At 49.5% G+C, this 72,089-nt stretch overlaps 3 protein-coding genes across 3 annotated transcripts; 2 read left to right on the forward strand and 1 right to left on the reverse strand.

Moving 5' to 3' along the window:
* The first annotated feature begins 22,949 nt into the window (after positions 1–22,949).
* LOC136599334 (histone H1B-like) lies at positions 22,950–23,626 on the forward strand. Its single transcript, XM_066588793.1, has one exon. It carries the CDS (start codon positions 22,950–22,952, stop codon positions 23,604–23,606), a length of 657 nt encoding a protein of 218 aa, XP_066444890.1. The 3' UTR covers positions 23,607–23,626.
* Positions 23,627–24,227: 601 nt separating this feature from the next.
* LOC136599314 (histone H3) lies at positions 24,228–24,699 on the forward strand. Its single transcript, XM_066588776.1, has one exon. It carries the CDS (start codon positions 24,228–24,230, stop codon positions 24,636–24,638), a length of 411 nt encoding a protein of 136 aa, XP_066444873.1. The 3' UTR covers positions 24,639–24,699.
* A 2,626-nt stretch (positions 24,700–27,325) lies between these two features.
* LOC136599327 (histone H4) lies at positions 27,326–27,637 on the reverse strand. Its single transcript, XM_066588787.1, has one exon. The coding sequence runs from the start codon at positions 27,635–27,637 to the stop codon at positions 27,326–27,328; it is 312 nt and encodes a 103-aa protein (XP_066444884.1).
* Between the last annotated feature and the right edge of the window lie 44,452 nt (positions 27,638–72,089).

Consider the following 72,089-nt stretch of genomic DNA (forward strand, 5'->3'; position numbering starts at 1 on the left):
AGAGGCAGGGCCAGACCGAATAATCCACCAAGTGTTTCCCAAAGCGCCCCCTAGCGCCATGCCACCCTGCAGAGGCCGAGGTGCTCTAAGGTCTGGCAGTTTTTCACAGAGACGCCTGACGACCGACGAACAGTGGTGTGCAACCTTTGTCGCGCAAAGCTCAGCCGGGGAGCCAACACCAACAGCCTCACCACCACCACCATGCGCAGACATATGATGGCCAAGCACCCCGCAAGGTGGGACGAAGGCCGTTCAGCGCCTCCGGTTTGCACCCCTGCCTCTCCCCCTGTGCCCCAACCTGCCACTGAGATGCAACCCCCCTCTCAGGACACAGGCACTACCGTCTCCTGGCCTGCACCCACACCCTCACCTCCGCTGTCTTCGGCCCCATCCAGCAGTGTAGCTCAGCGCACCGTCCAGCCGTCGCTTGCGCAACTGTTGGAGCGCAAGCGCAAGTACGCCGCCACGCACCCGCACGCTCAAACGTTAACCGTCCGCATAGCAAAATTCATCAGCCTTGAGATGCTGCCGTATAGGGTTGTGGAAACGGAGTCCTTCAAAAGTATCATGGAGGCGGCGGCATAGCGCTACTCAGTTCCCAGTCGCCACTACTTTTCCCGATGTGCCGTCCCAGCCCTGCACGACCATGTCTCCCGCAACATTGTACGCGCCCTCACCAATGCGGTTACTGCCACGGTCCACTTAACTACGGACACGTGGACAAGCACAGGCGGGCAGGGCCACTACATCTCCCTGACGGCACATTGGGTGAATTTAGTGGAGGCTGGGACAGAGTCAGAGCCCGGGACCGCTCACGTCCTACCCACCCCCAGAATTGCGGGCCCCAGCTCTGTGGTGGTATCTGCGGAGGTGTATGCTTCCTCCACTAAAGCACCCTCCTCCTCCTCCTCCTCCTCCTCTGTCTCGCAATCAAGATGTGTTAGCAGCAGCATGTCGCCAGCAGTCGGTGTCGCGCGGTGTGGCAGCACAGCGGTGGGCAAGCGTCAGCAGGCCGTGCTGAAACTACTCAGCTTAGGCGATAAGAGGCACACGGCCCACGAACTGCTGCAGGGTCTGACACAGCAGACCGACCGCTGGCTTGCGCCGCTGAGCCTCCAACCAGGCATGGTCGTGTGTGACAACGGCCGTAACCTGGTGGCGGCTCTGCAGCTTGGCAGCCTCACGCACGTCCCATGCCTGGCCCACGTCTTTAATTTGGTGGTTCAGCGCTTTCTGAAAAGCTACCCACGCTTGTCAGACCTGCTCGTAAAGGCGCGCCGGCTCTGCGCACATTTTCGCAAGTCCCACACGGACGCTGCCACCCTGCGCACCCTGCAACATCACTTTAAGCTGCCAGTGCACCGACTGCTGTGCGACGTGCCCACACGGTGGAACTCTACGCTCCACATGTTGGCCAGGCTCTATGAACAACGTAGAGCTATAGTCGAATACCAACTCCAACATGGGCGGCGCAGTGGGAGTCAGCCTCCTCAATTCCTTTCAGAAGAGTGGGCCTGGTTGGCAGACATCTGCCATGTCCTTGGTAATTTTGAGGAGTCTACCCAGGTGGTGAGCGGCGATGCTACAATCATTAGTGTCACCATTCCTCTGCTATGCATCTTGAGAAATTCCCTGCAAACCATAAAGGCAGCTGCTTTGCGCTCGGAAACGGGGGCGGGGGAAGACAGTATGCCGCTGGATAGTCAGGGCACCCTCCTGTCTATTTCTCAGCGCGTACAGGAGGAGGAGGAGGAGGATGAGGAGGAGGGGGAAGAGACAGCTTGGGCCGCTGCTGACGGTACACCGGCTGATTGCCTGTCATCCTTTCAGCGTGTATGGCCTGAGGAGGAGGAGGAGGAGGAGGAGGAGGAGGAGGATCCTGAAAGTGATCTTCCTAGTGAAGACAGCCATGTGTTGCGTACAGGTACCCTGGCACACATGGCTGACTTCATGTTAGGATGCCTTTCTCGTGACCCTCGCGTTGCACGCATTCTGGCCACGACGGATTACTGGGTGTACACACTGCTCGATCCACGGTATAAGGAGAACCTGCCCACTCTGATTCCCGAAGAGGAAAGGGGTTCGAGAGTGTTGCTATACCACAGGACCCTTGCGGACAGGCTGATGGTAAAATTCCCAGCCGACAGCGCTAGTGGCAGAAGGCGCAGTACCGAGGGCAAGGTAGCAGGGGATGTGCGTAGATCGAGCAGCATGTACATCCCAGGCAGTGCAACAGTCTTTAAGGGCCTGGCCAGCTTTATGGCTCCCCACCAAGACTGTGTCACCGCTCCCCAGTCACGGCTGAGTCGGCGGGAGCACTGTAAAAGGATGGTGAGGGAATACGTAGCGGATCGCACGACCATCCTTGGTGACGCCTCTGCCCCCTACAACTACTGGGTGTCGAAGCTGGACACGTGGCCTGAACTAGCGCTGTATGCCCTGGAGGTGCTTGCTTATCCTGCGGCTAGCGTCTTGTCGGAGAGGGTGTTTTGTGCGGCTGGGGGAATCATCACAGATAAGCGTAGCCGCTTGTCAACCGACAGTGCCGACAGGCTAACACTCATCAAGATGAACAAAGGCTGGATTTCCCCAGACTTCTGTTCACCACCAGCGGACAGCAGCAATACGTAAGCAATACGTAGGCTGCACCCGCGGATGGAAGCTACGTTCTCTCTCAGCATCCAAAACGGGGACATTTCTGCTTCATCAATCTGTGTCTAATATTCCTCCTCCTCCTCCTGCTCCTCCTCCTGAAACCTCACGTAATCACGCTGAACGGGCAATTTTTCTTAGGGCCACAAGGCTCACTCAAATAATTTTTCTGAACAATTTTTATAAGTTTCAATGCGCTTAAAAGCGTTGGAACTTTAACTTGAACCAATTTTTCGTTACACTGGGCTGCCTCCAGGCCTAGTTACCACTTAAGCCACATTAACCAAAGCGATTCACCTGCCATCTTGGTTGGGCATGGCCAATTTTTACTGAGGTACATTAGTACTGTTGGTACACCAAATTTTTGGGGCCCTCACCTACAGTGTAATCATAGCAATTTGTATGTTCTTCGCCTGCACTCATGGTACAGAAAGGTGTGTGGGGTTGGCCTACACTTTAGCTACATAAATGTAACTTGGGCCTTGGCTATACTAAGGCTACTGAAATGGAACTAAGACTGCGCTCCCGCTATACTGCTGCTTCGGAATTGTTACTGGGGCCTGTCTTGAGTGCTACTATTGCTGACATGGAACGAAGACTGCGCTCCCGCTATACTGCTGCTTCGGAATTGTTACTGGGGCCTGTCTTGAGTGCTACTATTGCTGACATGGAACGAAGACTGCGCTCCCGCTATACTGCTGCTTCGGAATTGTTACTGGGGCCTGTCTTGAGTGCTACTATTGCTGACATGGAACGAAGACTGCGCTCCCGCTATACTGCTGCTTCGGAATTGTTACTGGGGCCTGTCTTGAGTGCTACTATTGCTGACATGGAACGAAGACTGCGCTCCCGCTATACTGCTGCTTCAGAATTGTTACTGGGGCCTGTCTTGAGTGCTACTATTGCTGACATGGAACGAAGACTGCGCTCCCGCTATACTGCTGCTAGTGATATGTTAGTGGGGCCTGTCCTAATGCTACGGCTGAAATGTTACGAATTCTGGCCTCTGCCTATACCGCTGCTAATGGTATGTCCCTGGGGTGTGGAAACAGAGGCTTCCCAAAGACATGATGGCGGCGAGGCCATTTCCCACCAACGCGGTTACTGTAAAGGTGCATATAACCACGGACACGTGGAGAGGACACGTAGTGCCTCAAAAACATCCCCCTCCTCCTCCAACAGGGAAAACATTCTTGGCAAATGTCTTTGCATTGGTTCGTCTGGTGGCAGTCCAAGAATTTCACCTTTACCGACACAACGAGAGCCCCCACACCATCCCCCCGCCACGGCCCACTTAATCCTGGCCGCATTCCGAAAACCAACAAAATACAACCGTGCTACTAGGTCCGCAGTCACCACCACATTACCACCAACGCGGTTACTGTAAAGGTGCATATAACCACGGACACGTGGAGAGGACACGTAGTGCCTCAAAAACATCCCCCTCCTCCTCCAACAGGGAAAACATTCTTGGCAAATGTCTTTGCATTGGTTCGTCTGGTGGCAGTCCAAGAATTTCACCTTTACCGACACAACGAGAGCCCCCACACCATCCCCCCGCCACGGCCCACTTAATCCTGGCCGCATTCCGAAAACCAACAAAATACAACCGTGCTACTAGGTCCTCAGTCACCACCACATTACCACCAACGCAGTTACTGTTAAGGTACATATTACCAGTCTGACTGGGGCATGCAGACACCTTGACAGAATGAATAGTGTGTGGCACATAGGTTCCCCATTGCTATGCCCACGTGTGCAGCTCCTGATGGCGGTGGCACAGGATTCTATTTCTCATTGCTTCTGTACAGCATTGTGGGCTATCGCCCCGCCCCTTTTAAAGAGGGCCACTGCCTAGCCATGCCAACCCTCTGCAGTGTGTGCCTGCGGTTCCTCCTCATGGCAGACGCACTTCTAAATAGACATGAGTGTGGCGTGGCAAGAGGGCAGCTGAAGGCTGCGCAGGGACACTTTGGTGTGCGCTGTGGGGGGGAGGGGGGGGCGGTTGGTCAGCATGTAACCCAGGAGAAGTGGCAGCGGAGTGTCATACAGGCAGTGATTGTGCTTTGTTGTAGCTAGTGTGGTGCTTAGCAAAGGTATGCCATGCTAATGAGGGCTTTTCAGAAGTAAAAGTTGTTGGGAGGGGGGGGGGCACTCTTGCCGGTATTGTGGCTTAATAGTGGGACCTGTGAACTTGAGATGCAGCCCAACATGTAGCCCCTCGCCTGCCCTATCCGTTTCTGTGTCATTCCCATCACTTTCTTGAATTGCCCAGATTTTCACACATGAAAACCTTAGCGAGCATCGGCGAAATACAAAAATGCTCTGGTCGCCCATTGACTTCAATGGGGTTCGTTGTTCGAAACGAACCCTCGAGCATCGCGGGAAGTTCGTTCCGAATAACGAACACCCGAACATTTTGGTGTTCGCTCATCTCTAGTGTTTAGCCCTCCGAAAAAAAACAAAAAAAACCCAATAGTTTTTAGAGAGCCGTTTGGCCTGTAGAAAAATTGGCTGCTCAGTGTGATGTCATGCTGGTTTAGGAGAAGGTGGAAGAGGAGGAAGATCAGAGAAGGATAGGCCAAGCTACTTCCCTCCATTTTTGGGGGTGATATAGGATGCATGGTTCTTTAGTTCCAGCTTAAATAATCTTTATGCTCGGCTGCTCCCCATCAGTGGATAAGAGAAGTCAGGGTAAATCCAGCCTTTGTTCATCTTAATGAGTGTAAGCCTGTTGGCGCTCTCAGTCGACAGGCGGGTACGCTTATCCGTGATAATCCCTCCAACAGCACTAAACACCCTCTCTGATAATATGCTAGCGGCAGGGTAGGCCAGCACCTCCAGGGCGTACAGCACCAGTTTGTGCCACGTGTCTATTGAACCAGTGTAAAGCACTGACATCTAGGCCTAATTCACCGCCCACAGAGACTGGTAGATATGAGAGGCTCAATGCAGTGCTAGAAAAAAATTAAAGCAGTGTAAAGGACTGAAATCTATTCCTAATACACCGCCCACAGAGACTCGTAAATTTGAGAGGCTTTGAGCAGAGCCAGAAAAAAAACAAAAAACAACTAGTGTATAGCGCTGAGAAGCAGGGCTTATTCACCACCCACAGAGACTTGTAGACTTGAGAGGCTTTGAGCAAGGCCAGAAAAAAATGAACCAGTGTAAAGCGATGATACCTAGTAGTAATTTACCGTACACAGAGACTTGGAGATTTGAGAGACTCTGTTCAGGGACAGAAAATCAGTTACGGTTCATTTCATCACTCCAAAGACTGGATGAACCACAAAGAAATTCCACAGGCCAAGCTTGGCACAGTTGCCATCACCCAGGACCTTGGCCTCTCCACCCACCCTCAACAAACGCGGGCATAAAGTGGACTCAAATGCTAGTACTTCTGTGAAAGTCTCATTAAATCAGTTATGGTTCCTTTCATCGCTCCAAAGACAACATGAAACATGAAGAAATTTTAATGGGCAAAGCAGGGCAATTCAATCTGTGTATGTGTCAGATTGCTGAACACCATGCTGGGAAACCGTTGTGTAACAAGAGTTTAGATGAACCACTGGAAAATTGGTGGACCAAGAGTACAGGCGAACACCTGGAAACATTTGTTTAGCAAGACTATAGGTGAAGCCCGAAAAAAGAAAATAGTTTGCTAAGAGTAAAGGTGTAGGCCTGAAAAAATAGTGTACCAAGAGTACAGGTGTACCCCTGAAAAATGTGTTTAGCCCTCCGAAAAAAAAACCAAAAAAAAACCCAATAGTTTTTACAGAGCCGTTTGGCCTGTAGAAAAATTGGCTGCTCAGTGTGATGTCATGCTGGTTTAGGAGAAGGTGGAAGAGGAGGAAGATCAGAGAAGGATAGACCAAGCTACTTCCCTCCATTTTGGGGGGTGATATAGGATGCATGGTTCTTTAGTTCCAGCTTAAATAATCTTTATGCTCGGCTGCTCCCCATCAGTGGATAAGAGAAGTCAGGGTAAATCCAGCCTTTGTTCATCTTAATGAGTGTAAGCCTGTTGGCGCTCTCAGTCGACAGGCGGGTACGCTTATCCGTGATAATCCCTCCAACAGCACTAAACACCCTCTCTGATAATATGCTAGCGGCAGGGTAGGCCAGCACCTCCAGGGCGTACAGCACCAGTTTGTGCCACGTGTCTATTGAACCAGTGTAAAGCACTGACATCTAGGCCTAATTCACCGCCCACAGAGACTGGTAGATATGAGAGGCTCAATGCAGTGCTAGAAAAAAATTAAAGCAGTGTAAAGCACTGAAATCTATTCCTAATACACCGCCCACAGAGACTCGTAAATTTGAGAGGCCTTGAGCTGGGCCAGAAAAAAATAACCCACTGTATAGCGCTGAGAACTAGGGCTAATTCAAAGCACACATAGACTGGTAGATACAGTATGCTCCAATACAGCAACAGCACTTAGAGCCTCCCAAAAACTAAATATAAAACCCTAGTAGTACACAGCATAAAACCTCTAACAGTGGGCAGAATACAGCTGGGATGCTTGGGGGGAAAAATGGTGCACTACTGGTCCCAGCCAGCCAAAATGCTAAAGCACACACTAAGAGTAGTCCAAGAAAGGACTGTTGGGTTCATGTAGTCAGGATCCCTGCTTAATTGCTACCTAATCCCTACAGTAACACTTTCCCTATCTGCTGTAGATGTGCACAGGGTTGGAAAGTCTCAGCAGGAAGTGGCAATGCCGCCCCTGCGTGTTTAGTGGCTAAAATAAAAATGGCACTAAACATGTAGGAGGGGACATTAAAGTTTTTCGAGGAAAGGAAGGGAAATCTTTGTGTGGTGGAAAGTGGGCCAGGTCCCACAATTAAGCCACAATGGGGACAAGAGCCTGCCCCCCCCCACACACACACACACACACACACTCATTAGCAAGGCACACCTTAGCTAAGCACAACACTACCTGCAACCAAGGACAACCACTGCCTGCAGGTGACACTGCTGCCTCTTCTCCTGGGTTACATGCTGCCCAATCCAACGCACACTGAACTCCTGCGTCCACAGCACACACAAAAGTTTCCCTGTGCAGCATTTAGCTGCCCTCATGCCACACGCTCGCTGCATAGCTACACCTCCCTCATGCCTATTTATAAGTGCGTCTGAGATGATGAGGAACCGGGGGCACACACTGCAGAGGGTTGGCAGGGTCAGGCAGCAACCCTTTTTGAATTCCAATCCTGTGCCACCTCTGTCGCAAAATTGTCAAGAGTCGCAAACGTGGGCATAAAGGGGACTCAGGTGCCAGCCCAGCACTTCTACTCATTTCCACAATGCAGCAATACTCTGCGTGGGAAGTATGTGAGCGGGCCCTGGGTCAGGCTTGGTCCCAGCCTCCATTTTGTGTGACCCAAGGTACCGCCAATGACATAGCAGTGGGGACTCCATGTGTCCACACACTACTCCTTGTGTTTGGGTGTCGGGTACCTCATCGACAACGTAAGGGGAAAGCCATCTGCACTCTGCAGCCTACCCAAGTCAGTCAGTGTCTTTGTGCCAGACAGGTAAATCACCGCTATGGGAAGTCTGTGTGCACCCAAAGCATAGGTGAGTCCAAGGAATCCCAAGGCATGAACCATGAAGAAATCAGAGTGCCCAAACATGGCAGACTTTCACTGCACCAAGGACATAGGCCTCTGCACAAACCCTCAGCAATCATGGGCATAGAGCTGACTCCGATGCTAGTACAGCAGTGAACGTCTCATTTAATTTGTTGCGGTTGCTTTCACCGTTCCAAAGACTGGAATAACCAGGGCCAAGTTCCACGGGCCCAACCTGGTGCAGTTGCATTTCCATCATGAACTAGGCCTCTGCACAAACCCTCAGCAATGGCGGGCATAGAGCGGACTTCAATGCTAGTGCAGCTGTGAACATCTTATTTGTGCAGTATCGCTCCTCTTGTTTGGCCCAAACCAGTCCCGCTTATAACTGTGGTAACGCGAGAGAAAATACATGTTGGCCTCAGCCCACAATTCATGCCCTAGTCAGTCAGTGTTTTTGGGCCAGATAGGTAAAACACTGTGATGGGAAGACTTTGTGCACCAATAGTATAGACAGACCCCTGTAACATTCCAGTAGCAAAAGTATGGGCAGACCCCTGTAACATTTCTGTAGCAGCAGTATAGGCAGACCCCTGTAACATTTCTGTAGCAGCAGTATAGGCAGATCCCAGTAACATTTCTGTAGCAGAAGTATAGGCGAACCCCTGAAACATTGGTGTACCATTAGTGTAGGCGAAGTCCGGGAAAAAAAGTTAGATCATAGAGATGAGCGAGCACCAAAATGCTCGGGTGCTCGTTACTCGAGTCGAAATTTCTGCGATGTTCGAGGGCTCGTTTCGAGTAATGAACCCCATTGAAGTCAATGGGCGACCCGAGCATTTTTGTATATCGCCGATGCTCGCTAAGGATTTCATTTGTGAAAATCTGGGAAATTCAAGAAAGTGATGGGAACGACACAGAAACGGATAGGGCAGGCGACAGACTACATGTTGGGCTGCATCTCAAGTTCCCAGATCCCACTATTAAGCCACAATAGCGTCAAGAGTGTGCCCCCCCCTCCCAACAATTTTTACTTCTGAAACACCCTCATTAACAAGGCATACCTTAGCTGAGCACCACACTACCTCCAACAAAGCACAATCACTGCCTGCATGACACCCCAATGCCACTTCTCCTGGGTTACATGCTGCCCCCCCCCCCCCCCCCCCCGCACGACCCAGTGTCCACAGCGCACACCAAAGTGTCCCTGTGCAGCCTTCAGCTGCCCTCATGCCACACGCTGGCCTCATAGCCACACCACCCTCATGTCTATTTATAAGTGTGTCTGCCATGAGGAGGAACTGCAGGCACACACTGCAGAGGGTTGGCACGGCCAGGCAGCGACCCTCTTTAAAAGGGGCGGGGCAATAGCCCACAATGCTGTACAGAAGCAATGAGAAATCCAATCCTGTGCCACCTCCATCAGGAGCTACACACATGGGCATAGCAATGGGGAACCCATGTGCCACACATTATTCATTCTGTCAAGGTGTCTGCATGCCCCAGTCAGACCAGGGTTTTTTTTATTAATAGTCACAGGCAGGTACAACTCCGCAATGGGAATTCCGTGTGCACCCACAGCATGGGTGGCTCCCTGGAACCCACCGGCTGTACATAAATGTATCCCATTGCAGTGCCCTGGACAGCAGAGCTAACGTCAGATTAAATGCAGGTGGGCTTCAGCCCACACTGCATGCCTCAGTCAGACTGGGGTTCTTTATAAGTGGGCACATGCAGTTACAACTCTGTGTGGACCGACAGCATGGATGGCTCCCTGGAACCCATCGGCGGTACATAAATAGATCCCATTGCAGTGCCCAGCACAGCTGAGGTAACGTCAGGTTTAATGCAGGTGGGCTTCGGCCCACACTGCATGCCCCAACCTGACCGGGGTTTTTAATTCATAGACACAGGCATGTACAAATCCCCAATGTGAAGTCCCTGTGGACCCACATCATGGGTGGCTCCCTGGAACCCACCGGCGGTACATTAATACATCCCATTGCAGTGCCCAGCACAGCTGAGGTAACGTCAGGTGTAATGTAGGTGGGCTTCGGCCCACACTGCATGCCCCAATCAGACTAGGGTTCTTTAGAAGTGGACACATGCAGTTACAACTCTGTGTGGACCGACAGCATGGGTGGCTCCCTGGAACCCACCGGCGGTACGAAAATAAATCCCATTGCAGTGCCCAGCACAGCTGAGGTAACATCAGGTTTAATGCAGGTGGGCTTCGGCCCACACTGCATGCCCCAGTCAGACTGGGGTTCTTTATAAGTAGACACATGCAGTTACAACTCTGTGTGGACCGACAGCATAGGTGGGTCCCAGGAAGCCACCGGCGGTACATAAATATATCCCATTGCATTGCCCAGCACAGCTGAGGTAACATCCCATTAAATGCAGGTGGTCTTTGGCCCACACTGCATGCCCCAGTCTGACCGGGGTTTTTAATACATAGACACTGGCAGGTACAAATCCCTAATGTGAAGTCCCTGTGGACCCACAGCATGGGTGGCTCCCTGGAACCCATCGGCGGTACATAAATGTATCCCATTGCAGTGCCCTGCTCAGCAGAGCTAACCTCACATACAATACAGGTGTGCTTCGGCCCACAGTGCATGCCCCAGTCAGAGTGGTAATATGTACCTTAACAGTAACCGCGTTGGTGGGAATGTGGTGGCGACTGCGGACCTAGTAGCACAGTTTTATTTAGTTGGTTTTTGAATGTGGCCAGGATTAAGTGGGCCGTGGCGGGGGGAAGCCTCTGTTTCCACACCCCAGTGACATAGCATTTCACTATAAGCACCCCTGTAAAGTAAGTAATACTTATTACTATATAAACCATAATCTCTAACACAAACTTCTGCATCTTCTGATTGTCATCTTCGGATACACCGGATCGCTGGTTTATTTTTTATCTTCTATTGATTAGCATTAGCAGCGGTATAGGCAGAGCCCAGAATTAGTAACATTTCAGCAGTAGCATTAGGGACAGGCCCCAGTAACATATCACTAGCAGCATTATAGGGGGAGCACAGTATTAGTTCCATTTCAGTAGTAGTAGCAGTCCAGACAGGCCCCAGTAACAATTCCGAAGCAGCAGTATAGGGGGAGCACAGTCTTAGTTCCATTTCAGTAGTAGTAGCACTCAAGACAGGCCCCATTAACAATTCTGAAGCAGCAGTATAGGGGGAGCACAGTATTAGTTCCATTTCAGTAGTAGCAGTCAAGACAGGCCACAGTAACATTCCTGTTGCAGCTGTTTAGGAAGATAACAGTATCTTTCACATTTCAGTAGTTGCAGTATAGACAAGGCCCCAGTTACATTTATGTAGCAAAAGTGTAGGCCAACCCCACACACCTTGCTGTAGCATGAGTGCAGGCGAAGCCCACAAGAATTACTAGGATTACACTGTAGGCGAGGGTCCAAAAAAATTGGTGTACCAACAGTTCTAATGTACCTCAGAAAAATTGCCCATGCCCAACCAAGAGGGCAGGTGAAACCCATTAATCGCTTTGGTTAATGTGGCTTAATTTGTTACTAGGCCTGGAGGCAGCCCAGTTAAAATAAAAATTGGTTGAGGTGAAAGTTTCAACGCTTTAATGAGCATTGAAACGTATAAACATTGTTTACAAAAGTTATATGACTGAGCCTTGTGGGCCTAAGAAAAAATGCCCGTTCGGCGTGATTACGTGAGGTTTCAGGAGGAGGAGCAGGAGGAGGAGGAGGAATATTATACACAGATTGATGAAGCTAAAAGGTCCCCGTTTTGGATGGTGATAGAGAACGATGCTTCTATCCACGGGTGCAGCCTACGTATTGTTTAGGTACCGCTGCTTTCCGCTGGTGGAGAAGAGAAGGTTGTGGAAATCCAGGCTTTGTTCATCTTTATGAGTGTAAGCCTGTCGGCACTGTCGGTTGACAGGCGAGTACGCTTGTCCGTGACGATTCCCCCAGCCTCACTAAACACCCTAGTTCAGGCCACGTGTCCAGCTTCGACACCCAGTAGTTGTAGGGGGCAGAGGCGTCACGGAGGACGGTCGTGCGATCGGCTACGTACTCCATCACCATCCTTTTACAGTGCTCCCGCCGACTCAGCCTTGACTGGGGAGCGGTGACACAGTCTTGCTGGGGAGCCATAAAGCTGGCAAAGGCCTTGGAGAGTGTTCCCCTGCCTGCGCTGTACATGCTGCCTGATCTCCGCGCCTCCCCTGCTATCTGGCCCTCGGAACTGCGCCTTCTTCCACTAGCGCTGTCGGATGGGAATTTTACCATCATTTTGTCCGCCAGGGTCCTGTGGTATAGCATCACTCTCAAACCCCTTTCCTCTTCGGGTATGAGAGTGGAAAGGTTCTCCTTATACCGTGGGTCGAGCAGTGTGTACACCCAGTAATCCGTAGTGGCCAGAATGCGTGTAACGCGAGGGTCACAAGAAAGGCATCCTAACATGAAGTCAGCCATGTGTGCCAGGGTACCTGTACACAACACTCGGCTGTCCTCACTAGGAAGATCACTTTCAGGATCCTCCTCCTCAGGCCATACACGCTGAAAGGATGACAGGCAAGCAGCATGGGTACCCTCAGCAGTGGGCCAAGCTGTCTCTTCCCCCTCCTCCTCATGCCCCCCTCCACCTCCTCCTCCTCAACACGCTGAGATATAGACAGGAGGGTGCTCTGACTATCCAGCGACATACTGTCTTTCCCCGGCTACGTTTCCGAGCGCAAAGCGTCTGCCTTTATGCCTTGCAGGGAACTTCTCAAGAGGCATAGCAGAGGAATGGTGACGCTAATGATTGCAGCATCGCCGCTCACCATCTGGGTAGACTCCTCAAAGTTTCCAAGGACCTGGCAGATGTCTGCCAACCAGGCCCACTCTTCTGTAAAGAATCAAGGAGGTTGACTCCAACCATGTTGGAGTTGGTATTCCACTATAGCTCTACGCTGCTCATAGAGCCTGGCCAACATGTGGAGCGTAGAGTTCCACCGTGTGGGCACGTCACACAGCAGTCGGTGCACTGGCAGATTAAACCGATGTTGCAGGGTGCGCAGGGTGGCAGCGTCCGTCTTGGACTTGCGGAAATGTGCGCTGAGCCGGCACACCTTGCCGAGCAGGTCAGGCAAGTGAGGGTAGTTTTTAAGAAACCGCTGAACCACCAGATTGAAGACGTGGGCCAGGCATGGGACGTGTGTGAGGCTGTCGAGCTGCAGAGCCTCCACCAGGTTACGGCCGTTGTCATACACGACCATGCCCGGTTGGAGGCTCAGCGGCGAAAGCCAGAGGTCGGTCTGCTCTGTCAGACCCTATAACAGTTCGTGGGCCGTGTGTCGCTTGTCACCAAGGCTGAGTAGTTTTAGCACGGCCTGCTGACGCTTGCCCACCACTGTACTGCCGCGTCGCGCCACACCGACTGCTGGTGACGTGCTGCTCACACTTCTTAAATGAGAGGTAGAGGTTGCGTAGGAGGAGGAGGGGGAGGGTTTAGAGTAGGTGGCATAGTGCAAAGCAGATACCAGCACTGAGGTAGGACCCGCTATTCTGGGTGTGGGTAAGACGTGAGCGGTCCCAGGCTCTGACTCGGTCCCAGCCTCCACCAAATTCACCCAATGTGCCGTCAGGGAGATATAGTGGCCCTGCCCGTCAGTACTTGTCCACGTGTCCGTGGTTAAGTGGACCTTCCCAGTGGTTACTGGTGAGGGCACAATTTATGTTGCGGGAGACGTGCTGGTGTAGGGCTGGGACGGCACACCGGGAAAAATAGTGGCGACTGGGAACCGAGTAGCGCGGGGCTGCCACCACCATCATGTTTTGAAAGCTTCCCTTTCCTCAAGCCTGTACGGCAGCATCTCTAGGCTGATTAATTTTGCAATGTGCACATTTACAGCTTGTGCGTACGGGTGCGTGGTGGCGTATTTGCGCTTTTGCTCCAACTCTTCTGCTAGCGACAGCTGGACGCTGTGCTGAGAGACATTGCTGGATGGGGTGGAGGACACTGGAGGTGAGGGTGTGGGTGCAGGCCGGGAGGCGCACATGCCTGTGTCCTTAGCGGGGGGGGGGGGGGTCTGAGTGGCAGGTTGGGGCACAGGGGACAAGGCAGTGGTGTAACCCGGAGGCGGTGAACGACCTTCGTCCCACCTTGTGGGGTGCTTGGCCCTCATATGCCATAGCCTGGTAGTGGTGGCTCCCCGGCTGATCTTGGCGCGACACAGGTTGCACACCACTGTTCACCGGTCGTCCGCGCTCTCACTGAAAAACATCCACACCTTTGAACACCTAGCTCTCTGCACGGAGGCTTAGTGCGAGGGGGTGCTTTGGGAAACAGTTGGAGGATTCTTCGCTCTGGCCCTGCCTCTACCCCTGACCACTCCACTGCCTCTTCCAACCTGTCCTGCTGCTGCACTTTCCTCCCCCTCTGAAGACCTGTCCTCAGTAGGCTTAGCAAACCAGGTAGTGTCAGTCACCTCATCGTCCAGCTGCTCTTCCTCCAAATCCTCTGTGCGCTCCTCCCTCGGACTTACTGCCCTTACTACTACCTCACTGATAGACAACTGTGTCTCATCATCATCATCCTCCTCACTCACTGAAAACTCTTGAGACAATTGCCGGAAGTCCCCAGCCTCATCATCCAGACCCCGGGGACTTTCCAAAGGTTGGGCATCGGTCACGACAAACTCCTCAGGTGAGAGAGGAACCATTTTTTCCCACTCATGGCAGGGACCCGAGAACAGTTCCTGGGAGTCTGTCTGCTCAGAATATGTCATTTTCATGGAGTGAGGAGGCTGGGAGGAAGGAGGAGTTGCAGCCAGAGGAATCAGAGTTGCAGTTCCTATCTGGGAGTAGTGGACTGTGTAGAAGACTGGGTGGTCGATACATTGCTGGATACACTTTCTGCTATTTACGACAGGACCTGCTCACACTGCTCTGTTTGTAATAAAGGTCTACCACGTGGACCCATAAATTGTGATATGAAGCTGGGGACCCCAGAAACTTGCCTCTCTCCTAATCTCGCAGCAGACGGCTGTGATTCACCTGGACCAGGAACTCGGCCTGTGCCCACACCCTCACTTGGACGTCCGCGTCCACCTCCTCGACCCTACTCCTCATCATGGCAGATTACAAATAAAGCAGGCTCTAAATAAATTACCCCACTGTACAGCACTGACGACTTGGCCTTAATTCACGGCACACAGAGACTTGTAGGTAGCGGAGACTCTATGCTGTGGCTTGAAAAAAGTAACCTGCTGTCTTGGCAGAGACTTGTAGATAATAGAGGCTGTGTGGAGTGGGAGAAGACTGTAAAGCCAGTGGAGAGTGCTGGTAACTGCGGCGATCTCAACCCCACCAAGGAAAGGGTATTGTGAGAGGCTCTGCACAGCGGCTGAGCTGAAGTACTTTGCAGTGGCCCCGGTAATATTACAGTACTGTTTATCGTGAGCGTGGTATTTTACTGCACACTCCAGCCAGAAAAAAATAACATGGCAGGCTGCAAACAGGCCTAGCTGCGTAATACTAAAATGGAAGCACTACAACTCCCATCAGCCACCCAGTAAAATGCACATGGTCAGATGTAGCCCAACAAGGAGCTTTTGGGGTTTTTTTGCGCAGAGGATACATGCCGTATAGTGTATATCACTTTCCCTCTAGAAGTGGCTGTGGCCCTACGCTGTGCGTCTAATTTACTGCAGACACAGACCGCTATAAATAAGCAAGGAATTATTTGCGTACACTTTCACGCTGAGAGCGGTATTTTTGCGCACACTCCAGCCAGAAAAAAAAAAAACATTACGGAGGGCTGCAAACAGGCCTAGCTGCATAATACTAAAATGGAAGCACTACAACTCCCAGTAGCCACCCGGTAAAATCCACACGGTCAGATGTAGCCCTAAGAAGGACCGTTGGGGTTATTGAGGACAGGATCCTACACTAACACTCTCCCTATAGTAGCAGCAGCAGCACTTTCCCTATACACTCCCAGTGTGTGTCTGAGGCGAGCCGCGAGCGGGCCCGCTTTAAATATTCTAACTAATAGAGATGAGCGAGCGTACTCGTCCGAGCTTGATACTCGTTTGAGCATTAGGGCACTCGGGATGCTCGTTACTCGAGACGAACACCACGCGGTACTCGAGGCAATTCAATTTCCTTCCCTGAAATGTTAGCACAATTTTCTGGCCAATAAACATGCAGGGAAGGCATTACAACTTCCTCCTGTGACGTTCCAGCCCTATCCCACCCCCCTGCAGTGAGTGGCTGGCGAGATCAAGTGACCCCCGAGTATTTAAAGTGGGTCCGCTCGCGGCTCGCCACAGTCACACACTGGGAAAGATCAGGGGCAGTGCTGCTGCTGCTATAGGGAAACTGTTAGTGTAGGAACCTGTGTACAAGAACCCCAACGGTCCTTCTTAGGGCCACATCTGACCGTCTGCATTACTGTTGTGGCTGCTGGTAGCAGTTTTGCTTTTTTTTTTTTTTTGTATATCGGGCGTGCAGCCCCATTACAGCTATAGCGTTCTCAGGCTGCAGTCTGTACTACATACTATAGGGACAGCGTTGCTGAGATATGGAGAGTGGTAGTGTAGGATCCTGTGTACAAGAACCCCAACGGTCCTTCTTGACCGTGTGCATTTTACAGGTTGTCGGATGGGAGTTGTAGTCCATCACTATTGCACAGCTAGGCCTGTTTGCAGCCTTCCGTATATATATATATATATATATATATTTTTTTTTTTTTTTTTTTTTTTTTTTTTTTAATTTTTTTTTTTCCTGGCTGCAGTTGGCGTTAGAATACCGCTGTCAGCCTCCAACTGTACGCCAATAATTCCAATTTTTTTACACCACTCTGTGTCTGCGGTCAACTTCACGCACGACGTACGGCGGCAGCCCCCCTGATAGAGGGGAAGTCATATACACGCTATATAACTGGTATTCTTTTTTTTTTAAAGAATAAATAAATAAAAGCTCCTTCTTAGGGCTACCTGTGACCGTGTGCATTTTACAGGTTGTCTGATGGGAGTTGTAGTCCATCACTATTGCACTTAGGCCTGTTTGCGGCCTTCCTGACTATTTTTTTCTGCCTGGAGTTTGCCTTACTAGACCGCTCTCAGTGACAAAGTCTACGCACATAATTCCAAGATCATTTACACCGGGCTGTGTCTGCAGTGAATTGGAGACGCACAACATACGGCCACAGCGACTGATAGAGGGAAAGTGATATACACACTATATAGCCTGTATTCATTGACCAAAAAAAAAAACAACAAGCTCCTACTTAGGGCTACCGCTGAGCGTCTGCATTTTACTGGCTGCCTGGCGGGAGTTCTGGTGCATCGCTATTGCATTGCTTCCATTTTTTTCTGCCTGGAGTTAGCGTTACGATTCCGCTCTCTGCGTGAAAGTGTACGCATATGATTCCATAATTATTTACAGCAGTCGGTGTCTGCTCTATTCGTAATCCACCATGCTGAGGGGTAGGGGTCGAGGATGTGGACGTGGGCGAGGATGCGGAGTTCCAAGTGAGGGTGTGGGCACAGGCCAAGTTCCTGGTCCAGGTGTATCCCAGCCGGCTGCTGCAGGATTAGGAGAGAGGCAAGTTTCTGGGGTCCCCAGCTTCATATCCCAATTTGTGGGTCCACGTGGTAGACCTTTATTGCAAACAGAGCAGTGTGAGCAGGTCCTGTCGTGGATGGCAGAATATGCATCCAGCAATGTATCGACCACCCAGTCTTCTACGCCGTCCACTGCTGAAACTCTGAATCCTCTGGCTGCTGCTCCTCCTTCCTCACAGCCTATACTTCTGCTACAAAAATGGTACTGGGGTCTGCATATGCTTCTGCTACATAAATGTTACAGGGGTCTGCCTATACTTCCACTACAGAAATGGTACAGGGGTCTGCGTATATTGCTGCTAGAGAAATGTTACTGGGGTGTGTATATACCTTTGCTACAGGAATGTTACAGCGGTCTGTCTATACTATGGGTGCACTAAGTCTTCCCATTGCGGTGCTTTACCTGTGTGGCACAAATAGTACAGTGGCTGACTAGGCCTGAATTGCTGTCCGAGGCCAAGTTGCTTGGCGGGGCAAAACTCTCCCATGGTTGGGCACTCCGATTTCTTCCTGTGTAATACCATCTTTGTGCACTTACAGCATAGGCTAGGCCAAGGAACACAAAGACTGCCTCTTCCAGTGTTGAGCTATCTATGGTGCGACACATGGATTTCTTGTTGCTATGTAACTCAGGGCACATTGGGTCACAAAGGTGGAGGCTTGGAACCGAGCCTGACCCTGGCCCCGCTAACGTGCTTCCCACACAGACTATAGCGGGTCCTGGTCATGGTGTCTTGGCCATGTAATGCCACCTCCTCCCGCTTGGGGTCAGGGGATCAGCAATGCGCATCATGTGCTTTCTCTAGTGTTACCACAGTTATCAGAGAAACTTGTTTGGGCCAAAGGAGAGGAGCGTAACTGCATTAACGTTACAGGGGCCTGCCTATACTTCAGCTGCAGAAATGTTACAGGGATCTGCCAATACTGCTGCTACATAAATGTTTCTGGGGTCTGTGTATACTGTTACTACTGAAATGTTACTAATATTAGGCTCTGCCTATGCTGCTGCTATGGAAATGTCACTGGGGTCTGTCTATACTGTTACTACTGAAATGTTACTAATACTGGGCTCTGCCTATACTGCCGCTACGGAAATGTTACTAGGGTCTGTCTATAATGCTGTCTATAATGCTGCTACTGGAATGTTACTAATACTGGGCTCTGCCTATACTGCTGTTACGGAAATGTTACTCGGCTCTACCTATACTGCTGTTACGGAAATGTTACAGGGGTTTGTCGATACTGTTACAACTGAAATGTAACTGATACTGGGCTCTGCCTATACTGCCGCTACGGAAATGTTACTAGGGTCTGTCAATAATGCTGCTACTGAAATGTTACTAATACTGGGCTCTGCCTATACTGCTGTTACGGAAATGTTACTGGGCTCTGACTATACTGCAGCTACTGAAATGTTACTGGGGTCCGTCTATACTATTACTACAGAACTGTTAATAGGGTCTCCCTGGACTTCTGCAGCATAACTGTTAGTGGGGTCAGCCTATACCTTTGCTACAGGAATATTACAGGGCTCAGTGTATAGTATGGGTGCACTAAGTGTTCCCATCGCAGTGTTCTACGTATCTGACCCCCCAAAAAACCCAGACTGACTAGGGCATGCAGTGTGAGCCGAAGCAAACCTGTACTTTATCTCACGTTAGCTCAGCTATCTGGGGCACTGCAATGGGATTTATTTGTGTACTTCCTGGGACCCACCCATGCTGTGGGTCAACACAGACTTCCCATAGCGGAGTTGTACCTGCCTGTGACTATGAAAAAAGGCCAGACTGACTAGCATGCAGTGTTGGCCGAAGCCAACCTGTATTTTATCTCACGTTACCTCAGCTATCCGGGGCGCTGCATTGGGACAAACAAGAGGAGCGATACAGCGCTAATGAGACGTTCACAGCTACGCTAGCATGGGAGTCCGCTCTAGGCCCACGATTGCTGAGAGTTTGTGCAGAGGCCTATGTCCTGGGTGCAGTGAAAGTCCGCTTCCTGCCTATGAATGCTGAAGCTGTTGGCCGAGGCCTATGTCGTGGGTGCAGTGAAAGTCCGCTTCCTGCCTATGATTGCTGAAGCTGTTGGCCGAGGACTATGTCCCGCGGGAACTGCAACTGCGCCAGGTTGGGGCTGTGCAACTTTTCCCTGCTAATCCAGTCATTGGAGCGGTGAAAGGAAAGCTAACTGATTTAATGAGCCCGTCGCAGATGAACTAGCATCGAAGTCCGCTTCATGCCTACGATTGCTGAAGCTGTGGGTTGAGGCCTATGTCGCCGGTGCGGTGCAAGTCTGCCATGTTTGGCCGCTCTGATTTATTTATTGTTCATGTCTTGGGTTGCCTAGGAACCACCCAAGCTGTTGGTGCAAACTTAGTTCCCATCGCGGTGTTTGACCTGTCTGGCACAAAGACACTGGCTGACTTGGGTAGGGGGCAGAGTGCAGATGGCTTTCCCCTTGCTGTGTCGATTGAGCTATGCAACACCTAGACAGAATGAATACTGTGTGGGCACATGGATTCCCCATTGCTATGTAACTCATGCCCACGTTTGCAGCTCCTGACGGAGGTGGCACAGGATTGGAATGATCAAACGTCAATGTCTCACTTTTGTGTGCGCTGCGGACGCAGGGTCGTGCGGGGGGTTGGGCAGCATGTGACCCAGGAGAAGAGGCAGCGATGTGTCCAGCAGGCAGTGCTTGGTTGGAGGTAGTGTGGTGCTTAGCTAAAGTGTGCCTTGCTAATGAGGGTTTGTCCGCAGTTTGTCCGGAGCTACACAATGCTACAACATCAGCACCGAGGGGCATTTTGTGCTCAGCCATCGTGGTAACTTCCCGGAAAACCTTGGTGCCTTCAGCCACGAGCAAGGTGGACGATCCCACCAAGATGTGAAGGTCATGGAGGCAGGGTATCAGGGTAGACAAGGTGCATATATCAGGGCCGACTATTATTGGGGCATCAGAACGGATTGCCAAAGATTGAACAACACTCCGTGACAAGCTATCAGCCTAAAGGTCGCCCTTTGCCGCTACTACTTGCACACAATGTGACACAAGAACACTAGACCCTTTGTACGGACACGGCGACCTTTACATAAACATTACATTCAGAACTCATTTATTGTATTGTTCTCCATTGTATGTCCATGTTGTTCATTGTGAGCAGATTATTGACCCGCCGGCCGCACCGTGTACTGCGGCTACTGCCTTTACATGTATGACTGCGGGTAGATACAGTGACCGGAGACTAGTGGGTTAAGGGTTAAATGTACTGATGCCGTACCATCTGCGTTGCTCCTATTCACTTACAGCTGAGCGGCCCTGGTGCATTATGTCTCCAGCGGATGTAAGGGTGGAAACATGGGTTGGGAGCCCTGAGTTAGATGGTACGTCTAGGCGAGGGGCACGACGGTGGACCGGCTGCCGCACACACACCTCCCCACATGTACCGCCCATTCCCCTGGCAAGCTCACATATCTCCCAGGCGGATTCCCATCTCTGGTCCTGTCTCACACATCTCCCCGCCGGATTGAGATCTACGCTCGTTTCCCCCCGGGCGCTCGCTGGGCAACTTTGTCTGCTCCCAGCTCCTGTCCCCGTCGGCCGCAGCAGCCGGCGCCGCTGTCACCCTACGCGCTGGCCTCCGCTCCCGTACACCGATGGCACTAGCGCCGCTGCCACGGCGAACCCCGCTCTCGCTGTCCATGGCGCCGCTGGTGGCCAGCTCTGCCGATGACTGTGCGCTGCTTTTGTTCGGCCGGAGCAGTGGCTTGCCTACAAGAGCTCCACTAGCTGCCCCTGCACTGCTCTCTTTCTGGGTAGCCTCATTGGGCGCTAAATAGAAGAGCTGATTAGCGATCTGGAGGGGTATATGGGACGGGGTTGTGGGGGAAGCGGGGGGTCTCACAGTACCGATGGTCCTTCAGGGTCTGTGAAAGCTTTCTGGACCAACACGCTCCGCCATAGGAATCCCAGCGGACACTGTACAACATCTGCTGCCCCGGGGATCTACAGTAGAACCCTCCCTGCGGGTTCTGTAAGATGTCACCGACTGCGGCACTGGATCTGGCGCTGAGAGTCCCGCTGTATTACTGCTCCGCTCGGGCATCAGTGACTGACAGGCTATCGCCGGCTGCAGGAGACCCGCGGGTAGAAGGCTTTGTTCAGGCGTCATTTCTTGGCGATCTCCATCCCGATTAGAGCGTTGTTAGATGCCACCGCTCTTCAGCAGAATCCCAAGTTCCATCTTCACCGTCAACGATTGATGGGAACTACAGAGCCGATGCAATGGCCGTCACGTCCAGCACATGATATCCCTGGGATGATATAGAACGGGCAGCAGCCCGCGGGAGGAGATGAACCTGCAGAGAAGAATAATCGCTTCTTCTTGTGGACAACCACACCCATCATGTCCGGGGTATTAAAGGGACGATAACGTGTGGCATTCCCGATCGTCTGAGTGTACAGGGGGGTACTGGGTTTCCTCATCTTACATTGCGCCGCAGTATAGAGAAGTCTGCAGTATATACAGTATACATTCAGCACCCGGGAGCTGGCAGTGAGCGGAGGCGCCGCCTGTGCTACACCTCTGGGCTCTCGGCAGCTCCAGGTCGTCCTCACATTGTGCAATCAGCTTCTGCACGATGAAGATTGTGGAGTAGATCCCGGGGATGGTGACAAGGGCCGGGAATAGAGGGAAGGCGCTCCCGCAGCGGTTTTATCTCCGCAGATAGGCGGTGATGTGCAGATCGGGAGAACTATGGCGAAGATCTCGTGGCCTCCTCTCCGCTCCTCCCCGGAACCTCCGCCAGCGGCGGCTATAGACGGTTGCATGAGATGTCAGAGAGTGAGGAGTCACGTTGAAAGCGAGCTCTCCTGTCCGGTTCTGACCGGTAACGGACTCTTATTCCGGGCAGGGAAGCACAAGAGGAGAACGGAGCGGAGAGGAGGCCCGGATGGGATAAGGCACTAGCTGTGCTCAGTGTCAGCCAATAGCAGCTCAGGACGGGCCTGCTCACGAGCCAATCAGAGCGCGGCCGCTGTACATATAAGAGGCGCCACCAGCGCCGCTCTCAGAGTTTCTCTTCCAGGAGAGTTTTACTATTTGATTACCGCAGCACACAATGGCAGAAACCGCGCCAGCCGCCGCTCCTCCTGCCGCCGAGCCGGCTGCCAAATCCAAGAAGCAGCCGAAGAAATCCGCCGCAGGGGGCGCCAAGAAAAGCAAGAAGTCCTCCGGTCCCGGCGTGTCGGAGCTGATCGTCAGAGCCGTGTCCGCCTCTAAAGAGCGCAGCGGGGTGTCTCTAGCCGCCCTGAAGAAGGCTCTGGCTGCCGGAGGGTACGATGTAGAGAAGAATAACAGCCGCCTGAAGCTGGCCGTCAAGTCTCTGGTCACCAAGGGCAGCCTGCTCCAGGTGAAAGGCAGCGGCGCCTCCGGCTCCTTCAAGCTGAACAAGAAGCAGGAGACTAAGGACAAGCCGGCCAAAAAGAAGCCAGCGTCTGCGGCCAAGCCCAAGAAGCCCGCTGGAGCCAAGAAAGCGGCGAAATCTCCTAAGAAGCCCAAGAAGGCTCCGGCCAAAAGCCCGAAAAAAGCAAAGAAACCTGCAGCGGCCGCCGCCAAGAAAGTGGCCAAGAGCCCGAAGAAAGCCTCAAAGCCGAAGGCCGCCCCAAAGCCCAAGAAGGTGACGAAGAGTCCGGCTAAGAAGGCGGCCAAACCCAAAGCTGCCAAGAGTCCGGCTAAGAAGGCTGTTAAAGCCAAGAGGAGTGCGGCTAAGAAATAAGCTGAAGCCGCCCGTGCATTTACCCCACAAAGGCTCTTTTCAGAGCCGCCACCTTCTCACCGCAGAGCTGTATTATCACTGCCTCGAATTCTGTTCTAGATAGCAGCGCCCCCATAGCGGCTACAGGGGACTTCATATCAGTTGGGAGTCTAGGGAGCGAGGGGGAGGCTATAGAGGGGGAGTAATACGAGACATTGTCGCCGCATCATCCCCGTTCCTGTGGGGCACTGTGACCTATACAACGCGTGTATGGATGCCGGGCTGAGTGTGAAGGGGGAGGGGACTCGCCGACCTAATGCATTTCCCATAAAAGCAGCACAGCTTTAATGGGGGAGACTGCCGTGCAGCGTGGAGTGTGTGTTTCTGCGGACATATCAATGCAGGGAAGCAGCTGAGAACATGATTTCACAGACACCCGTACGTATCATGCTGAGGTAGGGCAAGCCTCTGCCGAACGCTGATTGGTCGCGGGCATCAAGCGTTTTGGCGGGCTAGTGGTTTGTTCGAAAAAGCCAATGAGATGTAGGGGGCGTTGTTTCTAAGAGCAAGTAGGGTATAAAGGCTCTGCTCTTTCTACGGCTCCCATCATATCACATCTGTGTGCATCTCTACAGTAGAGCTATGGCCAGAACCAAGCAGACCGCTCGTAAATCCACCGGAGGGAAAGCTCCCCGCAAGCAGCTGGCTACGAAGGCCGCCAGGAAGAGCGCTCCTGCCACCGGCGGAGTGAAGAAGCCTCACCGCTACCGTCCAGGTACAGTGGCTCTCCGTGAAATCCGTCGCTACCAGAAGTCCACCGAGCTGCTGATCCGTAAGCTTCCCTTCCAGCGCCTGGTGAGAGAGATCGCCCAGGACTTCAAGACTGACCTGCGCTTCCAGAGCTCAGCGGTCATGGCCCTGCAGGAGGCCAGCGAGGCTTACCTGGTAGGACTGTTCGAGGACACCAATCTGTGCGCCATCCACGCCAAGCGGGTCACCATTATGCCCAAAGACATCCAGCTGGCCCGCAGGATTCGTGGAGAGAGGGCTTAGATCTGCTCTGGGCACCGCATGGAACACAAAGGCTCTTTTCAGAGCCACCAAATCCTCCTCAAACGAGCTGCATCCTGTCCTCCGCTGTCATTCTTCCGATTCCCTCCCCATTTGGGTTCACAGCCAGCCTGTCCGCAATAATGTGTCGTCAGCAGGAGGTGCTCTGTTAACCCCTTCAGTGACCTAGTCAGTACCTCGGGTAATTTATGCCATTTTCTCATATTTCCATATTGTAGAAAGAGACAAAGCGATGAAGTTGTCAGTGAGAGGCATCTATCGGTTCCTGTAGTCCGCCGGGAGGGAAGGGATTAGTGTTGAGGATGTATTTTATATGTGGATGTTATCTCATTGTACCAAGGAGAAAGAAAGCCATACAAAAACAACAATAATACTACACAACGACATGAGGCACCTAGCCAGGAGGCTTTTGAGAGTTGTAGAGGAAGCGGGTAAATTCCAAATTTCAAACGGTTCTGTGCTAAACCAATCAGCAAGGAAGGGGAGTGGCCAACATGTAATTGCCCCATTAGGAAGGCCTTAAACTTGCGTCATTTATTATTGTTTTCTAATTCTGCTCTTTCACCATAACACAAAGGCTCTTCTCAGAGCCGCTCACATCTTCCAAGAAAAGGCTGTAATCCAACTCCTTGTGGGGGGTTGCCGCTGATTCTGTCTGATTGCCAGTCTGATAATTGGAATGTCCCAGGTGAAGGAAGAGCTTCCTGGCCCGCGCGTACTTCAGGCTCTAGTCCCTTTTCCCTCCTACCGATAGAGAGGAGGAAGCAGGCTGCGGCGCACTGATTGTATGTCCTCCTTGCACTAAAGCATACGGCCTGCCCGCTAATCCGTGTAGTGCTACCATTTTGGAGGCGTCCTGCACGGCCGTCCTCTCATATAGAAGTGCTGCAATTGTACCAAGATCTCCCAAGGACCCGCGGAGCCATTATTTTATATAGAGTTGTGGTCATAGCACCCAGCTCTCCCAGAATACTGCACTGACATCGTGTTGCAGGACTCTGGGAGAGCTGAATGATATAGCCGCAGCACTAAACCTAGGCAAGAGGGTGGCCCTGCAGATCTGAGAGATACAGTCTGCGCCTCTATGTGAGGGGATGGCCGCTGTCACTCTGGTCCCCGCCAGGCTATCTTGGCTCCCATTCCCACTGCTGCTGCTACTCTGGTCCCTGCACCGCTCTTGTTCCCTTTGCGGCCGCTGGAGTAAAAGGAGTCAAGAGGCGCCTGGACACCTCTACATGCGGAGCTGGGGAGTGTGCGGCTCTTCTCGGCATGCTCCTCCTCCCCTTTCCTGGCGCTTCAAGCCTCTCATTGTCAGGCATCCCGAGTTGCCTCCGCTACCCCCTTGTACCCACTACAATGCACTACAGCCCCCAGCATGTCATCCTTGGACAACTATGTCGTCTGCCTCCGACCCTTTGTGCACCCCACTGCTTCGGTCACACACACTCCATGTAACCCGTGTAATCACTGACGGGGCATCTGATAGAGCGGCGATCAGGGCTGCCGGTATCTGATCAGCAGGGGATACACTGTGCTCAGAGTACCGCGAGCAGCAACAGTCGCCGATTATCTGATGGCTTTATTGTCCGGTGCGGCGCCACTAAATCTAGGTAGAGCGCCGCACAGTGCCCACCAGTATGGAGGCGTCCGCGGGTGCTCTAGAGTGACGGCTCTTCTGCCCGCGGGTCACCCGGATGGTTTAAAGATCTGCCTATTCCCAGGACACAAGCTCCAGGTCCGCTCACTATCAGCTCCCCGGCCCGGCTGTCACGTATTCACCATTTCTGAGAGAACAGTTGGGGTTATCAGCGAGCTGCCGGGACGGGTACATATCGGGAGAAGCATGCGGCCGGCGCTGTACACTCCACCGAGCACACTCAGGGTCCTGCGTGGGCCGTATGCTTACAAAGTGTTGCAGCCGCATCATCCAGCCCTCTCAGAGCTCTGCACGGTCGCCCCCTTAGAAGTGCGCTCATCATGTCACTCCACAGCCATGCCCTTTTTATGAAGGTGGAGCTATATCACCCAGCTTTCCCAGAGCCCTGCACGGCACAGGCTGGTTTTGGATTATAGTAAACCTACAGGGATTAGACGTCCTCTTGCGTTACGGGTGGAGCAGGTAGAGGATTCCACCGCCCGTCGTAGGGCTGGGATTAGGGGGTGTATCTGAGGGTTCTTTACCTCCAGCCCCGAGCGCCTCTATATCAGACGGCCTGGTCACTGATTACACGTGTTACATGGATGAATGGAGGACAGGAAGAGCGGGAGACGCGATCAACTGAGCGGGAAGTTCAAAATCTCCGGGGATCAGCCAATGAGCGGGAAGAATCTGACTATAGCCCCGCCCATAGGCGGCACTAAAACCACCCGACCTCCAACGGCAGGTCTGTTAACCCTTCACCGCACTCATTAATTCAGGCCCAGCTCCTCGCGTATTATAAACATAACCTGCCTGCCCTAAACAGGTTAAGGGGTTTAAAAGCGTGCCGTGACCGCAGCCTGAAGCGCACCCTGTCGGGGAGGCTGCTACACCCCGGCTGTATCATGTCAGAGCGCATAGACTATCACCGCTGCTGACGACCCCACAAGGAGTTGGATTACAGCCTTTCCTTGGAAGAGGTGGGCGGCTCTGAGAAGAGCCTTTGTGTTATGGAGAAAAAGCAGAATTATTAACCTCCGAAGCCGTAGAGAGTGCGGCCCTGGCGCTTGAGCGCGTACACCACGTCCATAGCAGTGACGGTCTTGCGCTTGGCGTGCTCGGTGTAGGTGACGGCGTCGCGGATCACGTTCTCCAGGAAGACTTTCAGGACGCCGCGAGTCTCTTCATAGATGAGGCCGGAGATACGCTTGACGCCACCCCTGCGAGCTAGACGGCGGATGGCAGGCTTGGTGATGCCCTGGATGTTATCGCGGAGCACCTTCCTGTGCCGCTTGGCGCCGCCCTTCCCAAGACCTTTCCCTCCTTTACCGCGACCAGACATCTTCCACGTTGTCAGTAGAAAGCAATAAGCGCTCAGCGCAGAGTCCTACTCTATATAGACAGGAGCGGACCAGAGAGGGAACTACTGATCAGGGCCGTCATTGCGGGGCGTTTCTTTTAGTTGTCTAGCGTAAAGGCCCATCCCCTCTCCCTGCTGATTGGCTGAATACAAGAGCCCTTGCCATCTTGTGCAGCTGATTGGCCTGTCAGCTCCTGAAGCAGTGGGAGAGAAGACGGAGGAGGGGTGACGGAGACAAGGGCCATGCAGCAGAGAGCCGCTGGAGCGTGAATCCCTCCTGTAAAGCGAGGAGTGCAGCTGCTGCCACAAACACGTGGGGGCGAGGGGAGAGCGCGCAGGGAGGCTTCGGTGAAGGGGAGTACTAGAGCTCTGCTGCATCAGCGCTCCCCTGCCGGGGGAGCAGAGAGACACTCAGGAGCCACAACAGACAGCTGTGGGCGGCAGGAACATCTGGGCACCGTGTATAACAAGGAGGCCCCATAACCTGTGACAGTCCCCGGAACAGGGCATACAGTGGCACTTCTACTGCTACCCCAAGAAGCGCCAGGATTACTCCTCCTCTGCTGTGGCCACCATGCTGTGCAACACTCTGCAGATTCTCAAGACCCGGAATCCCCCTTTACAGTCATCAATGAAGTGCAAAGTGAACGACTTCCCTGTGTGACTGCTGCCAGACACTGCTGTATACTCCTTATGTCTTAGGGGCCTTTACAGGTCTACTTAAGGAGCTTTAAGCAATTTGCACAATCCCCTACAAAGGCAGGAGACGCAGAAGTGGTTCTGCTATGGGACCCACTAGACAGAACTCTCCCAGTGATAAACTAAAGATGTTTGCGAGGGGGGAACCCCCCGACACGGAGCCTACAACATCATCTGCATCAGGAGACGTGGCCTCTGCACCAACCGCCTGTTTGAGTTCGCTTGCTGGGTTGGTTCAGACTTTGCAATGACTGTCCGATCGGCTCTTATCAGCGATGCAGACAGCTACTGTGAATCTAAGAGACCGCGTCACTAGTACAGAGGACAGGATCTCTGTGCTGGATGATACCGTATCCCCGACGGCAGCTACTGTGCGAGAGCTTACGCCAAAAGCAGAAATCTGGAAACAAAAGGCGGGCGGCTTGGAAAATGGTTCACAGCGATCTAATCTGTGTTGTGGGCCTGCCAGAACGCACTGAGGGGCAGAGACCGCAGGGGATCATGGAAGCATTCACGTAGTCACCGTTCCATGATCCCCTGCGGTCTCTGCCCCTCAGTGCGTTCTGGCAGGCCCACAACACAGAGATTATTCCGCCGTGAACCATTCCCCAAGCCGCCCGCCTTTTGTTTCCAGATTTCTGTCACACAGGTCTTTGTGGTGGAGCGCGCACACCGAGTACCCATGAAACCACCTATACCAGGCGGGCGCTCCTCCCGGACCCCTGTTGGCAAAGCTGCTCAACTCCTGGGATAGAGAGGTGATCCTACAAGCTGCCAGAACAGGAGGCCCTCTTAGATGCAACAATGCTGCAAAATCCATCTTCCCGGACTTCTCGGCAGATCTGCAAAAGCAGAGAGCGCCCTTCTTTGGGATCAAAAGGCAACTCTGAGATCTCCAGCTGCCATACTCCATGGCATATGGATGGTGACCGCACACGTTTCTTCTCCTCTCCGTCTGAGGCTGAGGAATGGCTGTCTAACAGGCATCAACCAGAGTGACTGAAATGTACACTTATCCAAGAAAAAGAATCAGCTATACTAATAGATCATAGACTGAACATGCGTCAACCATGTGATGGAGCAGCCAAAAAGTCAAATGCAATTGTGGGATGTATTAAGAGAAGCATAGAGTTGTTAGCGCAAAATTCGCTATTTCGATATACTGTGCGTTTCCAAATTAAATAATATGTGCAGGCCTGGAGAGCCTTTCAAAGACCACACGGCTACATCATGTGCCCCCGAAATAAAACTCTGTCTTTATTCAGCGCGCGTAAAACTTAAATAAGTTTAACACAGGAAATGAAGTAATTTAGGAATACAGTTACAGTATTTAGCGAGCCGATTGGTCGTTCTCAGAGGGAGGTGTTTGTGAGGTAGCTTGTGATGTCATCCATCTGGGAGGAACTTCAGTGAGCACGCTCAGTTCATTCTTGAATTTAGCTTCATGAGAGAAACATCCTCTCTATTCGTCAAGGACAAAGACATTCCTATGCCATGTGCTTTCAATTGGACCCCCCCCCCCCCCCACCATCTGAAGGAGCCAGTTTCTTTGATCAAAGGTTCAGAATCAACAACTCAGTTCCCTAGACAATGCTGATGGTATCACAGGATTAACAAGACAACAGATTCCTGGCCATACAATGTATATGGACAGAGCTCAAACAAACCTACAAATGGAATTGTAGTAAAAGCAGGTAGCATTGTTCTGTATAAGTAAGACCAATATACATGTTAGACCTCTATCTTATACAAAGAACTAACAAGTCACATACACAGTTCACAGTTACATCAAAGCTTCCTACACCAAACAGGTTTGAAGGCCACATGAATGTTCATAGCTATTCGTATGTAAAATACAAAATGGAGGATGAAGGACAAAATGGAGGGCTACAAATAGCCAATTATATTGGCACCACAATCCACCCTTTGGCTATTTGTAGCCATCATACAACTATTTCATCAAGATACATAAAATTAGCATACAATTTAGGGTTGGAATATGTACTTTGACATATCATGGTTTGATCTTCAAGTTCTATTAATGAACAATTAGCAGCTTCCAAATGTTTCCTTCAAATGTTCCATATTTTATATTCGTTTAATACTTCAAATATTAAAGCATGCATATATATATATATATATATCAGACAATAATATCATGGAACTTTTCATTCCGGTCACAGAGTCTAGTGAGGTCATTATCCCCTCTACTCTTCCTTAGTCAGACCTCATCTTGAATACTGGGTCCAGTTCTGGGCACCACACTTTATAAAAGACAGACAAACTGGAGCAAGTTCAGAGAAGAGATACCAAGATGGTGAGCGGTCTGCAAATCATGTCCTATGAGGAACGGGTAAAGGATCTGGGAATGTTTAGCAGAAGAGAAGGCTGAGAGGAGACTTAATAGCGGTCTACAAATATCTGAAGGGCTGTCACAGTGCAGAGGGATTAGGCCTATTCTCATCTGTACAAGGAAAGACTAGAAGCAATGGGATGAAACTGAAAGGGAGAAAACACAGATTAGATATTAGACAGGGGATCAATGAGTGGAACTGGCTGCCATGGGAGGTGGGCGAGTAATCCTTCAATGGGAGTCTTCAGAGGCCGGACAACCATCTATCTGTGATGTTGTAGTGATCCTGCACTGAGCGGGGGGTTGGACCCGATGACCCTGGGGGTCCTTTTAACTCTACCATTCTATGAATCTATGACTACCTTCTTCTTTCAGGCAGAGAGCCTATTATCTGCTGAGTGGGCCCACTTCCAAATTACCCTGCTTCGCCTCAGAGGCTCTATGATTAGCATATTTAATGTGCATTCAACTTCAGGTTAGCAGGCCCAGGATATATATGTGCATGTAAATGATAGGAGCCTGGAGGCATAGAGATAAAAGCTTTCCTCTATGTATTCAGTATGTGCCCATTATAACAAGAAAAATACAAACGTCTCCGGACGTACCGCCTAGGATCGAGCGGTATGGATGAGAGACTGCTTTCTTCATGCAGAAAAGAGGACACAGCAAGACATATAAGACGGGAGCTAACATAACCTGCTACATAGGTGAGATCATTACCATTGTCAGGATATATATGGTTGCCCATGGATTGCCGTGTTCCTGACTGCTGCGGGTGTGACGCCCCAATGGTTCACAAGCACTACGCTCAGCACCGGCGCAGGGTGATGTTCACAACTACTCTGGTAGATAGATATGCACCGAAGAGCAGTGTGCACCACAACTGAAATGCATAACCCTGATGAAAAGCCTGTGCGACACCAGGGTACCACACTCAGCACGGCGACAGGGAACGCATGCCCTATAGGAACGAGCCGCACACCATGCTATGCTGAATGGTAGCACCGCTCCAGGGAGGATGAAGCCTGGCCCTAACCTAGTAAGTGGGGTGAAGGGGCCCCGCCTTAAAGAAGAGTAGTAGTCTTGATAGAGACGGCCCCACGGTCTTCCTCCTGGGCCCTGTCTGTCCCTGAAAGGACCCCTGGAGAGATGAACCGAACAGCAAAGCAACACAGAAATGAAAAACAGAAATGCAACTGAAACAGAACCCACAGCGACTTATCTGCAAGTAGAAATATACCCAGCACAGAAGAGCTCCAAACTCCAGGGACTCCACTATGGAACAGAATAAGCAGCACTGAGCAAAGGGAGGCGTGAGAATATATAGCCACTATGCACATGGGAACTGGCAGAGTGAATGGGAAACCACACAACATCACCCTACTCCCAGGCATGACTAATCCAGCATGCATCAAAGACAGGCAGCACCAGCAGTCTCTCCACATGGTGCATTAACCCCTGTCCTCCATAACAAGGCAACAGGTCTCTACCTGCGTCCAGACCACCATGCCCCAACAGCATCAGGGTACAATAGTACCCTGCACTCCTAACCGTTGAAGAGGATGGACTCCAACTACACCTCAATCACTCGCATTTATAGAAGGCAGACATCTTGTGACGGTACAGATATTGGTACTTTTGTAGACATATCCCAGCCACTTTCAGACATTAGCCCCTTACATGCTGCAGCTGTGCAATGCATACAACATAGTACTAGACCGTTACACGGGCACTGCCCCCCCCCCCCCCCCCAGCAAGCAGACATGTTTCGATTTTTCAATAAAAGCCCATTTAGCTAGCTGAAAGACAACGATGAGCCTTATCCATGCTGCATGCTGCATTCTCAGCGGGATGCCACTGATACTATTGTTTTAGCTGGTATCCTGCTTGGGGAACACAGCCGGAATATGAAGAAGACAAGCGCTCCAGCTGTGTTCTGCATACCCCGCTAGGAGCGCTTAGCGGGATATCAGCTGAGCGCTCCGAGAAGACAACAGCTGTATGGAGAAGATAGCGGTCCCGCTTGTATTCTGCATACAGCGTGAGTCTTCATTTACACGCTTATGCAAAGCGGACGCTCAAAACTGTCCCATGAACTGCCGTGTGCGTGGATTTTGAGTGATAATCGTTGTGTCTAAATGGGCCTTTAGAATGATCTTCATTAAACACCGGGAGATACTTAAAAGTGATATTTACCTAATAGATACCATAACCCCCAGGCCCAATATAGTATTCTGTAAGGACACATCAAAAACATAGGGGCAATTTATCTACCCTACCGGCAGGATCCTATAAGTGCCAGCATGGAAGATGCACATGCTGCAACAATATAGCACACCGCATGCAGCAAGCAGAGATATGACCGGGCACATTTACGACAATACAATACTGTTTAATCTGTAACCCGTCCGAAGTGGAGACTGACTTCAGATGGCCACCAAGCTCCAGTATTCATCATTCTATACGGCCCGTGTCACACCAGATTGATAACATCACAATGCACAGTCAACTGCCAGACAGGCGGGCTCATTAGCATGCAATGTGTTTGTATGTCTGTCTGTCTATCTTTAGATATACTATGTAATCAATATAAATGATAGAATCCACATTGATATAATTAAGGTAATAACGAGAGATGAGCGAGCACACTCACCCGAGCATTAGGGGACTGGAGACGAACACCACGCGGTACTCCAGTCAATTCCATGTCCTTCCCTGCATGTTTAGCGCCATTTTCTAGCCAATAGACATGCGGGGAAGGCATTACCACTTCCTGCTGTGACACGCCAGCCCTATCCCACCCCCCTGCAGTGAGTGGCTGGCAAGATCAGGTGACCGCTGAGTACCTAAAGCGGTCCCGCCCGCGGCTCGCCTCAGACACACGCTGGGAGAGTATAGGGACAGTGCTGCTGCTGATATAGGGTTAGCATAGGTTCCTATCTACAAGAACCCCAACTGTCCTCCTTAGGGCCACATCTGACCGTGTGCATTACTGTTGTGGCTGGCTGGGAGCAGTAGTGCCCCCCCCCCCCCCCATCTCGGGCTGTGCAGGCCATTACAGCTATAGCGTTCTAAGTCTGCAGTGTATTATACAGAGTATAGGGAAAGAGCTGCTGATATAGGGAAAGTGTTAGAGTAGGATCCTGTCTACAACAACCCCAAAGCTCCTCCATTGGGCTGCATCTGACCGTGTACATTATACTTGTGGCCTGCTGGGAGTTGTAGTGCATCCATTTTTGTATTACGCATCTAGGCCTGTTCCCAGCCTGTCAGTAATAGCGTTCTCAGCCTGCAGTGCCGTACAACCGGCTCTCACCATGAAACTGCACTCAAATATTTCCTAGCCTACAGCAAACGACTTCAGTTATACCGTTCTGTGTCTGCAGTGTATTAGACAGCGGCCTCACTGCTAAACAGTACCGTAATATTACCGGGGCCACTGCAAAGTATTTCAGCTCAGCCGCTGTGCAGAGCGTCTCACAATACCCTTTCCTTGGTGGGGTTGAGATCGCCGCAGTTACCAGCACTGTCCACTGGCTTTCCAGTCTTCTCCCCCTCCACACAGCCTCTATTATCTACAAGTCTCTGCAAGCAGTAAATTACCCCTCGGTATCAGCGCAAGACAGCGGGTAAATGTTTTCAAGTCACAGCATAGAGCCTCCGCTATCTACAAGTCTCTGTGTGCGGTGAATTAAGCCACAGTTGTCAGTGCTGTACAGTGGGGTAATTTATTTGGCCCTGCTCTATTCTTAATCCGCCATGATGAGGAGTAGGGGTAAGGGTCGAGGACGCGGAGGTCCAAGTGAGGGTGTGGGCACAGGACAAGTTCCTGGTCCAGGTGAATTGCAGCCGGCTGCTGCGGGATTAGGAGAGAGGAAAGTTTCTGGGGTCCCCAGATTCATATCACAATTTTTGGGTCTACTTAATAGACCTTTATTACAAACAGAGCAGTGTGAGCAGGTCCTGTCGTGGATGGCAGAAAATGCATCCAGCAATGTGTTGACCACCCAGTCTTCTACGCAGTCCATTACTGCAACTCTGAATCCTCTTACTGCTGCTCCTCCTTCCTCCCAGCCTCCTCACTCCATGAAAATGACACATTCTGAGGAGCAGGCAGACTCCCAGGAACTGTTCTCGGGTCCCTGCCTTGATTGGGAAATAATAGTTCCTCTCTCACCTCAGGAGTTTGTCGTGACCCATGCCCAATCTTTGAAAAGTTCCCGGGGTCCGGGTGATGAGGCCGGGGACTTCCGGCAACTGTCTCAAGAGCTTTCAGTGGGTGAGGAGGACGATGACGATGAGACACAGTTGTCTATCAGTGAGGTAGTAGTAAGAGCAGTAAGTCCGAGGGAGGAGCGCACAGAGGATTCGGAGGAAGAACCGCTGGACGATGAGGTGACTGATCCCACCTGGTTTGCTAAGCCTACTGAGGACAGGTCTTCAGAGGGGGAGGCAGTGTACCAGCAGGACAGGTTGGAAGAGGCAGTTAAGTGGCCAGGTGTAGAGGCAGGTGCCAGAGCGAAGACTCCCCCAACTGTTTCCCAAAGCACCCCTCTTGCCAAGCCACCCTGCAGAGGCCTAGGTCTTCAAAGGTGTGGATGTTTTTCAGTGAGAGTGCGGACGACCGACGAACAGTGGTGTGCAACCTGTGTCGTGCCAAGATCAGCCAGGGTGCCACCACTACCAGCCTCCCCACCACCAGCATGCGCAGGCATATGATGGCCAAGCACCCCACAAGGTGGGACAAAGGCCGTTCACCGCCTACAGCACACCACTTCCCCCTGTGCCCCAACCTGCCACTCAGATCCACCCCCCCCCCCCACCCGCTCACGACACAGGCACGTGCGCCTCCCGGCCTGCACCCACACCCTCACCTCCACTGTCCTCCACCCCACCCAGCAATGTCTCTCAGAGCAGCGTTCAGCTGTCGCTAGCACAAGCGTTGGAGCAAAAGCGTAAATATACCACCACGCACCCGTACGCACAAGCTGTAAATGTGCACATTGCAAAATTAATCAGCCTGGAGATGCTGCCATACAGGCTTGTGGAAATGGAAGCTTTCAAAAACATGATGGCGGCGGCGGTCCCACACTACTCGGTCCCCAGTCGCTACTACTTTTCCCGGTGTGCCCTCCCAGCCCTACACCAGCACGTCTCCCACAACATCAATCATGCCCTCACCAACGTGGTTACTGGGAAGGTACGCTTAACCACAGACACGTGGACAAGTATTGGCGGGCAGGGCCACTATATCTCCCTGACGGCCCATTGGGTGAATTTGGTGGAGGCTGGGACCGAGTCAGAGCCTGGGACCGCACACGTCCTACCCACACCCAGAATAGCGGGTCCTACCTCGGTGCTGGAATCTGTGGCGGTCTATTCCACCCCCTCTAAAACCCCCCCCCCCCCTCCTCATACGCAACCTGTACCTCTCAATTAAGAAGTGTAAGCAGCACGTCGCCAGCAGTCGGTGTGGCGAAGCGCGGCAGCACAGCGGTGGGCAAGCGTCAGCAGGCCGTGTTGAAACTACTCAGCTTAGGTAACAAGAGGCACACGGCCCACGAACTGCTGCAGGGTCTGACAGAGCAGACCGACCGCTGGCTTGCGCCGCTGAGCCTCCAACCGGGCATGGTCGTGTATGACAACGGCCGTAACCTGGTGGCGGCTCTGGAGCTTGGCATATTGCTGCATATTGTTAGGTTCTATGGCCATTGTGTTGGTCTTATGGCGATTGTGCCTGCTTAGCGGCGATCATGCCTGCTCTGCACCTTCTCAGGTATTGCATTTTTGGCTCTTTTCCAGTGAAATTTAAAAATAAAAGAACTACAAGTAAAAGGAAACGTGGCTCGACAAGACGGTAACAGGGGCAATAAGGAAAAAAAAGAAAGTGTTTCAACTATTAAAACTAGAAGCGCAAAAAATGTACAGGGAAGAAAGGAATTATGTAAGGAAAAGATAAAAACTGCAAAAAAGGGAGGAGGGGAGGGGCACATTGTCTAGCTGGCAAAGAGACAGGATGCACAAAAATGAGCTCTCCTAGCCAGCCTTTGAAATCCCCTCCAATCCTGCTGATAGAAGCCCCTGGTCTGCTGGCCGGGTCCTGGGATATCTTCTCTTGCCCTCTGGGGGCAGCTAGAGACTTCTTATGGTCTTTTAAGGTCTTCTGTGGACTGACTCCAGCTGGGGCCTGGTGTGGCCTGCTGAACCTAGAGGATTGTGGGCTGGACTACCAGGAGCCTGTGCCCAGCAGAAGTCCCAGATACAACCCTGCTGCTGTTTGGGCTGTGAGGCTCCTGGAGAAGCCATGGTTGTGTACTGCTCCCTGCACTCTGTTCCTGCAGTGGCAACCGGGTGAGTGACAGGCTCTGAGAGAGGCTGAGAGAGCACTCCTGCCCCAGGTCCCTACACTTCCGTGCCAACACTCCTGTGGTGCCTACACAGCAGGAGTCACACTAACTGCTGACCCTACTGCACAATCTACATTGTGGGGGACGCTGTCACAGGAGCCGGGAGGCAAAGAGACATCAACTCTCAGATTCATCTTGAGTCACAGAGAGAAGGGGGTGTTATTGGGGGAGAGGAGGGAGAGAGAAGAAAGCCTGCAGCAAACAACAGAAAAGTGCCTCTACAAGCACAATTTACAACTAAACTCACCACAAGGGAAGTCACCTGCCCACCCACACTCCCCCTCCCCCCTCTTTCACACCGAGCAACCTCTTAAATCCAGGAGAGAGAGGAGAGACACTCAGGAAGGATGCAGCTGCTGTCTTATGAGAACAGGACTGCTACTGTGCTCTGCTGCCATCTAGTGGAGTCTTGCTGAAACAACATATTCTGCACAATACCCCTGCTACAAAGTTCTGATTTTGAAGCTATAAGCTTGGGTTCACACAGGGCGTATTTGTTGCTTATTTCCCGCGGTTTGCCGTTGCATATCCGCATTGTGGCCATTCCGTCGCGGTTGCAGTGCAATGCAGTGCCAATGTGTTTGGCCAAAATGTCGTTCTCACAGGGCGTAAAATTTACCGCACAGCCGCAGTGCGGATAAGCAACTGCGTCGCGGTTTTGAAAGATGCAGCACGTCCATTCTTTCGACCTTTCCGCAGCGCTTTTTTTTCCATAGGGCCCCATGGATGCTGCAAAAACTGCAATGAAAACCGCTATTGCTTATTTTGTTGCGGTTTTTCCAAGCGGTTCCGCAGCAGATTGTTCGCATGAGAAAAGAGAGGCAATAAAGTTTGTTCACAGAATTTGGTTCAGCGGCCATTTTAGCCGCTTGGCGCCATTTCAGCCTGGACTGCATGGAGAAAGGAATCAGGGACCAGGAACTCCACCGGCAGCACCACACCAAGCGGCACCAGGCCCCCCCCCCCCCCCCCCGTCAGTGGCGGGAAAAGCACCACCAGTAACCCCAGCGGGTCCACCACTTCCCAAAAAATGAAGAGTAATGTTTTTCGTTAAATATATTAGCATTTTATTGTGCAACCTTTTTTATAACAATTTTGTAAACTTGAGTGACCAATCTGAAAGTTCTTCATGGACCGCCTTTGCTGGGTCTTGAATAAACGCACTTTATGCCATATGTGTTTTCTGCGTCCTTCTGGGGCTGGGCGGTGGGTCACACTGCAGTTAGGGCTGCACACCACCGACACAGGAGAACTGCCATGGCACGGTGCCTTCGTGACTAAGGAAATAGTCAGTGAAGAGTTCTCGTACCTGCACTGCGGTAGCAGGCGTGCGACCTGCCCCCCAGTTGATGACCGTGTCAAAGGCAGGATCGAGTTCTTCAACATCTACCTCGGGGCGATAGTCCCGGAGGTAGTTGTGAAGAACACAACATGCCTTGACAAGGTCATCAACTGTGGTAGGGTCTACCATTAGGGTAGTCCCTAGAACTCTCCACTGACTCACCATAATCCCGAAGGCACACTCAACCACGCGACGTGCCCGGCTCAGCCGATAATTAAAAATCCTTTTCCGGGCATTCAGTCCTCTTCGTGGGTATGGGCGCAACAGGTTTGGCATCAAGGGGAAAGCCTCATCTGATACCATCACAAAGGGGACTGGATGTGTGGTTCCCGGGAAAGGTTGTGGGGCTGGGAGCGAAACGCCATCTCGGAGAATTTGTATCCCAATCTGTGAAGTTCGCAGCACCCGAGAATCTCCAGTGCTGCCATAGGCGCCACCGTCGATGCAAACAAATTTGCTATGTGCATCAGCCACCGCCATCAGGACAATAGAAAAAAACTTTTTGTAATTGTAAAATTTGGAGCCTGAGTGGGCTGGCTGAAGCACACGCACATGTTTGCCGTCAACCGCGCCTATGCAGTTAGGAAATTTGGCAACATCTTGAAAGCCTGCTGCAAAACGTTGCCAAGTGCCCTCGGTAGGTGAAGGCATCACGATGGGCTGCAACTTCTGCCGGATGGCGCTGCATGTGCACCTCACAATTTCGGTGATGGTAGATTTACCAACACTAAATTGGAGATGCAGGGATGCATAGCTCTCTCCTGTGGCCAAGAAGCTGAAAAGAAGCAGAGAAGAGAAACAAAAGTTAGTACACACTGAAGACTTGCATTACCTCAACACTTCTATATATACAGTATGCAGATATTGTTCTCAACACAAAATTTATAAGAGAACGCAGTAGAATTCATGTGAAGGAAATAACATGTGCATTGCATAGGTAGCCATGGGGGAGGGGAAATTTTCACTTTACACGCCACACATGGTTCACAATTCCATTCTCCCCATCCACAACATAAGGGGAGAGAGAATGGGAAAATGCAAACATGTTCCTGCCACACTCAGAAACATAACAAGGGTCCGTTGACTGCCGGTGCGCAACAATGGTTGCCCAAGTTTGCTGGTATGGTAAGTTCAACAATCTCTCTTCTGCCAATTTGTTTCGGAAGTCAACCAGCCACAAGATGATGATGCCTGTGTTACGTAGCAGAAGAGAGAATGCCAAAGACAACGAACAGTTCAACCGGCCTCTCCGAAAGCTACCAGATGAGAACCCGAAAACGAAAAACATTTTCAGCAACGTCGCCTGCGAATTAAGCAATGGAGTTTGTCTTCCGCTGGTTGAACCCCTTTGTGAGGTCACAAAAGTAAAGCTATGTCCAGCAGTTGCAGAACGTGTATCGTGGCAGCTAGCAGCGCTGTCTCACTCCACGCAGCAAGGGCGTAAGGTGGTTACAACTAAGACACATGGCCGCTGGGCCAATGGCGGCTATTAACCCTTTCCAATCCATTGTCAGGCCTGCCCCGACATCATAATTTGCCTTCACAGCTGCGATGTGGTGCCAGGCCCAACAGTGCAGTGCAGCAGTGCATCTACACCTGATCATCAGACACATCGGGTGCACATGCATTCCTGCACTGATCCTCATCGAGGACCCCCGTAGAGAAAGGGTTTTCAACCATTTCTGCCTTCTCCTTTACACATTAAATAGCGCTCAATTAGCGCTATGTAATGCATAGAGATTCCGGCCGGCCGGCGATCATGTGTCCGCCGCGGTTACCCTACCCACGGCGGTCACATGAACGCCGAGCCGGGAGCCTGCATTGTGGGAGGACCTGCTTACCTGACCGGCGTCTTGTGCATTCTCCTTCTGTCTCCTGGCCCAGCGATTATGTGACCGCCAGGTGCCACCTGGCCCCAGCGGTCACATCATCGCCGAGCCAGGAGGCAGAAGGAGAATGCGGAAGACGCCGGACAGGTAAGCAGTTCCCTCCCTGCACCCTCCTGAACTCTGTCAGTTCAGGAGGGTGCAGGGAAAATGTATTTTTTTCACCCATTCTTCCCAGCTCCAATTTATTTGGAGCTGGGGAGAATGGGTGAGAAAAAATAAATAGATTGGAAAGAGTTAACCCTTTAAATGCCACTGGCAATTCTGACAGTGGCATTTACATACCACGAATGGTGTTCAGGGGTCACGCATGGGCAACCAAACACCCACCCGACCGGTGAGTTCGGGGATGCCGTGCACGTGTCATTATGGCCGTGTTGCTAATGAAAGGGGGGCTCGATAGCCAAGCTGTCCAAAAGCAGTGTGACGTTATGCGATTGCATTACGTTCTACTGCCGGAGCAATCACAGCATCGCATGAAAAAATAAAATGTATTGCACAAAAATTGTAAAAAAAAAAATACAGTTGCAAATTACATTACAGATAAAACAACTGGGACAGGATAAGAAAGGTTACTTACCGAAGATGATGAGCAGCCTTTCTTCTGCAGTGATCGCCTTCCTCATCTGCGTATCCTGGTACGTAAGATCCCGGTGCACCAGCTCCAGAAGGCGCTCAAAGGCCTCCATAGGCAGCCTGCAGAAGATTACGAACTTGTCGGGATGGCTGCAGAGAGAGAGAGAAAGGGAGAGCGGGCGAAAATAAATAAAAATTCTTTGCACAACCTCAAACCGATTCCCGTGCTACACTTCAATTACTTTTTCAAATCCTGGTAGAGGCTTGCGAAATGGCCCTTCGTCCCCCTCTCTGTCAGTATAGGATGCACCCAGTAGCGCCTCCGGCGCCGGGAAGCACGATCAGTCTGTAAAAGAATATTAGCAGGAATTAAAGAACATGGCAGCAATCGCACTCCAGTCCACAAAGCATCAACAAGGAAACGAAGCACACAATGTCCATAAAAACCCTGCTCACCTTTTCGGATTCTTCTCCCTGCATGAAGAGCACTAGGGCAATCAGTGTGCCGCGGGACGCGCGCCTCAGGCGGATTCTTTTTGTAGGCTCCATGTCTGGTAAAGCTCAAGACAAAATGGCCACAAATTCATAAGGCTCTTCCTACCCTGTGCAGAAATGGGCGTGGACGATGACCTCACAGGAAAGGGGTTTTTTAGAATCTGCACCTAGTAAAATACGCAAGCAAATCTGCAACTAAAATCGCGCCTCTCAAAAAAAAACCTCTGCTGTTTTTTCCGCAGCAAAGGTCCTGCGGATTTACCGGCGGTAGAACCGCTGAAAAATACGCGGTGAAAACTGCGTCTAAATTTGGACATTGCATGCGGATTTGCCGCAGATGCGGCAAGGTTGCGGCAAAACCACCCTGTGTGAACCCAGCCTAAATTTGGGAGTGCGTTGCTGTTAGTGCGGCATCCCAGCTGAGGTAAGCCAGCTGTGTGGGAGACCAAAGGAAAAAACAAGATTAAGGTCATTTGTAGCTCTGCGATCTCTCCAGACAATGGCTGCAAAGGGCCTTACATAGTAACATAGTAACATAGTATGTAAGGCCGAATGAAGACAATGTCTATCTAGTTCAGCCTGTCTATCCTCCTGTGTTGATCCAGAGGAAGGCAAAAAACCCCAAGGCCAGAAGTCAATTAGCCCTTTTGGGGGAAAAATTCCTTCCCGACTCCCTAATGGCAATCAGACTGTTCCCTGGACCAACCCCTAATAGTTCCTAACTGCCTGTATACCAGGATTGACACTTAACCTAAAATTTATAGCCTATAATGTCCTTCCTCTCCAGAAAGACATCAAGTCCCCTTTTAAACTCCTCTATGGATTTTGCCATCACCACTTCCTCAGGCAGAGAGTTCCACAGTCTAACTGCTCTTACAGTAAAGAATCCCGTTCTGTGTTGGTGATGAAACCTACTTTCCTCTAATCGTAGCGGATGTCCTCTCGTTACCGTCGTGGTCCTGGGTATAAACAGATCATGGCAGAGATCCTTGTATTGTCCCCTCATGTACTTATACATGGCTATTTGGTCGCCTCTTAACCTTCTTTTTTCTAGAGTAAATAGTCCCAGTTTTGGTGCCTCTCTGGGTATTCCAGTCCCGTCATTCCATGTATCAGTTTAGTCGCCCTTCTTTGTACCCCTCCAGCGCTGTAACATCTTTCCTGAGCACCGATGACCAGAACTGTACGCAGTATTCCATGTGAGGCCTGACAAGTGCCTTATATAGTGGGAGGACAATGTTCTCGTCCCTCCCCCCTATACCTCTTTTAATGCACCCCAAGACTTTATTTGCCTTTACACCCAGCGGAAAACAGGATTTGAACTTAAAGCGACTAATGTCTAGCAGTTTTGTCACGGGTGATGCCAGTACCTTTGGGTTGTAGGCTCCAGTAGATGAAATAATTGAGACGAGTCCACAGTAGCTTTGTTGCAAACTGAAGGCACACTCCACTGCACAGTTTTACAAAAGACTACAATGCTGAGTTCAGTAAATTCAGGAACATTAAGCAGAATTCTCTTCAATGCTCTCTCTGTGTTTAAGATTACTTTAAACATGATCCCCGTCGGTTTAAGTTATCTGAGGCTTTGTTTTAGCTGGATTGCAAGGCAGACTGTGTTTGTAATAGACAAAAAAAAATATCCAGCAGCACTCAATGTACTTCTCAAAAAGACGAGGTGGAAAAAAGGCCAGTAAATCGGAGCCTCAAGAATCAATAAAAGTCCCCAAAGTGATAGAAGAAAGTGGCAGCATGCATAAACTTCATACAAAGAATGACATCTTTATTGTTCCATGTAGGCTACGTTTTGTTCTCCAAGTTTGAAAAAGGCCTCTTGCAGGTGTGTTTGTAATGGAGACTTGGGGGAGACGGTACTTTCCCTGACTTCAGTATAACAGGGGCTCATAACATTCACTATTCTGTAGGAAGATCCCAAACTGTACTCCTCCACACTGCACTGGTATAGAGACACTTGTAAGCTTTCTTCCCCACTCTGATCAGCTGGGCTGTGTACGACTGCTGTTTTCTTCCTCCTCCCCATATCCTGCCTTGCCCTGCTCTCATTTTCCCGGACTTGAATCCCCTCTACCAATCAGTAATTTTGAGTGACAGCAACCAATCCGGAGACAGACATTGCCCATCGTCTGTGAAGAAAGGGAGAAGCAGGGTTTCTTTGACAGACATCACCACAAATGTCTCCTAAGGAGTACACAAACGGCAGTTTTAGGACTAGTGACTGTGTAACCATCCTGTAGTACCTGCCGGGCCACTACACTAGCGCGACAAACCCATGTTGATACACACCCCAGACTCTGCTAAGCGCGGGAATTCAGTGATTAAGTTGCGGTAGAAGTCTTGAGAGGACTCCCTTGCAATATGAAATAGCTCTGGCTAAGCGACATCCCCTCTTCTAAATACGTTTCTCTGTACTCCAAGCACACCTTCTGTCTCTATGACCCCTACAAAACAAAGTTCACCAATAGAGTACAGCACCTTTGCGAAATCTAGCGCTATGGAAGACAATCAAATCCAATGTGTCCAGCTCACCTCTGGGGTCCCCCCCTGGTATCACCATCTCAAGTCCAACTATTGCGGGCGTACTTAGGGCCATAACGGAGTGTCGATCTGCCATTACTGGGAAGATTGAGGCCCTGCAGTCTGACTTCAGATTACACCTGCAAGAGCACACCATCATTATGGAGATGTGAGTCTCTGATCTAGAGGACATAGTCGCACCACATAAAGTTTGAATCTGCCTCCTCCACTCAGCAGTTAAAATTGACAACTTGGAAAACCACTCTCGCAGATGTAATACTGGGATGGTCGACTTGCCCGGGTGAGTGGAGGGGGGACAACCCTGTGAATACCTTGAATCAATACTCAGGGAAGTTTACAGCTCTTATTCCTTCTCAACCCTCTTCTGCGTGGAACATGCACACCGCAATCCCAACAAAAGCCCCGCCTCCTGGAGCACCACCGCACACATTTATCGCCAAACTCCTAAAGGGCTGGAACGGAACCAAAGGATGGACCCCCAAAAGTGCAGCAACAGCACGTGTGAATCTTCCCTGACTACTCCCTAGAACTAAGTTTATGGAGGCGAAACATCTCTTATGATCTACACAGCTGGAATATGCAATGATGTATCTGGCTGAGCTTAAACTGATCAAGGACAACCAGGCTCACTTCTTTGATAAGCTGGAAGATGTGATTGCTTGGCTAAAGTGCCAATAAATTCTGATTGTCCTTAAACATCTGAGTGGGACTGGTCAGTCAAAGTCACTTTTGATAGTTATTGATGGCATTAACCTTGCATTTATTCTCTCTTATGAGGGGAAGGAAAATCTTCCTTAACATTTGAAGAATACTTGACTACGTATAACTTTAAGGGTGGACATCCACGGGGACCACGGGGAAGAAGGAATCCTCTGTCACAGCAGTCACAGCTGTGGCAGAAGTCCAGGATGCTATTCCGTTGCTTTCAATGGAGTCGACGCTGCTGCTGGCCCCATTGAAAGCAATGGTTTTTAAATAGCCCCCACAGCATGATTTTCCGGGAAGGGCTTGAAATATAAGCCCTTCCCTGAAAATCATCCCTAGCTGGTGAGAAAAAAAAAAAGTGTTACGATCGTGTGAGCAACTAAGCATGGGGCCCACACGATCGTGACCAAAGAGTACACTCGGGTTTCAGACAACTGGCCCTGAACTACAGGAAGGATGACATGGCCCTACCTAAGCGGGGACATTGCCCCAATAAAGGGCGGCCAAGCGATCTTCGGAACTGGGCCCTAGCTGCTTCTAGGAAACACGCACCAGAACAGGATACATAAACATGCCACATGACAGGGACAAGCGGAGAGAACAAGAAGACACACAGAGTCATAAAACACAACATACAACAGCAAAAATGCAACCACTAGTAGCAGGTGTTAAGCTATATATAAATACCCTGAAAATAGGTCCTACCCTGATAGTAAGACCTATCGAGTTTTCAGGAAAGTCTTGAAATATAAGCCCCCCCCCCCCCCCGAAAATAGAACCTAGCTAAAGTGCCCCCCCCCAAATCAATACTCACCTGGTCTGCGGCGTCCCGATGCTACCCAATGGTCCCCGCAACTGCGCTGTGGTAAACTTCGTCCTCCTCGTCTCACAGCTGAGCTTCTGCTGGTGACGGGGCTTTGAATACCCTGGCTCCAGCAAAGCGAGTGCTGTGATCGGCTAATCGAGCGCCAGCAGCCAATCATAGCGGGCGCTCGATGACCAAATCACAGCCATTCAGTGAGTGAAATTTTTGGCTGGCCTTAAGGGTTAGGGTTAGTTTTCATGTTAAGCTTATATTATTAGCTCTGAATGCAAGCATTTGCAGATAATAATGTAAGCCTAACAGGAAAACTAACCCTAACCCTCAAGCCCAGCAAAAAATCAATACAGATGCTGCTGTTGCTATCACTGTCTCGGAAGCAGGCGTCCCTCTTTCATCTCTCCTGACCAACCGCTACCCACCACCTGTACATAATGGCAGTGCAGCTGACTGCCAGGGGTGCTGAGTGTGCTCAACAGAGGAGCACTGCACTTTGGCAAGCAAGGAGTAGAGGAATTCGGCGATCGTCGGCTAGACGGAGGGCCGCATCACATGCTGCTATAGCCACCAATACACTCACCGCAGAGGAGTGGCAAAGGCTGCTGATTGCCTTCACCGGAGCCCCTAAGAACTACAGCCATCGCCTGTGAGATGGACACACGTAAGTGAACCGGGGCTCTTCACTGTTGTCAACACAGGACAACAGCACTTGGGCAGTGCAGCCAGCCAATCAGACGCTGGGGGCGTCAAGCCAGCTGTATTATGTCTCCACCCCTAGCTTCTGGTGGCGACATAATACAACAGTACCGGCCGGCACTCCCCTCCACTCCTAACCGTTGAAGATCAGGAACTCTCAACCACACCTAAATCGCTCATACTTAGGCTGGGTTCACACAGGGCGGATTCCCATCGGAAATCTCGCGGTTTGGCCGCAGCAAAAACCGTGAGATTTCCGCCGCGGAAAAAGCCGCCACGGCTTTGAAGCGGCCCGGCCGCTCGCTTTTCTGTTGCGGCCGGCGCTCCCATAGAGGAGAGCGCGGCTGCGACAAAAGTAAATAATAAACAGACATGCTGCATCTTTTGAAACCGCGGATGCGGCCGCCGCAGCCGTGGTTTCATCCGGACTTGCCGCAGCGGATTAGCCGTCCCGTGTGGACGAGATTTCTGAGAAATCTCATCCACATGGCTGGCTAATCCCGAGATAATCCGCCCTGTGTGAACCCAGGCTTATAGCGTACAGACAAGACAGATATTGATACTTTTATTTGGCATATCCCAGCCACATTCTGACATTAACCTCTCATATGCTGCAGCTGTGCAATACACATAACAGAAGGCTAGAAAGTTTACACAGTGCATCCACATAAAAGACATGACATGTATGACAATTCTGGAGGTGCCAGAAAAAGGGTGATTTGGACCATTACAGAATGATTTAACCTACCTTTTTTTTAAAAAAAAATGCCACTGCAGTGACCAATTCAATATTTGTAATCCCCCCTGCCCTCCTTCCCTCTTGTGGGCTGAATTAAAAAGCTGTTCTGGTACTGGTGTATCTTTTCTCCACCACAAGTGTGGGTGAAGACCTAGTGAGTTGCAGGGAGTGGCTATGTGATAGGTAAAGGTGGTGATTGGCTGCCGCAGACACACTTTTCCAACCTCAGAGCCAAAGCAGCGGCTGCAGTTGGCTATTGGCTCCATTATCCTCCTGCTTTCCAGCTTCCATGATCCTAGCAGCGGCGCTAGGGGCTGTAGCGCCTGCGGGTGAGCCCCGGCTGTGTATCACCCTGTGGCCCACAGCAGCGCTGATGAAACTGTATGCAGCTGGAGATGGCCGGCATTAGCAAGGGATGCCGGATACATGGGTGGCATGGAGGTAGACAGCAGGTGCGGCAGTGGCGGTAGGGGACTCCTGCACTGATGCGACAGCGGCAGGGATGCTGCAGCTGCCATGGAGACTTACAGTGAGTCTGGCAGCGGAGGACTCCAGCCGTGTTGGGAGGGCGGCAGGGATGCGGCGGCCGACATGCAGGCTGACGGCAGGCTCCGTCAGTGGTGGCGGGCGAGGGCTCAAGCAGTACTCTGAGCCCCCCTGCCGCCATTAGCCTGATGAGTCGCAGTCAATCATTGTCCCCGTCCACCTCACAGTGCTGTCACTGTGTAGGGATATGGGTGTTACTGCTGTATTTTGTCTCCCAATCGCCATTTAGGGGCATGGCAGGGGTGTTCACTCCTGCCATACCCCTAGCTTCCAGTGTCGAAAAGATACACCAGTACCAGCTGTTCCTTTAAAAAGACAAATTATGCGTAAAAATTCCCCAACCAGAAAGAACTGAACTAACGTACCTATTCCTTTTCATGGAAGAATTGGACCTACTTAAAAAAGAAAATGCCACTGCAGCAACAAATTCAATTTGTGTAGACCGCTGTCTCCCCCTTGTGGGCTGAATTAAAAAGGTGTTCCGCTAAATAGCCCCCTCCTCTTCTCCATCTACACAGCCCCCATTGGACAGACCATCAGGAGATTTGGTTTCCAGTACCATCTCTATGTTGATGATACCCAGCTATACACCTCCTCCCAGGACATCACAGCAACATTCCTCCATAACGCCATCGACTGTCTGTCTGCTGTTTCTAACACCATGTCCTCTCTCTACCTAAAACTGGACCTTTCAAAACTGACCTACTGGGGTTTTTCCGCCTTCTGCTAACCGACCTCCTCCTGACATCTCCATCTCAGTGTGTGGCACCATAACTCCTAGACAACATGCCCGCTGCCTTGGGGTCATATTCGACTCCGATCTCTCCTTCACCCCCTACATCCAATCTCTGGCCCGAACCTCTCAGCTGCACCTCAAGAACATCGCTAGAATACGCCCTTTTCTCACAGTGGACACGTTAAAAATGCCCACTGTTTCCCTCATCCATTCTCGGGTCGATTATTGGAACTCGTTGCTGATTGGCCTCCCCTGCACCAGACTCTACCCTCTCCAATCCATCCTGAATGCGGCAGCCAGGCTCATCTTCCTGTCCAGCCGCTACTTGGACGCCTCTGTCCTGTGCCAGTCACTGCACTGGCTGCCCATCAAATACAGAATACAATTTAAACTCACTACCCTGGGGCGTGGCCGGCTAATGCAGGAGTGAGTCGCACCTCAGCTCGGCTCCCGCGATGGACCCCTATTAAACAAAATGTTTGACGAGAGGAAAGAGGAGAGGAGCCCTGAGAGACGCCTCTGAGAGAGGAATCACCACTTTTCTAAGAAGAACGGCGGGAGAGGAGTCCCACGCAGCTGCACCCAATATGGCGCTCACAGCACATCCGGCGCGGCAGACGAGCTCCGACACAGACCAGGAGCAGCCGGCCGGAGCAAAAGCACAGAGCGGGACCAGCGAGGACAGCGGGCACGCAGCTGCACACAGACCCGACAGCAGGCGCAACAGAGGAGCCGCCGGAGCCAGCGGGGAGAAGCCGAAGGGGAGCGAGTCCCCTGAGCATGCCGCCAGCAGCGTCAATGGAGGGAAAGGACGAGCACCCAGCCGTAACACCCTCAGCGGCGGGAGCAGTGAGTGGGGCGGACAGGACTGACTTAGGAGAGGGGGGTGGCACATACAACCCAGAGGCCAAGAACACTGGAGCCCTGGCGCCCCCCCCCGCATACTCCCCCCCGAGCCACACAGAAACACACGAGCCAGAGGACTTGGCTCCACAGGATAGGGCCCTGTCTTAGCCCCTCATGCCAGAGGGGGCCCGAAGCCCCAAGGGGCAACAGGCTCAGTCCCCACCACCAGCAAGACGAGCACAAGAGCCCACACAAGCCCTGGGCCTCCGCAACTCTCAGAGCTAGGGGGAAACCCCCACAGCATATACACTCTCAGGGCAGCATATCCCCACCGCCTACATGCTGCCCCCTCCCCCCGCTGCACAGTTCCACATCGGCACACTCTCCCGAACTGCACCCTAGACATAGAGGCACCTCCAATGACTCCCCAAACAGCCTTCACTTGGACCCGGGGACTGCTTCCTGCATTTGATCCCAAAGACCCCACTCCGCAACCACATAAACAGACCCAAGGCCTAACAGCCGCAATAACCTCAGCAACAGCGAGGGACAACCACCCGACCCAAGACGCTCCCCACTGAAACAACCCAGCAACCCCTCCATCACGTCGGTGGCTGAAGACAGCTGGGACTGGAAACAGCATCTCAGGGCATTACCGACACAGAACCATATCGGCGCTCTATTCCAGCAGCTGGAAACTGCCCGCAAGAAGGACGTGGCGTCGCTCCAATACGAGATTCGACAAACAGACCAAAGAGTAGAGGCAGTAGAGGAGGCCCAGGAGAAGATAACGGAGACCCTCGAGTCCCATAACCAAGAACTACACCTTCACTCCCAGCAGATTCTAGAGCTCTACACCCATCTAGACGACCTGGAGAACCGTCACCAAAGAAATAATCTGTGTATAAGAGGCCTCACAGAGGAAGTCGAACCATCACAACTTGAAACCTGTGTGAGGGTATATGTATATATTGCCATATGTTCCTTATGCTTTTATATCTGTATGCAAGTTCTATTCAAAGTTAAAATGAGAAAAACTTATATGTCGCCTTACATCAGATATTCCGAAGGCCTTGAAAGGCGAAGACAAAATGTATTTTAAACACAGCAAAGAAGAACCCGACACAAGGCCGCGTACTTGGCCGTTTTCCCAGAAGCGCCATATCAAGATAACGACTGTTCAACTATGCATCTGAACTTTCACTGTCTCAGGCCGGAAATCCGGACTTCCCATATATGGTTATGCTGTGAATTTGAGCCAATGAGACTATTACTCATTTCTAGTTATGAGACCAAAGGGTATAAGATTCCATGTAATCTGTAATAAAGGCGCAGCGCAGTCATGTCCCCGTGTGAGGAACTATACCAGACCTCCGTGTGGTGTTTTCTTCTTTACCGCCGGCAGCGGGGCAAGTGGGGTGGGCCTGATTGGTGCTGTACTTAGAATTACCCTGACACCTGGGCCCAGTCCTTTTTCAACAAAATCCTAAAAAGACCTAAGTCCACCACCCTGGAAATAGACAGAATGCACAGATCTCTAGGCCCGAAATCCTCCGATCCTGGCAGACCCAGAGATGTGAATCCATTTCTACAAGGACTTCTCTGTATACCCTTCCAGTGATGCCCCCAAGAAACACATGGCAGCCATTGTCTACAAGATCCAGACGCCACCGCAAAGAACCCCGCCATGAAGGGGGAGTGACACCAGAAGCGAAGCTGCAGAATGACTCAGCTGAATCCACCCCCATCTTGCCATGCAACCTCTCTCTGATTTACCTCTCCACCTCTCTGGCTTACTCCCCCCCCCCCCCCCCCTCTTCTCCGTTCTCTATGGGACACCCTTCTTGGCGAATGTACCATCAGTCCAAACCAGCAGGGGGGGGGAAACGTGACCCGTCCAGGTCTGCGAACATACACTCCCATTACAAATAGCCCCGGTTCCTAAACCCGGGAAACAACTACTGTGAGGGGTCGGGAAGCGGAAGGGAGCTCACCCTTCCTTGGCCCCCACTCGCCCACGTAGGGCTAACAGCTAACTAAAGCTGTTGATTACTGCCTGACCTAGGCAGGCTACTAGTTTGAAGGGTCCTTTAGTGTCCCCCCATCAGTTACAGTTTGTCCCCATGTTGTATGTTTCTCCCTTATGTACTCCCCATACACGTCCTTTCCTCATGTGTCCCCCCCCCCCCCCCCCGACCTGCCTGAGGGGAGACGAGAGACACGCATCCACCCTTGCATTAAATTCTAAATGGCGAACCTAACTTTTTGTTCATTCAACACCAAAGGCTTAAACAGCCGCCAGAAGAGAAGGCAGCTCCTCTACCACCTCCACAAAAAAAGGTGATGGTGGCCTTATTGCAAGAGACCCATTTCAGGGCAGGGTGCATGACGACCTGCTCCTCCTCGCACTACCCCATGTGGCTGCACAGCCCTGACCCCCTGAGAAAGGCGGGAGGGGTCTCCATTGCCTTGCACAGGACCCTCCAGAACCAGCAAGTTGATTCATTGATTAATCCAGGTGGCAGGTACATTTTTCTTAAGGTAGAAATTCTGGGCATAGTAATTACATTTGCTAATATTTATCTCCCCAACCAGAACCAAGTCCCCTCTGCATTGAGAGTGCTAAATGTCTTAGCCAACTTCGCGGACGGGTCGAAAACTATTCTGGGTGACGACCTTAACACGATAATGGACACATCATCGGGTAAGTCCTCCGTCTCCCGAACAGCGATTAGGACACTCAAGAAAAAGCTAGACACGCTACAGCTAGTAGATCTCTGGAGAATACTGCATCCAGAGGCTCAGGATTACACCTTCCACTCAGCGGCTCACAATTCCTATAGCAGGATAGATTAACTCATGATCTCACACAGCCTCCTGGAAAGCTTCCCCTCATGTTCGCATGGAGACCTGCTGTGGTCAGACCTCTTCTCAGTTTTTGGAGGCTTGGCGGGCTGGCGATCTACACCAAGACAACAGTCCTGGAGACTTAATGATAACCTGCTGAGAGACCCCTTATGTGTCCCAGCAATTAAGAAAGAGATAGAAACATTCAAAGAGACCAATCAGGTCTACCAGACCCCCGCACCAATTAAATGGGAGACACTCAAATGCATACTAAGGGGCGTGTTAATTTCCCATGGGGCTAGAATAAAAAAAAAAAGATTGGCCACCCTAACGGGACTGATAGCCTCCCTGAGGACCAGGGAGACCACTAATAAAAGACAATAAAGCGAGGTCCTGAGATCGGAGATATCTTCAATCCAACAACAGATCCTCGAGATCCTAGATCAGCGCTCCCTAGCCTTCAGGGTTAAGCTTAGAAAAGGGTTCTTCGAATACGGGGACAAGTGCGGTAGCCACCTCACCAGAACCCTCCACCCCAGGTCGCCACTCACTTATATCCCCAAAATCCAGTCAGCCAGAGGACACCTGGTTCACAACACCAAAGATATACTGGAGGAATTCAAATCCTACTACAATAAACTTTACAACATTCAAACAGAGTCCCACTCTTCCACATCATCTCTTGACAAGGAGACAGAAGCCTACTTCTCTGACCATGCTCCAAAGAGCTTGACGCCAGCAGAGGCGGAGGCCCTAGAACAAGACTTCTCACCACAAGAACTGCTAGACATAATCCAAAACTTAAAAATAAACAAAAGTCCAGGGCCAGATGGATACACGGCCAGATTCTACAAATTATTTGCAGAGGAACTCCCCCCAATAGCATTAGACGCATTCAATACAGTAAATAGAGGTCACCCGTTCCACAAACAGGCATTACAAGCCCATATCACAATCATTCTCAAACCAGGGAAGGACCCCACGGCCTGCAGGAGCTACAGACTGTTCTTATTAATAAATGTAGATATTAAGATGTTTGCAAAATTGATAGCAAACAGATTACAAAATCTAATCCCCAGACTGATCCACCTGGAGCAAGTTGGCTTTGTCCCAGGCAGAGAGGCAAGGGACAACACCATCAAAACAATGTCCCTAATAACTACGGCTAAATCAACAAATACCCCGTTATGTCTCCTGGCAATCGACGCCGAGAAGGCTTTTGACATGGTGGACCTTCCTCCCTGCCACACTGGAAAAAATTGGACTGGGCTCACGGATGCTCCAGTGGATCATGGTGCTGTATCGAGACCCCACGGCTAGAATTAGAGTGAACGGGACTCTATCTGACCCGCTTAGAGTGAGTAATAGAAAGAGACCGGGGTGCCCCCTTTCCCCCTTCTTATACATCTTAACCATGGAAGCCATAGCCAACGCCATTCGAAGCAACAACTCAAAAAAAGGCCTCATGATAAGCTCTTCAGAACACAAAATGGCTTTATTTGCCGACGACCTGTTATTATACTTATCCAACCCCCGAGTCGGTATGCCCGTGCTTTTAAAGGAATTTGAAAAATTCAGGAGAGTTAAAGGGGTTGTCCCGCGCCGAAACGTTTTTTGTTTTTTTTCAATAGCCCCCCCGTTCGGCGCGAGACAAACCCAATGCAGGGGTTAAAAAAAAAAACCTGTTTAGTACTTACCCGAATCCCCGCGCTCCGGTGACTTCTTACTTACCTTGCGAAGATGGCCGCCGGGATCTTCACCCACGGTGGACCGCAGGTCTTCTCCCATGGTGCACCGTGGGTTCTGTGCGTTCCATTGCCGATTCCAGCCTCCTTGTGAGGGTATATATATATTGCCATATGTGTTTTTTATGCTTTTATACCTATATGCAAGTTTTATTCAATTCCAAATGAGAAAAAACTTAAATGTCGCCTTAAATCAGATATGCCAAGGTTTTGCAAGAAGATGTTCTAGAAGTTCAGAGAAGATACCGAACCAGACGCAAGGACACATGTACTTGGCCGATTTCCCAGAAGCGCTGGAACAAGATATCAAGATGTTCAAATGTACATGACTGTTATATGATTTTCACTGTCTCAGTCCGCAAATCCGGACTGCCCATATATGGTTATAAGCCCATCACCCCCTAGTGGTGAGAGGACAGAGGGTATAAGATCTCATGTAATCTGTAATAAAGTGCGCAGTTTTTTCTCCCGTGTGAGGAGCTAGACCAGACTCCTGTGTGTGGTGTCTCTTCTTACGGCCGGCAACGGGGCAAGTGGGGTGAGCCGGATTGGTGTTGCACTTAGAATTTTTAACCCTCATAAATGGCGCCCGAACGTGCGGCGGTAAAACCGGAGCTTACAGCGCAATTCACCCGGATCCACGTCACAGAGAAACCGTCCTACTGCAAACCGAGCCTGATCAACTCACAGAACTCCAGGTAACATATATTTATGTTGTGTTTTACGCTGAGAGTCTTGCAGCAGGACTGACTATCTGTGGTTTGTGACCGGACGGGTTGGGTTAAGAGTTCTACACGGTAACTTGTGTGGGCTCCGGGTTTGCCGTCATGGACCACTGACCGTGATATGCGCACCAATCGGTCACCCAGAAACTAGTCTGTAGTCTATTTGTACTTTGAAGTCCGTAGCGTTTTAGCGATAGTGGAGATTGTTTGTTGTATCTGCAGAATTTTTTTTCTCTTACTTTTCATTTGATCTCACAAGAGAAGGGACCCTCCGTTTTAGTGTAGTTTAGTTGTTGATGGTTTAGCTGAGGAGAGGGATGTACTCTTTGGGACTGGTTCCATAAGAAGAAGATGCCTTCGGTTGTATTGCCGGTATATAAGGGGCTGACAATTCGGGTCAGAAGGATTCACTCTATGGAGCGTGTTATTTTTATTATTGTTGATGTTCTAATATGCGTAAGATCTTATTAAAGAAGACAGAGCCCCTCAAGGGCTGCCGCCGTGTGGATGAATCTGTAGAATGTAAGAAAACTCTAATGAAAATGTGTGACACCGACCGCATGGCAGATTACAAAATGGTGTCTGGGGGGAGGTCTTTAGGACCCAGAGGTGCCTTGGAAGACCAAGGTTTGCTAGAGAGAGAGAGACAGTCAGAGAAAGTTACGTATATACACATTATTTGTTTAAGAAAGTATCCGTAAGTGAAATATTGAAAAGTACAGTAAGTGATCAAGAGGGCGTCAGGAGAGTGTCTATTGAAGGTTATATTGGCAGTTAGGTAGGGGAGAGAAGTACAATGCACGTGATTTGTTGGTAAAGAAAGAGATGAAAATGTGTATAATACAAGATAGATAATAGATAATATGTATAATCCATACTAGGTGGATATACACTACCGTTCAAAAGTTTGGGGTCACATTCAAATGTCCTTATTTTTGAAGGAAAAGCACTGTACTTTTCAATGAAGATAACTTTAAACTAGTCCTAACTTTAAACAAATGCACTCTATACATTGCTAATGTGGTAAATGACTATTCTAGCTGCAAATGTCTGTTTTTTTGTGCAATATCTACAAAGGTGTATAGAGGCCCATTTCCAGCAACTATCACTCCAGTGTTCTAATGGTACAATGTGTTTGCTCATTGGCTCAGAAGGCTAATTGATGATTAGAAAACCCTTGTGCAATCATGTTCACACATCTGAAAACAGTCTAGCTCGTTACAGAAGCTACAAAACTGACCTTCCTGTGAGCAGATTGAGTTTCTGGAGCATCACATTTGTGGGGTCAATTAAACGCTCAAAATGGCCAGAAAAAGAGAATTTTCATCTGAAACTCGACAGTCTATTCTTGTTCTTAGAAATGAAGGCTGTTCCATGCGAGAAATTGCTAAGAAATTGAAGATTTCCTACAACGGTGTGTACTACTCCCTTCAGAGGACAGCACAAACAGGCTCTAACCAGAGTAGAAAAAGAAGTGGGAGGCCGCGTTGCACAACTAAGCAAGAAGATAAGCACATTAGAGTCTCTAGTTTGAGAAACAGACGCCTCACAGGTACCCAACTGGCATCTTCATTAAATAGTACCCGCAAAACACCAGTGTCAACATCTACAGTGAAGAGGCGACTGCGGGATTTTGGGCTTCAGGGCAGAGTGGCAAAGAAAAAGCCATATCTGAGACTGGCCAATAAAAGAAAAAGATTAAGATGGGCAAAAGAACACAGACATTGGACAGAGGAAGACTGGAAAAAAGTGTTGTGGACGGATGAATCCAAGTTTGAGGTGTTTGGATCACAAAGAAGAACGTTTGTGAGACGCAGAACAAATGAAAAGATGCTGGAAGAATGCCTGACGCCATCTGTTAAGCATGGTGGAGGTAATGTGATGGTCTGGGGTTGCTTTGGTGCTGGTAAGGTGGCAGATTTGTACAGGGTAAAAGGGATTCTGAATAAGGAAGGCTATCACTCCATTTGGCAACGCCATGCCATACCCAGTGGACAGCGCTTGATGGGAACCAATTTCATCCTACAACAGGACAATGACCCTAAACACACCTCCAAATTGTGCAAGAACTATTTACAGCAGAAGCAGGCAGCTGGTATTCTATCGGTAATGGAGTGGCCAGCGCAGTCACCAGATCTGAACCCCATTGAGCTGTTGTGGGAGCAGCTTGACCGTATGGTACGCCAAAAGTGCCCATCCAACCAATCCAACTTGTGGGAGATGCTTCTAGAAGCGTGGGGTGCAATTTCACAAGCTTACCTCAACAAATTAACAGCTAGAATGTCAAAGGTGTGCAATGCTGGAATTGCTGCAAAAGGAGGATTCTTTGACGGAAGCAAAGTTTGATGTAAAAACAATGTTATTTCACATACAAATCATTATTTCTAACCTTGTCAATGTCTTGGCTCTATTGTCTATTCATTTCACAACGCATGGTGGTGAATAAGTGGGACTTTTCATGGAAAACACAAAATTGTTTGGGTGACCCCAAACTTTTGAACGGTAGTGTATGTGTGTATATATATATACTGTATGTGCAAATAGTTAACTGACATTGCTTGTAGGGGAGAAGAGTCTGTTGACATATAGCTGCGACTCTGTGTAGCCTTCCAAGGTCAGAAAGATAACAGCGAGAGAGAAACTACAATAACATCCTTGGTTAATATCTTGGCTTGCTTGCAATGAATTGAAATGAATTTAATTAGTTATACTGTCTTAGTAGGCAGGGAAATATAGTAATTTCTAATGTATATTCTTACTTATACAGGGGTTGAAAATGAATGTTGCAAGGTCCCAGCATATGTGTTAATTATGATTTCAAAATGTCTTTTCAATAGTTTAAGCTAAAACTTATTTCAGTATGTGTTTCATAGTCGCGGAGAGATAAGAGATTTGTTTTGAAAAAGTGGGGGCTTTCAGACTCACTCCAAATTCAGGGTCACAGATTCTAAAACACTTCAGCGTTTAATACAGCATATAATAGCTTCAGTAGATAAGAAATATAGAATGTCTCAGTCACTCAGCAAACTTTTTCACATAATTTGTCATAAATAGCGCTCATTCACAATCTCATCTTAATAGAATTATGTACTTTATAATAGCACTCACCTCAGTGTTTTTCAGCTGATGTATGTATGTTTGCCAAACTTTTTTTGTCCGTGCATCTGTATGGACTGGTACACCTTTAAAGGGGGGTGACGGAGCAGACCTGAGAGAATGGATGGATGAGAGTTGGTGACCCGTGTTCAAGCTGTGGTGGAATGTGTGATGTGGAAATTGACTGGGGGTAAAAGTCCTACCCCATGCATGGGACTTTGCTTGGTTGAGATGTGGACGTGTAGACGGTTAAGCTGAAATGGAGTTGAGAAGACGGACGCAATGTGCCAATATCGAGGGGGTGGAGCTAGATGATGTAATAGTACGTAGTAATGTTTCATCCCTCCTGCACAAGGGAGGGGGGAGAATTTTGAGCAGCTAGATTTTTGTTTTGTTTTTTTTCTCCTGTCTCAGATTTTGATAAGACTGCAGGCAGGAACAGACTAATAATGAATTCACTTAAAGGGATCTCACATTTCAAATATTAATAGATGTTTTGTAGGTTATTCTGCCCCGGTGTAACTCATGTTTTTGTTATAGGTGCTAACATTTTACAGGCCTTATCTGCTTCCATCAAATCTTTTTACAATGTTATACTACCTTGAAACCGGGTGCTCTTGTTCCAATTGCGTACCCTGTTTCAAAGGGGGGGAGGAGAAGGCATAGGTGATCTAGGTATTGCAAGTCAGCCATTTTAGGTATTGCAAATCAGCCATTTTTAAATTTTTTGCAAGTCATTTTTACATTTTTAAATTTTTTGCAACAAGGTTCTAATCTTTTTTGAAATAGAATACCAGCCTGATTGTCTAGCAGTGATACAACAAGAAAATTTAAGTTTAAAAAAAGTTACTGAAAGCCCTTGTTAATAATGCATATTTTGAGTTGTTTTTTATAGATGGTACCCAGGGTGATTGACAACTCCACACTGGATATACGGTGGTTACACAACAAGATGTCCTAAAAAGCAGAATGTCTCCGCATGTCGCAGTACAAGAAGCGGAATTAAAAGCCCTCGCTGAGGCGTGTAGAGTGGAGGAAGGTAAGACGGCAATCATTTACACTGACTCCCGGTATGCATTTGGCATAGCTCATGATTACGGCCCAACATGGAAGGCCAGACAGTTTTTTACCTCAGCAGGACAGCCAATTAAGAATGATGCAGCGGTGCAGTCTCATGGAGGCCCTATTTCTACCTGACAAGGTGGAAAGCTCACACCAATTCCTACACCGGAGAAGCAAGAGGCAACGCCATCACAGGCCACACAGCAAAAGCAGCGGCCCTCAAGCCGTGGAAGAAAGAAGAAAAGAAGAATTTGATAATAACTTTGGACTTTGACTACTTTGATTTGAACTTGGACTTTGATAAAAACATTGGACTTTGATATGCTAAAGACTTTACAGTTAAGAAAAAGACAAATGGACTAAAAAGGGACGGCGTATGGTGAACAGTCAACAGAACTTGCTTACCATAGTCCCTGTGCCCAATGATGGCCCAGCTGACGCACGAAAAGACGCACCTCTTAAAGCAGTAATGATGTCGATGCTTGAACAAGGACGAGTGGCTCCTTGGTTTTCTGTAGCTGCTGCATCATTTGTCCAATTTTGCATGATCTTTGCCGTAAAGCAACAGGGCAGAAGTAAATTTGCCACATCACACTTGCCTAGACCACTCTACCCATTTCAGGGATTGCAAATTGGCTACACTCAGCTACCACTTGTTGGGAAGCATGAATATGTGCTTGTTGTTGTTGATGTCTTTTCAGGTCGGAGACCTACCCTGTTACCAAAGTAAATAAGCAGGTGATCGCACAGAAGCTCATGAATGAGGTAATCTGCAGATATGGGGTACCAGAAGTGATTGAGTCAAACAAAGGTACACACTTCACAGGTGAAATAATGCAACACATCATGTCTGCTTTGGGTATATTCCAGGCTTTTCACACACCCTACCATCCGCGGAGTAGTGGGAAAGTAGATACAAAAGGCAATGAAGGAAATGGGTAAATTTTGAATTGAGTGTCTTCTATTAGTTTTTCTTTTCCTTAGGAGGATACATGCCACAGTATCAGAGTTTGGGGAATTATTTTCTTGTTAATTTTGTCATAGGTCTCTCCAAGGAATTGTCAATAATGTATTCTGTAGTCTCTGCTTTTCTCCCAGGTCCTACAGATGAGTGTCACAATCTTAAACCAGGTGACAGGGTCTATGTGGAAAAGTTTGAGAGACAAACCCTGTTTAAAGGTCCTTACCAGATGTTGTTCACCACCCAACTGCAGTAAAGCTCGAAGGAAAGCCCACTTGGATCCACACTTCGCACTGAAAAAACTAATGATCCTGCATATCCTTTACATGCTATAACGTGGTACAATTCCTCTAACACACACCTTTGACTACTGTACACTAGCCCCCTGTTTCAGAACAAATTAATACAATTAAATGTGCAATATGAAGAGTACACTGAGGGTGAGAATCCAACACCGCATCGTGCTAAGAGAGACGTTGACGCTCCAGGTGGTAACTTTGATCCACACGTATATATAGATGCAATAGGAGTGCCAAGGGGGGTGCGAGATTAATTTAATTCTAGAGATCAGGTTAAAGCAGGTTTTGAGTCCTTATTTGCTATTTGTCACTGTTAATAATAATGTAGATTGGATGAATTATATCTTTTACAATCAGCAGAGGTTTGTAAACTACACCAGAGATGCTTTACAAGGGTTAGCTGACCAGTTAGGGCCCACTGCATCCATGGCATTCCAAAATAGAGTGGCCGTGGATATGATTTTAGCAGAAAGAGGTGGGGTATGTAATTTCTTGTATGTGTATTATCCCTTTGATCAAAGAGTATGAGTAAGGGACTGGACAATGTGACACCAAAATTTCCCTTGTTTGAAAAAGATGAAGAGCCAGTTCCGATAGTGCCAACCAGGTACGTTACCAGAAGAATGGAGAGATGGACTAGTACTGTGTCTGCCTCAGTCTCATAAGATGGACTGTCAGTGGACTTCCCATTTGCCTAGGGAAAGTGCAGAAGACCTTAGGTTCCGGCGAGGGCACACCCTGTGGGGTGTTAACTTGTACAGATAGAGGGTATGGAGGCCCGGAAATAAGCCCAGGGAATCCATGGCCTCATTCTGAGGTGAGGTAGGGATCCCTCCCTTTTAGGAGTAGGGACTTACGGGCAGTGGAGAAACCCTGACGCAAGGGAGAGACGACCGAGGAAGAGTGCAAGGTCTGATGCTTGATCTCCATATTAAGTTTTTTAGGGGGGTTTGTGAGGGTATATATATATTGCCATATGTGTTTTTTATGCTTTTATACCTATATGCAAGTTTTATTCAATTCCAAATGAGAAAAAACTTAAATGTCGCCTTAAATCAGATATGCCAAGGTTTTGCAAGAAGATGTTCTAGAAGTTCAGAGAAGATACCGAACCAGACGCAAGGACGCATGTACTTGGCCGATTTCCCAGAAGCGCTGGAACAAGATATCAAGATGTTCAAATGTACATGACTGTTATATGATTTTCACTGTCTCAGTCCGCAAATCCGGACTGCCCATATATGGTTATAAGCCCATCACCCCATAGTGGTGAGAGGGCAGAGGGTATAAGATCTCATGTAATCTGTAATAAAGCGCGCAGTTTTTTCTCCCGTGTGAGGAGCTACACCAGACTCCTGTGTGTGGTGTCTCTTCTTACGGCCGGCAACGGGGCAAGTGGGGTGGGCCGGATTGGTGTTGCACTTAGAATTTTTAACCCTCATATCCTGATTGGCTGGAATCGGCACACGTGACGGGGCGGAGCTACGAGGAGCAGCTCTCCGGCACGAGCGGCCCCATTCAGAAGGCAGAAGACCGGACTGCGCAAGCGCGTATAATCGGGCGATTAGACGCTGAAATTAGACGGCACCATGGAGACGGGGACGCCAGCAATGGAGCAGGTAAGTGAATAACTTCTGTTTGGCTCATATTTAATGCACGATGTATATTACAAAGTGCATTAATATGGCCATACAGAAGTGTATACCCCCACTTGCTTTCGCGGGACAACCCCTTTAACAATGATAAAATCAATGCACAGAAATCTGAAGCCCTGAACATCTCGCTCCCGCAGGCTGAGGCCTCCCATTTGGGGTCGGTGCTCCCCTTCCGCTGGGTCAATTCACACATAAAATACTTAGGGACAAACATCTCAGCAGATCCCTCTCTATCCTACAAATTAAACTTCATCCCCTTTGTCGAGAATCCTGAAAAGGATCTGGGCAAATGGAATCCCCTCTACATTCATGGAACGAATGAATCAATGCAATAAAAATGGATATACTGCCCAGATTTTTATATCTTAGCCAAACCATCCCGATCGGGCTCCCAAGAGCATTCTTTACAAAAATCAGATCCCTAATCACAAACTTCGTTTGGAAGGGACATAAACCGCGACGACGATACTCCCTACTGACGAGGGACAAAGAAATGGGGGACCTGGGTCTACCGGATTTCTCCCTATACCATAAGGCCAACATCATAAACTGCGCCCTTAACATTATTAAAGGCAGGGGATCAAAGCTCTGGGTGGAAATAGAACACTCAGGCGGAATTGACGGTCTATACGGAGCCCTTTGGATACCCCACAAGTGGGTTAAGTCCATCCCCAACATCCCCCCTTCAGCCTCCAATTAATCAACACATGGGCAAGCTTTGCGCCCAGATTAGGATTAGTCCCAGGCCCATTAACACCGCTCATAGCAAATCCCCTATTTGAAATCTCCATAAGCCAGACGGGATTGTTATCCCTTCCAGCTGACCCAACTCCAGGACTAAAACCGATGACCGAGATTTTGGGCCAGACCCCAGCACAGCCAGGTTCCTGGCTCCAATACCTGCAGTTGAGGGGTTTTCTGAGCTCGCTGTCGCCGAGGGTGAACCTGACGGCGCCTCTCACGGAGTTCGAGCAACTCTGCCTAACGAGTCTAAGCCAGAGACACATGATTTCTAAGATCTACAAAATGCTGCTGGGTCGGGAGACGGAGGATGAGACCCTGAAATACAAAGAGTCCTGGGAACGGGAACTGGATGAAAACCTTACTGAGGAGGACTGGAGCAAAATCTGGGCCATTACCCACAAGGTCTCCACAGCAGGCAGAATCCAGGATATCCATATCTTAATTATAAGATAGTCTCAAGATGGTATGGGACCCCAGATCAACTACAGAGAATTTTCCACCAGTCCTCCCCGTTGTGCTGGAGATGCAGTGGGAGCAGAAACACAATGATCCACATCTGGTGATACTGCCACTCAGTAGCCAACGTCTGGAAGGAGGGGACAACCCTATGCAATTATGTCAGTCACACAGACGTGACGATGACACCTAAACTAGCTCTGCTCTCACTGTTCCCGGGCGCCACGAGAGTAGCTAAATCAAGCCTTTTAAAACACTTTATAATTGCAGTGAGAAGACTCATCACAAGGTTCTGGCACTCCGCAACCGTCCCTACTAGGGGCATGTGGGTGGAGGAGCTCCATACCCTCATGCGATTTGACGAGCTAGGAGCAGACGAGCCCAAACTGTGGAAAGCATATCACAAGACATGGCAGCCATGGGTAGCATTTAGGGGAACAGACGAACTCAAACGTTGGATAGATCAAGGCTCAATCGATTGATTGCTAACCCGTCGAGTGTCTGGATGACACTCCCTACAGTTCCACTCGTCTCCAACCACCTCGGATTTTTGGAAAATCTATTGAGCACAAGTGGTCTGAGGAGAGAGACATTGAAGGAGTTGGGGATATGCAGGGAGGAAAGGAGTCACAGCCTGTAACAAACAGAATGAATTCTCTCCAACACTTCAAACAGACCCAAAAATCATGGGGCGAGCTTATAAGATGGAACTTTCAACCTTATATGTTTGGAGGAAAGCCACACTTTATCCACTGGGACAAACTGTGGGGAGGACAGACGCTTGCAATCAGCAAACCTCTTCATGGACGCAATTGACTTCTCCAGATTAACTTTAGTCTCCTGCCAAATCTTTGCAAAACTCTCTCCTGCTGAAGAAGCAGCTGCTAGAACCTCGGAAGGCCAAAGAGAAGTCTAATGATATATCCATCGATTTGCATAGAGATCTCCAAAATTTAGATGTAAATTTGACCCTTCTATCAAACACAATATGCTTAGGAAAGACATGTAGATAGAAAATGTGATCAATGAATTTCCCGGCAAGTTGACTGGCAGATGGCAAACCGGGCAGAGGCATAAAATGGGCCATTTTAGAAAATCGGTCCACTACTACCCATATAACCGTACAGCTACTGTATGGAGGTAAATCTGAAATAAAGTCCATGGCAATATGCTGCCATGGAGCCTCAGGTATGGGTAATGGACACAAGAGCTCTGCAGGTCCCAGTTTCAGTGGTTTATACTGGGCACAGGAGGTACAAGAGGACACAAAATCGTGGATATCCTTTATCACGGATGGCCACCAGTACCGACAGTGAATTAACTAACTAGTCTTGCATTGCCCAGAATGACCAGCTAACTTGAAACAGTGACCCAAGGATAGGACACCTCTCCTCTTGACCTCAGGCATGAACGTCTTCTCTGGCGGGATATCCTTAACCCGAACAGGAGCTATGGTCACCAATCTGACAGGTTCAATGATGAATTGTAGAGCCTCTTCAGTGTTGTTACAGTCAAATGCTCTGGATAGTACGTCAGCCTTAATGTTTTGGTTGGCAGGCCAAAAATACAATATAAAATCAAACTGTGCAAAAAAACAAGGGCCACTGAGCTTGACGGGGGTTGAGCCATTGTGCAGTCAGAAGATACGTCAGATTTTTATGGTTGGTGTAAATTACCATGGGATGCGAGGCTCCCTCCAACAGATACTGCCAAAATTCCAGAGCCATCTTGATAGCCAGTAACTCACGGTTCCCTATAGAGTAATTCCGCTCTGCCGTGAAAAATGACTTTGAGGAAAAAAACAACGCATATCACCTTCTTGCCAGATGCCCCTTTTTGCAGCAGGACTCCCCCTGCACTCAAGGAAAAGAATCGGCCTCCAGAAAGAGTCGCTTTGTACCATCCGGTCGGTGCAGCATGGAGGCAGACGAGAAGGCTACCTTTAGAGTTTGAAAAGCGGACTCTGTCTCCGGGGACCACTGCTTGGCATCAGCTCCCTTATGTTCGAGAGCAGAAATGGGAGAAGTCAGGGAGAAGTGTGGGGTAAAGTGTCGATAGTAGTTTGCAAAACCCAGGAATCGCTGGATTGCCCGAAGGCCGGAGGGCCGACGCCAATTCAGTACTGCAGAGACTTTTTCAGGATCCATCTCCAAATCCTGTTTGGAGACAATATACCCCACAAAGGGAAGTGACTCCCCTTCAAAAACACGCTTCTCCAATTTAGCAAACAAGCAATTCCCCCTTAATCACTGGCGCATCGTGCGAACCTGCCTCCGGTATATCTGGAGAAAAAAATCAAGATATTGTCCAAATACACAACGACACATTGCTGAGGGAGATTTCTAAAAATGTTGTTAACAAATTCCTGAAAGTCGTCTGGAGCGTTAACCAGACCAATTACTGTCTCGGGTATTGAAAGCTGTCTTCCACTCATCTCCCTTGCGGATGCGGATCAAGTTATAAACACCACGCAGATCAAGCTTGGTGAAAATCCGAGCACCTTGCAGGCGATCAAATAACTCAGCGATCAAGGGTAAATCGCGATCACGTTCAGACCACGATAGTCAATACAGGGCCGTAGCGATCCGTTCCATCTTCTTGACAAAGAAAAAACCTGCTCCGGCAGGAGATGAGGACTTATTGATAAACCCTCTGGCCAGGTTCTCCATAACATATTCGACTGCGGCCTGGGTCTCCGGCAGGGAAAGAGGATATATTCTAACTCGAGGAGGCACGGAACCAGGCACAAGGTCAATTGGGCAATCGTAGGGATGATATGGCGGCAGACATTCATACTCTTTTTTTGTCAAAGATGTCCACAAAACCATGATAAGGTTCCAGTAGACCATGGAGGCAAGATGATAAAGTAACCTGGTGGACAGGATGTACAGGACGCAAGCACTTGGTATAGGAGGTGGTGCTCCAACTTAACACCTCCCCGGTACTCCAGTCCAAGGTGGGGTTGTGTAATTGGAGCCAAGGCAAACCTAGAAGTAGAGAGCTGTTTTCCCCAGGCATCACCAGCAGGGAAATCCTCTCAGAATGGAGAGCGCCAATCTTCAACTCCAGCAGCTCTGTGACAAACTGGATAATCTCAGAGAGAGTGCTGCCATTAACAGTAGTAACCAATAGTGGTTTCTCGAGATGCCGGATGGGAATTCGGTAGCGGTCCAGCAAAGCCTGTAGGAGGAAGTTGCCGGTAGAGAATCCAGAAAAGCTGCCACTGACACCTGGGCACCAGAAAGAACCATGGTTACAGGCAAGTTCCGCTTAGGAGAGGAGCAAGCCTCACCTAGGGTAGCCTCTCCAACTGACCATAGGCGGAGGAGTTTCCCAGTTTAGGAGGACAAGCACAAGCATGGTAACTGGGAGATCTGCAATACACACAAAGGTTCCGAGAGCGTCTGTGTGCACACTCCTCCTCGGATAGTCTAAGCTGATCCTCCTGCATTGGCTCAGGATCGCTAAACTGGGTAGTGGTCTGCGGTGAGAAGAGTGGTCTCTGGAAACGAGGGACCAGACGGATTGATCTCCTCTCTTGCATAACTTCCCTGGATCTCTCTTGGAACCACAGGTCAATCCTCGTAGCCAGAGAAATTATGGCATCCGATGAGGTAGGAACCTTGCGACCCGCCAACTCATCTTTAATGCAACCTGCTAGTCCCTCCCAGAATGCCGCCACCAGAGCTTTGTTGTTCCACCCCAGCTCTGCGGCCAAAGTTCGAAATGAAATAGCGTATTGGCCTACAGTGAGGTTATTTTGACGGAGACGCAACAGAGCGGATGCAGCTGAAGATGTACGACCAGGCTTGTTAAACACCTTTTGAAAGGACTCATTGAACAAACCAAGGTTATTAACCAGTAGATCATTGAGTTCCCAGAGGTGATTGAACCACGCCAAAGACTGACCTGTAAGATGAGACACTATGAATGCGATTTTGGTGCGATCAGAAGGAAAAAAAAGCGTGGCAAAAGCTCAAAATGCAAGGTACATAGAATAACAAAACATTGTCTGGGATACCCACCATAGCGAGTTGGTGCCGCCAGGCAGGGTCCGGAACCAAGAACGGCGGCGGCAAGTGGAGGCGATGCTGCAGTTGTCAACCCAGTGGAAGCCAATATTCCTTATTTTAAGGAAAAAGTTCTGTCCTCACTTGAAATTTGGCCAGCCAAAGAGATCCCTCAAATCTATGCACCTTCAGAGGCAAACTAGTGATTACAATGTAATCACCTGCTGAACCATCCTGCTTAGGGAGGTAGGTATCATTCATGCTTGGGCATTGCAACCAACTAGCGTGACCCACAGTCACGGATATTTGATAAATGGCAAGCCCCTAATCCATGCTTCAGAGGAAACAGCAGTTGACACCAATGATCAGCAAATACACTGGGCTGGGCCTTCCTGCCATTTCATGCGCCACTGATCAGACATAGGGCCTTGCCCAGAAGCATTCCCCAACCGACAAGAACTGAACCTACCTACCTGCCTATATACCTACCTAGCTATCTTATTCTTCTCCATGGAAGAACTGAAGCTAACTTTTAAAAAATGGCAGCAGCGATCAATCCGATTTTGTAGGCCACCGTTTTCCCCTTACGGACTGAATAAAATAGCAGTTCGGTGGAACATCGGATTTATCCGGCTGCTGTGGCTTCTTGGGAAGACAGCCTAGTACATGTTTGCCAACTTCCAACTCCAATGGAGACTGACTGTAAATGGCAGCCGTGCTATAATATATATGGTTCCAAGCTGTACGTGTCATAATAGAGCCTTAATGACATCACGATGCAGCTTTAACTGTCAGACATCCAGGCTTATTGCATACAGTCTCTGTCTGTCTATCTATCTATCTATCTATCTATCTATCTATCTATCTATCTGTCTATCTGTCTATCTGTCTATCTGTCTATCTGTCTATCTGTCTATCTGTCTATCTGTCTATCTGTCTCTGTGTGTATAGATAAATATTTATATAAAAATATATACATATCAATATAGATTTTTATGCATATGTACCTAAATTTATAGATGTATACATATATAGAAACGTAGCTATGTAAGACTAAGGCCTCATGTCCACGGGGAAAATCAGGCCCGCTACGGATTCTCCATGTAGAATCTGCAGCGGGTCCCTCCTGCCCCGCGGACATGAGCGCTGAAAATAGGAATAAATCAGAATAAACTTACCTCTCGCCCGCTCCGGATACTTCCTTCGCTGCGGCATCATCTTCTCTGCGTCGCGGCCGGATCTTCTGTCTTCGGCCCGGCGGATGCGCATGATGACGTCGGTGACGTGCCCGCGCATGCGCCGTCCCGAAGCAAAATGATCCGGCCGCGACTGAGAGAAGATGACGCGGCGGTGAAGAGAAGAACCGGAGCGGGTGAGTAAAATCTGATTTTTGTCTCCCGCGGATCCGGACGGCTTCCATAGGCTTCAATAGAAGCCCGCGGGAGCCGTCCCCGCGGGAGACCCGCATGAAAATGGAGCATGGTCCAGATTTTTTCATGCTCCATTTTTTTTAAAATCACTTTTATTGACCATCCGCGGGTATTCATCTACCCCGCGGGTGGTCAATGCATCCCTATGGGGCACGGATCCGCGGGCAGGAGAAGAGTTAAAATCCGCTGCGGATTTTAATTCTTCTTTTGCCCGTGGACATGAGCCCTAAAAAAAGACGTACCGTGTGTATAATTTCTTCAGCCTATGATGCTTTTTATCTTCATCATTCTTAGTATTGCTAATAAGGGAGATGGAATAAAACCTCTACAGTGCCACCTTATGGAAGGCAGCATTCCTTCAAGCCAAACTATACAAGCCTTATAACAATGACTGGGAAATAAAAACAAAGTCAAACTCTTTGAACAGACAGCTGTTTCAGGGTTTTTGAGTTTTATCAGGGACAGAAGAAGAATGGCTTTGCTAGTGATAGGCCTGGGATGGGGCTCATAAACACTATTTTTTCTCCTTATGAAGAGCACCTAAGCGGTGAATGAGGAGACTCAAATGTCCAAACACATTCTTTCAAGCCAAACTCTTTATACAAACTTTGAAACAATGACTGGGAATTAAAAGCAAACCTAGACTCCATGTGCAGACAGCTGTTTCAGGATATTGTCCCTTCATCAGTGTAGGATAGGAGACTAGGTTTGCTAGTGAGAGGGCTCAGAAACACTATCTTTTCACCTTAGGGAGGGCACCTAGACCATGAGTGAGAATACACAAATAGCCATGCATGTTCCTCTGGGTAATATATAAATAAGGAAGATGGAATAAAACCTCCACAGTGCCACCTATTGGAAGGCAGCATTCCTTCAAGCCAATGTCAGACTCTTTATATAAGCCTTGAAGCAATAACTGCAAATTAAAAGCAAAGCCAGACTTCATATATAGACAGCTGTTTCAGGGTATTTGCCCTTCATAAGAGTACAGTGTACACTGGCTTTGCTAGTGAGAGGCCTGGAATAGAGCTGAGAAACACTATCTTTTCTCTTTAGGGAGAGCACCTAGACGGTGAATGAGGAGACTCAAATGGTCATGCACATTCCTCTGAGTAATATACAAATAAGGGAGATAACAATAAAATCTTCATAGTGTTACCTATTGGAAGCTGCATTCCTTCAAGGCAAACTCTTTATACAAGCCTTGTTTCAGAGTATTTGACTTTTATCAGTGTACAGTAGGAGACTGGCTGTGCTAGTGAGAGGCCTGGGATAGGGCTCAGAAACACTATCTTTTCATTTTAGGAAGAGCACCCAGACGGCGAATGAGAAGACTCCAATGGCCATGCACGTTCCTCTGAGTAATATACAAATAAGGGAGATGGAATCAAACTTCTGCAGTGCCACCGATTGGAAGGCGGCATTCTTTCAAGCTAAATTTTTTATAGAAGCCTTGTAACAATGACTGGGAATTAAAAGCAAACCCAGACTCAATGTGCAGACAGCTGTTTCAGGGTATTTGACTTCCATCAATTAAAGAAGGAGACTGGCTTTGCTAGTGGTAGGCCTGGGATAGGGCTCAGAAACCCTTTCTTTTCTCTTTAGGGAGAGCACCTAGATGGGGATAAGGAAAATTCCAATGGCCATGCACGTTCCTCTGAGTAATATGCAAATAAGAGAGATGCAACAAAACCTCCACAGTGCCACCTATTGGAAGGCAGTATTCCTTCAATCCAATGTCAGACTCCTTATATAAGCCGTCTTTACTCTTAGGGAGAGTACCTAGACGGTGAATGAGGAGACTACAATGGCCATACACACTCCTCCGAGTAATATGCAAATAAGAGAAATAAAATTAAACCTCCACAGTGCCACATATTGGAAGGCAGCATTCCTTTAAGCCAAAATCAGACTCTTTACACAAGCCTTGAAATTAAAAGCAAAGCCAGACTGCTATTTCAGGGTATTTGCTCTTCATCAATGTGCAGTAGTATACTGGTTGTCCTAGTGAGAGGTCTGGTATAGGGCTCAGAAACACTAACTTTTCTCTTTAGGGAGAGCACCAGACGGTGAATGAGGAGACTCCAATGGCCATGCACGGTCCTCTCAGTAATATGCAAATAAGGGAGATGGAATAAAACCTCCACAGTGCCACCTATTGGAAGGCAGCATATCTTCAAACCAAGCTCTTTATACAAGCCTTGAAACAATGACTGGGAATTTAAAGCAAAGCCAGACTCCATGCAGATACAGCTGTTTCAATGTTTTCAACTTCAATCAGTGTACAGAAGAAGATTGGCTTTGTTAGTGATAGGCCTGGGATAGGGCTCAGAAACACTATCTTTTCTTTTAGGGAGAGCACCTAGACATTGAATGAGGAGCCTCAAATGGCCATGCACATTCCTGTGAGTAATATGCACATAAGGGAGAGGGAATAAAACCTCTCCAGTGTCACCTATTGGAAGGCAGCATTCCTTAAATCCAATGTTAGACTCTTTATACAAGCCTTGAAACAATGACTGGAAATTTAAAGCAAAGCCAGACTCTATGTACAGACAGCTGTTTCAGTGTGCAGTAGAGACAGGCTTTGCTAGTGAGAGGCCTGGGAAAGGGCTCAGAAACACTTTTTTTCTCTTTAGGGAGAGCACCTAGACGGTGAGTGAGAAGACTCAAATAGCCAGGCACACTCCTCTGAGTAATATGCAAATAAGGGAGATGGAATAAAACCTCCACAGTGCCACCTATTGGAAGGCAGCATTCCTTCAAGCCAAACTCTTTATAGAAGCCTTGTAACAATGACTGGGGATTAAAAGCAAACCTAGACTCCATGTGCAGACAGCTGTTTCAGGATATTGTCCCTTCATCAGTGTAGGATAGCAGACTAGGTTTGCTAGTGAGAGGGCTCAGAAACACTATCTTTTCTCTTTAGGGAGGGCACCTAGACCATGAGTGAGAATACTCAAATAGCAGTGCACATTCCTCTGAGTAATATGCAAATGAGGGAGATGGAATAAAATGTACACAGTGCAAACTATTGTAAGGCAGCATTTCTTTAAGCCAAACTCTTTATACAAGCCTTATAACAATGACTGGGAATTAAAAGCAAAGCCAAACCCCATACATAGACAGGTGTTTCAGGGTATTTGACTTTAAACAGTGTACAGTAGGAAACTGGCTTTGCTCGTGAGAGGACTATGACGGGCGGGGGGGGGGGGGGGGTCAGAAACACTATCTTTACTCATAGGGAGAGCACCTAGACTGTGAATGAGTTGACTCCAATGACCATGCACTCTCCTTTGAATAATATACAAATAAGCGAGATGGAATAAAACCTCCACAGTGCCACCTATTTAAAAGCAGCACTCCTTCAATCCAATGTCAGACTCTTTATACAAGCCTTGAAACAATAACCGGGATTTAAAATCAAGTCAGACTCCATGTACAGACAGCTGTTTCAGTGTGCAGTAAGAGACTGGCTTTGCTAGTGAGAGGCCTGGGAAAGGGCTCAGAAACACTTTTTTTCTCTTTAGGGAGAGCACCTAGATGGTGAGTGAGAAGACTCAAATAGCCAGGCACACTCCTCTGAGTAATATGCAAATAAGGGAGATGGAATAAAACCTCCACAGTGCCACCTATTGGAAGGCAGCATTCCTTCAAGCAAAACTCTTTATAGAAGCCTTGTAACAATGACAGGGAATTAAAAGCAAACCAAGACTCCATGTGCAGACAGCTGTTTCAGGATATTTTCCCATCATCAGTGTTCAGTAGGAGACTAGGTTTGCTAGTGCGAGGGCTTGGAAATATTAACTTTTTTTTTTAGGGAGAGCACCTAGACAGTGAATGAGGAGATTCCAATAGCCATGCACGTTCCTCTGAGTAATATGCAAATAAGGGAGATGGAATAAAACCTCCACAGTGCCACCTATTGGAAGGCAGCATTCCTTAAAGCCAAACTCTTTATAAAAGTCTTGTAACAGTGACTGGGAATTAAAATCAAAGCCAGAC

This window comes from Eleutherodactylus coqui, unplaced genomic scaffold (genome assembly GCF_035609145.1).
Source record: "Eleutherodactylus coqui strain aEleCoq1 unplaced genomic scaffold, aEleCoq1.hap1 HAP1_SCAFFOLD_161, whole genome shotgun sequence".
Classification (NCBI taxonomy): Eukaryota; Metazoa; Chordata; class Amphibia; order Anura; family Eleutherodactylidae; genus Eleutherodactylus; species Eleutherodactylus coqui.

Bases quoted from the DNA above. Each gene is read 5' to 3' on its own strand.
- LOC136599327 (XM_066588787.1), bottom strand. From the start codon at position 27,637: ATGTCTGGTCGCGGTAAAGGAGGGAAAGGTCTTGGGAAGGGCGGCGCC.
- LOC136599314 (XM_066588776.1), top strand. From the start codon at position 24,228: ATGGCCAGAACCAAGCAGACCGCTCGTAAATCCACCGGAGGGAAAGCT.
- LOC136599334 (XM_066588793.1), top strand. From the start codon at position 22,950: ATGGCAGAAACCGCGCCAGCCGCCGCTCCTCCTGCCGCCGAGCCGGCT.